The sequence below is a fragment of the Hydra vulgaris genome, chromosome 06, assembly GCF_038396675.1.
Source record: "Hydra vulgaris chromosome 06, alternate assembly HydraT2T_AEP".
NCBI lineage: Eukaryota > Metazoa > Cnidaria > Hydrozoa > Anthoathecata > Hydridae > Hydra > Hydra vulgaris.
This window is the reverse complement of record NC_088925.1, coordinates 30,100,138-30,172,226: the sequence shown is the minus strand read 5'-3', so window position 1 is coordinate 30,172,226 and position 72,089 is coordinate 30,100,138. Positions and strand designations below refer to the sequence as shown.

The following is a 72,089-nucleotide window of genomic DNA, read 5'->3' as shown; positions in this document are numbered from 1 at the left end:
TAATTTCGAACATTTTTATTCGTATTTGGCCACCAATATCCTGAATCAATCAATTTCCATATTGTTTTATCTCTCCCAACATGTCCACCTTTAGCCTTTGATTCAGTTAATATGCCTAACCAATCATGTGCTGCTTTTTTGTACTGATCACGAGACATTTGATCTTTGACAACACATAACGTCGCTGGACCAGAAGTAACTTTCATGATTTTTTTTATATTTGTAATGTAACATTTATTAACATTTACAAACCTGTCACTTTGTTTTTTAAAGGTTACTTTAATACCTATGTTTTCTCTTTCTTGTAAATGCTCAGGAAAGATTCCTGATAATAAATAGTTTTCAATATCATAAAAGTTCAGTTCTTTAATTTTTTTTTCAGATAATCTTGAGTCATCAATTTCACTGTTGAATTTCTGCCATTTAATACTAAAATATATAAAATAATAAATAAAGTGTTTATAGCAGTGCTATGGGTATATGTTGCTATTAGCACATACATCAAATGCCCATAGCACATACAGCATAAAATATAATTATCATAAATTTAGAATAAAATCCATGTAAACAATGTTAAAATATATATAAAATAGTAAAACAAATTAGTTAATTGAAATGATAATCTATTGAATCAATTCAAAGCGGTTAGTATGTAATAATTTAGTATATAATAATCTTGATAATGATAACAACAATAATAACAATAACAATAATAATAATAATATAAATTTTATAATAAGTTCTTAACTTTAAACATTTGAATTTGAAATTTTGTTTAAAATAATAAAACATTTACACGGCAAAATTAAAATGTTAAGTGCTCGGTACCCAAGTAAAGTGTTCGGCACCTAGGTAAGAATTACTTGTCAAGTGACCGGTACCGTCATGTAGGAATTACTGTACAGTGATCTGTACCGGTTATATACTGTAGTCTATTGGCGTTTGGATGTAGCCTTGCAAACAAAAGATGTTTTTATGTTTGCGGACTTGAAGGACTGCGTCGAAATAGGAGTTAGACTTAGGAATCTATCGCAGTTTTCTCAGGAAGTCCGCGTAATCATATTTATTTTTTAAATGATTAACCTTCTTGTAGAATTGTCTATCTAGTGTTTCTTATCTAGTGTTCTAGTGTCTATCTTATCTAGTGTTTATCTTATCTAGTGTATCTAGTGTCTATCTAGTGTTTCTTATCTAGTTTCTTATCTAGTGTTAATTCATATCTAGTGTTTTGAAGGTAAAATTTACCGGAAAATTTTCCGGCAAGTTTACCGGAAAATTTTGAAAATTTACAACATGGCAAATTTTCAAAAAAAAATTTTTTTTCAATTCTTTTTATTTTTTTTGAAAAAAATTTTTTTATATGATATACTCTTCGATTTAAAATTTACCGGTTATTTACCGGTAAATTTTACCGTTAAATTTTGAATCAAATTTGCCGGAAAATTTACATCACTAGTATTATCACTATTTTATTATTAAATTTAAACTCCTTTCAATCATATTTCACAGCATGATAATTAAACAGTTCAAACTACTAATAAACATACCCACTGTAATGTTTAGTAGGTATATGTATAAGTTGTTCAAACTGTTTAATTATCATGTTGTAAAATATCGTCGAAAAGAGTTTAAAGTTAGTTTGTTCATATGATACATGATATATCATATAAATATATATATATTTTTTTAAAAGATTATTTTTATTTTGAGGTGTGTAGGAAAACTCCTTAAAATAAAAAACGTTTAATAACATAAAGAGTAACTTGCACTCACACACGCACATAATATACACATATACACATAAATATACGCGAACACAAACGTTTGCAGACACACACTAAACAGCACACATATATCTTAAATAATTACATTATTTATTTTATTTTGATATACTTAAGACAGTTTTAACTTAGTTTTATGAAAAAAATTGATTAAAAAATCAAAAACATTCAGAATAATAATGATAATAATAAAGAAGAAAATAAAATAAAAAAAGAAAAGGTTTTGTTTGCGCTGAATTCAAACCCTAAGTTGGTATATGTATTAAAGCCCTCACAGATAAGTACTTTAAGTAAATGAAATGCTGCCATTTTTTTTTATTTAAAAAAAAAATTTGTGCTGGTTGTTTTCTTTTTAAAATAAATAAACCAACCAGCAAAAAAAATTATAATCATTAAAGACACCCACAGACAAAAGGAAGCACGTAGTGTGATATCATAATTGCTATGAATAGTTTGTTAATTGTTCAATATAACTTTTATATAATTAGTTTAACTTTGTTTTTAGCAATGTATTACCAGCATGCATTTATTTTGGATGTTAATGTTAAAAATTTCTCTGTTAAATTGCAAAGTAGCTGAAAAAGTATTTCTAACAGACACTTCAGGTTTCAATACAGTATCAAAATCATGGAATAAAGAACCATATAATAAACTTAGTACTTGTGCTGGTTCGTGGGAGTATTCAGAAAGAAAAGTATTAAGAAAATCTTTTTGGGAAACATGTTATGGCTCAAATAAAAATAACCAGAATTGTTTACTTAAGTCTAATAATTATAGCTTAAGTACAATCAAAGACGTTAACACTATTTTTGTTAGTGTTGAACTCAATAATTCCTTTTGTAACACTTTAATTCCAAATTGTAATTCGGTTATGGAGTTGGGAATATACTTTGTACCACAAGATGATAAAGTACCTATAAATCAATATAAAACTGATGATAAAGTACCTATAAATCAATATAAAACTGAAGTGATTCCACGTGAAATTAAAAAACAACAAGGGAATGAAGAGTTTTATTTAAGTAAGGATTTTTTTTCATTTAATAATTTTAAAAATGCTGATGTAATTCAGGTAGCAATTCGAGCTAGTAACTACTGTGGGATATTAATTGATTTTAAAATATATTATTATGTTTGTCCAACCACAACTGATGTACTGGTTACTTTTCCAAAAAGAGCATCTCCTCATGAAAATAATTCTCCATTGAGAATTGATGGAGAATGTATTAATGGATTCTTTGAAAACAGCATTAAAAGTTATATGGAATGTTTTTCAAATGGAAGCTATCAGGTCTATGGAAAGTGTATATGCAAAGAAGGTTTTCAACCAAAAGATTTTTTGTGTAGAGGTAAAAATTTTTTTGGTTAAAATTTTTTATAAGCAAATAAATATATTGCATATTTAGTTTCATTTTTGTTTTTGTTAAATTTGTAAATTGAAAAGTTAAAAATGGCAAAAGTAATCTAATAACTGTAGAAAATATTTTAAAATTGAGTTGATTAATAATATCCGCAAATTATTTTAATATATATTTTAGTATCCACTAATAGCTTTAATATATAACCAAAATTGTATTATGAAAAGTAAAATGTTTAAATTAATGAAATTGTCAATATAATATTCTTAGTCATAGAATGTCATAGAATAAAACATAGAATGTTTTTTCAAGTGCAAACAAGGCAAGTTAGAGCAAGTTGATTTTAAATTTTTTTTAAAAGCATTTACTGTATATAAAGAATCTTGAAAGCCATCAATTCAGTTCTCTAGTGCATTAGAGATGACCTATTAATTAATTAAAAAGCAAGCAGGTATATTCAAATTAAATTTTTTATCAAAAAGATCAAATTAAGATCAAATCAATTTCATTTTATTTCAGATACAACTATTTTCAGCTAATTAAGATTCCTTTGGTGATTTTCTTTGTGGCAGGCCATGGGCTGATGTCTTTTGTTTGTTATACCTCCTACAAAATCTCCTGAATTCAGGCATTAAAGCTTTTATTTGTTTTTATCAGTTTTAAGTCAAGCCAAAATCTACCCAATGGCTTTCATCCACTTATGCAGCTGTAATTTAAAAAAATCTTTTTTGCAACATCAACTCTTTTTATTATTGTAATCAAATCTTTTTATTATTGTAATAAATCAATGCAAAAAGGTTCTTTTTGCTGATGACACAAATATACTCCAGTCTTTGTAGTCATACAAATAACAGTTCTTAAATCTCATTTTGTGTAAACTTGGGGCTTGCAGTGGCTAATAAATTTTAACCCAAGCAATACTCTGTTATTTACTCTTAACAGTTATTGCAATATTGTTTATATTCCTATATTGATTGATAGCAACACTTTTACTGAGACTCAATTTTACATCTTTAATTTTATTATCTTTTTGGATTATCTTTCACAACTTCTTTTGTAAACCATATATACAATCCATTGCAAAGTTAACATCTACCTCCATTTGTTATGCTCTCTATTTCCTTTTTGGTTTCATTTACTGCCACTATAAGTCTTTTATTGTCCTTGTATAGAACACTGTAACACAAATATATATTTGGGCTGGTTCTTCTTATGATGCCCTTTCTTTTATAAACAAGTTCAAAAACATTTTGTAAATGTAGTTGTGCCTACTTTAGCTACCAACCCTGTTTCCCTTTGTTGTGTTAGACCTAAAAGCTCAACAAAAAGTTAAAAATACTATAATGTATTAAAAGTAGTAAATTTCTATTTGTAAAAAATTACAATAATGAAACACTAATCCCTGTCTCTTATTCGTCCTTTTATAGAATACTGTTGTTATATTTGGGCTGGCTTTTTTTATGAGGGCCTTTCTTTTATAGACAAGTTTCAAAAACATATTGTAAATGTAGGTTCTGCTCTAGCTACCAAGGTTTGCTACTGGTTCTGTTACTGGTTCTGCTCTAGCTACCAAGCCTTTTCCCCATTGTTGTGTTGGACCTAAAAGCTCAATAATAAGTTAAAAATGCTGTTAATGTATTAAAAACAGTAAATTTATATTTTTAAAAGTTACAATAATGAAACACCATGTTATAATTTTTCGTTGTTAAGTAAATCAAGCCATATCTCTTCTGCATACAATAGTTTTGTATGAGCTGCATGTAGCTGATAAATATTTTTTTATTAGACAGTATATTTCTAAAACAGTTTTACCTTTTGCATTAAATAGCAATGTATACTTTATTTAATGTATATCCAATATGTTCTATTTGTTTTTGTAGACAAACACCCTTTCAGTTCTATTTGTATTTTTTTGACAAACACCTAGTGATTGGATTGTCAATTACTTTGCTTATGGTGTCATTAACTTCATCTATATGGTCACCACTTTTTTTTAGATAAATTGAATAATTTGACACATATTTATATGCAGTCTAGTTATAAATTCCATCTTGTCATGTAGGTAATCAAGGTATCAGTTCTCCTTTTTAATTTTACCATCCTCAAAAAGTAAAATGTATATTGTTGTGACAAATATAATTGACTTAGTAAATATATCTTATAAAGTATGCATAATCAAGTATGATTAAAAAAGTACTCATCAATTATGGTTAAAAAAATACTAACTGAAGGAAGAGGTCCTTTAAAATCTATATTTACAATCTATATCTATAAAATCTACTTTTATCAAATTGGATTGTGCTATTTTGGCTTACATTCACAAATTGGTTTGTTGTATTTTGGCTTACATTCACAATATAATTTGCACTGTTTAGTTATTTGTTTAACATCATTAACTGAGAAAAGTAAATTACGATATTTAATAAAAGCATAAAATTTAGTTACTCTAGGATAAAAGAGTGATTTATGTATTCTAGAAAAAGTGTCAATGGAAATATTTAGTTTTCCTTAACTGTAAACAATGTTATACTTGTAACAGGATATGTTAATCGCTCCTCTCGCTCTCCAGCTGACTTGTTAACTGCTGTGACTGAAAGATTTTATTGTGCATTAGATGGAGGCGGTGAGGCTAGGGCTATTGCTTTGATGTATCTAAAGCTTTTGACAAAGTTTAGTATGCTGGTCTTTTCAGTAATCCTGGTTCATACAGTGTATCTGGGAAAGTTTTTGAGATTATCAAATCATTTTTTTCTAACAACTTTATTAAAGTCATCCTTGAAAGCCAACACTTTTCTTTATTTCCAGTAACTTTTGGGGTACCTCAAGGTTCTATCCTTGGTCCTGTTTTGTTTCTCATCTACATTCTGATCTAAAAAAGCTCTTTTTGCTGATAACTCAATTTTATACTCCTGTTTTGACAAAAAGTCTTTTAGATTAGTTAGAACAGGCAGCCAATCTTGAATCTGATTTCACTTCTGTAACAGATTAGGGCTCATAGTGGCTTGTAAATTTTAACTCAAACAAAACTCTGTTATTTACTGCAATCAACTATCACACCATGGTCGACATTCCTATATTAATGAATGGTAACCCTCTTACTAAGTCCTCTTCTTTAAGTCTTCTTGGATTATTGTTTACTAGTGATCTTTCTTGGAAACAATATATATAATCGATTGCTAAATTAGCACCTGCTTAGGTTGCTTCTCTATATTGTGCTGGCTATTTTCTTACTCCTGATTCCATTTTCAACCTCTACAAATCTCTTATTTGTCCCTGTATGGAATATTGTTATCATATTTGTGTTGGTTCTTCTAATGATGCTCTTTCTCTTCTATATAAAGTTCAAAAATGCATTGTATATGTAGTTGGACCTGCTTTATCTTACAAACTTGAGCCTCTCTCCCATTGTCATAAAGTTGCATTTCTTTCTCTTTTGTACAAATAGTATCATGGTAGCTGCTCAAAGGAGCTATCATGTCTAGTTCTATCAACCAAAACTCATTCTTGCTTGACTCATCATTTAGCAAGTTCTTTTTTATTTTATCTGTCCCTGCATGCTTATAAATTTAATTTGCTTGATTTTTTTCCCTGCAGTTCAACCCTTTGGAACTCTCTCCCATCTTCATGTTTTCCTGACTCATACAGCAAGCAACTTTTCAAATCTTTTTCTTGGTAATGTGTAAGTGTCTAGTTAAGTATATTTATTTATTGTTTGACTTTTCTCAAAATGTTCTTCTTTAGTTACAACTACTTGAGCTCTCCAGGGATGTTTTGCAGGTTCAATAATGTCTTCCTTAGGCATACGTTGTACTTCCATTACAACGTATGCCTAAAGAAGACATTATTGAAATATATTCATTTAATATCAAGTTAAATCTTAACCTTCTAAAAAACACCTACACTTAAAATATTCATATTTTCTCAATAACTAAATTTTGTCACTAAGCGCTTTTTTTTTTTTAGTCCATTGAAAAATTATTATTCAATAATATTGACTATTTTGTGGTTTCGTTGTCTAGTAGCCTATGTCATCATTTTCTATGCGTATAATCATTGTGTAATTTTTTAAAAGTTTTTTTTCATACCTCAAGTAAACGTTTAATTCTATAATAACCACAAATGATTTATATTGGTTTGACTTCGATCAGAAGCAAATATATTCTACAAACAAAAATTAGATGGTTTCCAAATTTCGAGCAGAAAACCAATTAACAACAATAATTATTAATAACATTATAATTAATAAATTACAATATGGCATCAAGTCAGAGAATATATGCAGCTGGTCGAAAGCAGGAATCTGCTGTATGGGATTATTTTGAGCAAGATATTGTTTCTAACACTTCCAAATGCAAAGTTGTTACAGAAGGTGGAACTGAAATTCAAGGAATGAGAAAGTTCATTTAAAATCTTACTGTAATACTTAAATTTGTTTGGTGTCATAAGGAATTGAAATTGAAACGGAAATATATCTATTAACGGAAACAACAATGATCCCAGTAATAAATGCATCTCTAATATACTCATCCTAATTGCAGACACCTGTTTAAAGTTACAGTCTTTCACAAAAATTTTTAGAGCTTGTAGGAGGGTCATCCTTAAATTATATCATAGTTTAGAGGGTAGGGTTAGTGTTTATGTGATAGCTCATATGGGACTTGTAACTAAAGTGTCACAATATTATAATGAGGAGGGTGGGTGGTTAAAAACAGTTGAAAGTTGTGTGACGTAATTTATGGAAGACCTAGATACTCATCAAAACTTTCTTTGGTTGTTGTTTACATGTTGCTAGAAGATGTCATGCATAAACTTCATGTTTGTTATTTTTGTTAAAAAAATATATATCGCAAGTAGGTTTTTATAAAAAAAAGAGCTCTATACTGAACCTAATTTCAAGGAAAATTTAATATAATTGAATGATTATTATTTACTCAGTTTTTTTTTTTTTTAACATCTTCGCTTCCAACAAGGCTGCAAGCAACCACTAATCAAAGTTGTAAATTACTGGAAGAGAAAAGATGAAGATTGTAGAGCAAGATAACGATTGACGGACAACTTAAAGGATTGCAAATTATATGAATCAGAAAAGCAAGATGAAGGAAGCAAATTCCAAAGAACTGATGTTCGAGGAAAAAACTAGATGAATAAGAGTTTTTGGAGCACTTAGGAACAGTCACAGAAAAAGGATGAGACTTAATTAAATGACGAGTAACACGAAAATGAATTTTAGTAGATGGCTCAAGAGACGTCAGCTCTTTAGAGCAGTGTCCATTATAGTATTTGTAGAAAAGAGAAAGAGAAGCAACATTACGACGGTGTGATAATGGTTGGAGCTAGGCTGCATGAGCAGGTCCAACTATGTTTACAATGCATTTTTGCACCTTGTCTAAAAGAGAAGATCCGCCCCAGATATGGCAACAGTATTCCATACAAGGCCGGATTTGAGATTTATAGAGATAGAGAATAGAATAGAAGGAAGAAAGTGTTGAGCTCGATAAAGAGATGCAACCTTAGCAGATGCTAATTTTGCAATAGATTTGATATATGGTTTCCAAGAAAGATTGGAAGTAAGAGTTAAATCTAGAAGATGAAGAGTGGATGACTCATCGAGTACATAACCGTTCATAAATGTAGGAAGATGTAAATTATTGCGATAACAATTGGCTGAAAAAAATTGAGTTTTATCTGTATTGAAGTTCACTAGCTACTGTGAGCTCCATGCTGTAGCAAAAGTGAGATCCTTTTCAAGCTCAAATGCCCCCTCCAAGCAATCAGAGAGTGTTGGCTTTTTATCATGACAAGAATAAATGGTAGTGTCATCAGCAAACAATGCCATCGTTTTAGATGTGGGAATATCTGGAAGATCGTTAATGTAAATTAAAAAGAGTATAGGGCCAAGGATAGGACCTTGAGGAACCCTTGAAGTTACAGAATGAGAAGAAGAGTGCTGTCCATCAAGGACAACTTTTATATTACGATTGGAAAGGAAGGGTTCAATTATCTTAAAGATGTTACCAGATACACCATAACATGAAAGCTTATGGAGAAGACCAGCATGCCAAACTTTATCAAAAGCTTTTGAAATGTCAAGAGCGATGGCCTTAACCTCTCAACCTTTATCTAATGCACGATAAAACCTATTGGTTATTACTGTTAGCAAATTAGCTGTAAAACGAGAAGATCGAAATCCATATTGATGATCAGAAAGTAAGTTATTAGATTCAAGATGAGAAATTATGTGTTTGTTAATTAAAACCTTGTTTATGATAGGAAGAAGACTAATGGGATGGTAGTTAGATTAATCAGAACCCTATCTTTAAAAATTCTCCAGAATTTTTGAAGATAGGGATAACAGATCCCGCTTTCCAACAGGCTGGAAAACAAGGCTCTGATAAGCACTTGTTGAATAGTTTTGAGAGTATAGATGACACCTCCGGAGAACACTTCTGCAAGACAATAACAGGTATATTGTCTGGGCCACAAGCTGTAGAAGAGTCTAGGCAGGAAATCACTTTAGATACAGAAGCTGGAGTGATACAAATGTCAAGCAACGGGTCAACCTGTTTGTTTTGGCAATATTAGGTAGAACACAACTAATGGAATCAATATATGATATTGATGAGTTTCCCACATCACCTTCATTTGATGATTCATAATTTATTTATTCATAATTTATTTTTTTTATCTGGAGTTTTTTTCTAATTTATGATTTATTTATTTAGACATTTTAATATAGTACTATATCAAGACACTTGTGAAATTTTATAACATGATTTGTTGTTCAAGTTCAATTTTTAGACATAATCTTATGGCAAAAGGAACATTCAACATTTCCCATTTCGCTAATTTGGTTCAGAGGTTTAAATAAATGGGCAACTAAGGTTTTATTTCTGCCCCTTGTATGGAGAGCTTAATCATAATTGGTTACCAACAAGGAGAACAAGAAGAAATGACTCAACAATTTAAAGATATGCTCTCTCTCTTTTTTTATATGTATGTATATATAAATATTATGGTGCCTTAAAACCCTTTTAGATAAAAAATCACAACTCAGTGTTTTTAATATGGTGTGGTTATCTTTTGTGTTAATCTTTTTTTTAGATTCTATTGCAGAAAATTTCCAGTTTTTATATCAAAAACAAAAAACATGAATTTCTAAAAGTTTTTTGATAACTTTTTTTACAATTTTTTTGTTTGGATTTATATGAAATTTCCCTTCATTTGAGTTCTAAGTTGATCTATTTTCAAAGCATTTTTTTAAGACAATATTAGGGACCTGTTGAATATAAAATGAGCTTGAGCATGAATTAAATATTGGACAATTAAACTTAAATTAATCACAAAAGATAACTTCAGCACCTAAAATAAATAAATAAATATATATATATATATATATATATATATATATATATATATATATATATATATATATATATATATATATGTATATATATATATATATATATATATATATATATATATATATATATATATATATATATATATATATATATATATATATATATATGAAGTACATTTTAAGCAAGTTTAGTTACAAAGAGATATCGGAACTTTAAATACATCTTATAAAAGGTCATCATGAAATATTTTAACAGAAGTATTCTTAGATTGTTTGGGGGCTTTAGACCAAATTTATTCTTGAATTTGGCTTGAGAAGCCAGTATTCAATTGGTCATTGAAGGTCAAAGTTTACTAAAGTTATGCCATCAACATATATTCTAAGTAGCACACTGATAACATGTTATAAATAACAGCTCTTTTGCTCCCTTTTTCGTTTTTCAATGTGTTGATGCCACGCTCGGCATCTGTTAAACTGTGTTTTGAAAAAGAAAAAAATAAATTATCGAAAAAAGGTTCAAAAACTTGGAAGGGTTTATTATTGAACTATTATCCACATTTTAGAAAGTTGTAAGTTTTTTCCAATGAAAACCAATAGTTATGGATTTTTAAATTTTAGAATCTTTCTAAATTGACTGTCAATCCCCTCAATACAGACTTTACTCTGAAGACATTCATATTATTATTCATATTATTAAATATGACCAAATCTTCCAGTTTCTTTTTGAAATGAGATGTTTTTGACTTCTGAGCTGCATTATAGCTAAGCATCTTTCTCGTTTAATATTTTCTCTAAGCCAATTACTGTGTGAGATATCCACAGAGTTTCATGTATGTGGATTACACTACAAAAACAACAACAAAGAAGCAACCTTCATATAAATCTTTATATAAAGTCAATACCTATTATAATTATCAATAATATTGCTTAAACTGCAATGAAGATGTTATTAAAACTAATTTGAATAGAAAATAAGTGTGATGAAAACAGTTAAACAATTGTTAAATTGTTTTAGTTTTTTAAAAGTAACAGCGAATGTAATTATGAAATATAAAGAGCTGCTCCCAGAGTTAAGAGGTTGCAGCCAGTGCGGGTAACTGTTGTATTGAGTTTTCATCTATCTTTGTAATCCAAAATATCATTTAATACATTTGCTCCATCAGTAATATCCATAAGAAAAAAACTTCAAAGGATACTTTGTTATCATTATCATTACTTGGTGTATCAAACTCTTCATCACTTAATATTTTTACAGGTTCTTCTTTCTTACCAAACGATGAACTAATGTTAACATAAGTATTTTGTTGTTCTTATTGTTCCTATAAGTTAATACAATTGTGTTGAATATTATCAAAGTAAACAGCTTGAAGTGCTGAAATTGCTGATTCAGAATTTAACTCAGTTTTTAAGAGTTTCAAAATAAGTTAATTTAACTGCTCTGCATTTGGTCTAGTAACATATTTCTTTAGCTGAAAATAGAGTTGATAGCTATCCATTGATTACATAACTTATCTATAATAGAGTTGATAGTTATCCATTGATTGCATAACTTATGTATAATAGAGTTGATAGCTATACACTGATTGCACAACTTATGTACAATATTGCTCTAATCTGTAGTTTTATCTGCAATAAAAAAACCTTGTTTTATAAAAATCTATTGCACTTTTAAATTCAAGACTGGAGTTTCTGTTATAAAATGCGTTCTCTACATTACTCCTATTGTTTTAAACATTCACACCTGGAGTTCGAAATCTGCTAAAGGTTAACCTTTTTACTAAAACTTCATGCTCCATGCCTTGTGAATAAAAAATGCCTAATGCATTTGCATGTTTTTAAAGTCGTAAAATTTTTTTCATTTGCTTTTCATATTTATTGACATTAACTTTGCTGTACTTTACTAAATTAGCACAAAACTAGTTTAATTGAATAATTTACTCAAAAAAAAAAAAAGTAGTATAGAAATGTTATTATGTAATGTTATCGAATATTAATTTAGGTTTCAGTTTTTTAAAATATTTGTTTATCTTTTTCTTGACACAATCTTGTTTTCATTTTAACTAAATGAATAAAAAAAAAAAAATTTTATTTCTTGAATTTGTATTAACAGTTTTGTAAATAATTGTTTTTTAGTTTTAAAATTCAGTGAGCAAAATACTAAGAACTTTAGTTATTTAAGAAAAAAAAAGCAATAATTAATTTTTTTACCAATTTTATGTACTAAATTATTTTTTTACAAACTATACGCTTGTGTTATTAAAATGTGTTATTAACACATGTATTATTTAAACAACTTTTATGTACACTTTGTACATATTTTTAAAAAGAATTTTATTTATTAAAACAAAAGGTGGAATAAAAGTCTTCTAGGTTTAAACAATAGAAATTCCAATGAAAAAGTAAGATTTTCTTATTGTAAAATATATAATAATAGTTGCACTAAAATTTAAGATCAATTAGGTTAAACCTAAGCATTACATGGTTAAAAATAAGAAATTTACTTTGTATATACTTTTAATGAGCACTGCATTTGTCAAGTGGCAAAGTTAATTATTATATAGAAAAAAAGTTAGTTAAAAGTATAGTTTTATAATGTTTTATTGTCGATTGGCAGTTTCCAATATCCTTAACAAATATAACATTCTCTAAATAAATGTTTACATGCTTTCTAGATTATTTTGCTTAAAATAATTTTTTATTCTTTACATCTTGTTTATTTATGTTGTATTAAAACAATAGACATGTTTATCTTCTGTTGTTAAATATTTTAATTATTTCGATATTTCAATAAAAAAGTTTGTTTTATAAAAATTCAAACTTTATTATATTTATTTTATCTGAATTTATTATATTAGTAATAATGAGCATATTTTATGTGTTTGTAATTTAAATTTGTCACAAGTGTGTGGTTAAATTTTTTTTAAACATAACTACTTTAAAAACATTTTTTTTAAACATTAACTACTTCATTAAAATATCTTTAAAATAAATGTTAATGACTTCATTAGAATACTGCTAAAAAAATCTATAAAGTTATTTATATACTTCTAAACAAAAAAGTTTTTGAAGTAACATAAATAGATTTGCGTAACATAAAATTGCCCTTTGCGTATGTAAAATGCACTACTCCTGATGCTTCATCACATGGCCTGATTCTTTATAGATATATAAATAGTGTTTATAAATCTTTCTTTTGATTTTCTGTAAGAGCAGTCTGAATTTGCTGTGCTTCACGTAAAATAATATTTTTTTCTTTCATTAGGATTTTGTTTCTTTCAATTGCTAGGTCATTTAATATGTTTAAAGGTTTGCAATGTTTTCTTACAACTTTGATTCCTAAAAGTTTAGCTCCGAAAACAAAAGAATCACTAAGAGAAGGATTATAAGTTACTTCCAATAAATATTCAACAATGGGGTGTGTGTCAGATAAATCTAGTCTCAAGAAAGATACAACTTTTATAAATATTTAAAAAATTAGTCGAACATTCTAGCAAAATGTCTTAACAAATTAAATTTGAAAACTTGATTTTCTCGGAAACACAAAAAGTGGACATACGGCCTCTTGGTTTTCGGCTGACGATATATTAAAATGTGGACATTTTATATTGGTGCAATATTGTTTACAACATTTAACCAATATTGAGATAAATATTATACCAATGTTGCTTGCTCCCTAGTAGCTAGTAACTTAATCACAATTTTTCCTCTTATTTTTTGTCGTCTGAATACTGTTTTTATTAATAATATTGCAACATAATAATATCAATGCTACATAACAATAGTTTGCATTGTTAAATACTGTAATTTGTTGTAAAGACTAAAAAGTAGAAAATAAAATATTGCAAAAACTTTTGCTAAAAAATATAATCTTTTTGTACTAAAATGCATTAAAAATATTAAAAGTAAAAGTTTATTTTTAATGTTTAGCCGTGGCTGCTGAGGCTGGGTCTGGATTTGTATAAAACCCCATATTTTGACAGGGCCTTGGTCACTTCCTTTTTATATGTATATATGGCAGTATTTGATAAATAGTAAATGTATGCATAAATTTATAATATATAAAGTTATAAATTATTATACATTTTTTCCAAGTACTAGCTATCAACCCATGCTAAATCTCCTAACTTTGCTGGGGCCAGGGCTGGGTTTGAAAACACTCATTTTTAAGATTATTAGATGGAGGTGGCAAGTAGTTAAGTGACCAGGATCCCGGTCATTTACTACTACTAAGATAAGATACAAGATTTAATAAACTGGGAGTTATTGAGCTTAGCATCAGACAACACCTTTTTACATTTCAAAAAAAGTGTTTGTTCTCAAATTGTAATTTGATATTGAAGATGCGTAAGCAGGTGAAAACCATGTGTTTGAATAAAGCTTGACTTGACTTGATTGAAACCAACAGGAATTCTTGTCGGTTTTAAGTCTAGATACGAAAGCTTTTCATTACTTCTTGAGAAGGAATTAAAGCTTCCATATCTGCCTGGATCCAGGTGGTTATATAAGAGACATCAGAGAGAAAAGAGATATCAGTTCATGAAGAAAATCACTATAAAAATCCCAGTCAGCTTTAGGATATTAGTAAGTGATACAATGATAAGGTAAGTCTACAGCAGAAGTCTGAGATAAATGGTTTATAGAGATTATTGCATGGTCGGAACCCCTAAAGGAGAACAAGGAGAAATTAAGCACAAGCTCATGTCAGAGACAAGACACAAATCAAGGAGTGAGGGTGAGTGATTAGGGTTGTCTGGATAACAAGTCACATAGTTAATTATCTAAGTAAGAGATTAAGAAATACAGGAGTTATAGGCTTCAGTGCCAGCAGGATAAGTGGTGTTAAAACCAAACCATTTAGTGTGATGAGAATTAAATTCATTAATTACAAAAATATTGGCAAAGGAATAAAGAGAAAGGGCTTGGTCAATTTAGTCGAAAATTATATTTTAAAGAGTCTTGAGAAGAAGGAGAAAGATAAAAAACAAAAAGAACGATGATTGAGTAAAGTGGTGCTGAATGGAAGCACATAAAATATTGGTCAAAGGATTTATACTTAATTTTTCAAATTAGTTTAATAAAGAGCAAACAATTCTGGTAAATTTTGCAAGTGATAAAATTCAGACGATGGAAAGTTATTTGGAAGATCCCAAATATTTTTTAAAAGATCAAGGAAATCAAAGAGGCACAATCAAAAATCTATTAGTAGAGTCATGTAGATCCAGCATTCATCCTTGGCAGGAAACAATGTTACACAGGTTTATATCTATGCCAGCCTAATAGATGAAGAAGGGGTCTGAGGCTAGTCAACAGAAATGTATTTTTTTATTGAGACATCATCTTTAGCCTTTTTTCATACAAAGCCCCAGGAATTTTTTAAGTCAGAGTTTATTTATTTTAATTTTTGCCTGGAAAAGCAATTTCTGCAAGACAACAAGTCATGGGGCAGGTTGTACTGGATTTCATGTTACCAGTAACAGGGAGTTCGTGATGGCCTTTAACCTGATCTGATCTGGATATATGGAAAACTGGAAAGAGTCTCAAAACTTTAAATATTTCTTTAAATTAATGCCTAAACCAAAACCATTTGTCAATTTAGCCTCGCTGCTTGCATGTTCTATCTATTTAATTCAGTCATATGTACTCTTTGTGAATGTTCTACCTATTTAAGTCAGTTAATGTTTGTGCTTTTCCTGCATGTTCAACTTATTGAAGTCAGTCAATGTATGTACACTCTGCTGCGTTAATCCCAACATAAATCAGTCAATAAAACAAAAATGAAAAAATATTGAACTTAAATTAAATAGTAAAAACAGTAGAAAATTCAAAGTTTTCTGAATTAAAAAAGAATCAAAATTTGTTAAAGAGCTGTTAAGAGCGATTGTTACCTTAAATGGTATATAATGAAGGTTAGCAATTGTTAAATTAAGCAATCCCGATTTGCTATATTTGGAAAAATATCTGATCTTCAAAATTTTAGTTTATGCAAAACCGTATACTTTGTTTTCAAGGGGCAAATTAACTTTAATTTGTTAGCAAAAAAATTATAAATATAATGTAATAGTGTTATTACTTTTATAACCCACTTATAGCTTTTATAATTCTTTGTCCAAACAACCTAAGTACTTTTAATTGAAGTAGAAAAACATCTAGTAAAAATAGAGTGGATACTCAAATAATATTAAAAACTTTAGTATCTTAAACGAATATGTACTTGAATGAAAATGTAAAGTACAAGATGATAAACTTTTTATAGAGTTAATCATTTCGAAAAATGTTACTAATGGTCTGTATAAATGCGCCTAATTTTTAAAATTAACCAATTAAAAGTTTTGATTGGTTTATTTTAAAATTAATGCGCGTTTTTACAGGCCATTTTTAACAATTTAGAAATGCTAAACATTACTTATAAAGCAGGTATTTGTTTAAGTTTCTGAAGTTTTTAGTATTTGACTATCTACTATATTTTTTATAGATGCTTTTCTACTTTAATAAAAATTTGGGATTACTTATGTTGTTTGAACAAAGAATGAGCTATAAAAGTTATAAGTGCACTAAGTAATTCCACTATTATAGTGTTATTACTTTCATAATGTGATTAGTGACTAGAGTGTTCTTACTTTAGTAGTCGTAAGTTTATTGTTTTGTATTATATTTATAAAGTTTTTTTTAATAATATGACAATTATTTTATTATTCTAAATTTTTTTAAATTTTTAAAAATTTTCAAATTTTAAAAAGTTTTACTTTTACTACCCTAGGCTTAATGTTTTAAGAAAACTATTTTTTCGGGGAACGAAAAAAAACTTATTCAATCCAAAATTATTACTTTAATAAATTCAAAAAAAAATCTGGGTGCTATTTGACATCTTTAAATATTAGATTTGTTAAAAAATATATCAAAATTTGTGATATATATATGTGTTATACATAGTTAAAGTTGTCTGACTTAAAAATAGTTTTTATGACTTAAAACGTTTTTGTATTCATCGATTCATATGAATTATGTATAGTAAATACCTTGTAAATACGTTGTTTGTAAATACACTCTGGCTTGAAATTTGATATCTAGTATATTCGTAAACTGAATGTGTAAAATGAATAACTGTTTAACAAAATTTTTTTTTTTTGAAGATCTTTTTGGCTTTTTTTTTTTAAGCAGTAGGTAACATGAAAGTGTTTGATTCAGTTTTATTTATTGTATTAGCTAAAGGTGACAGAAATTTAAAAAACTTTTTTGCATTATTTATTAAATTAAGACTTTTTTTTCATGCAAACTAATTCATTACATAAAACATAATCTCTTCATCGCAAATTAAAATATGTGAAAGCAAATTAAAAACTTTATTTTTATTTCTAAAAAGGAGAAATGTTTTTGTTCAGAAGAATTGTTTTTACATTATTTAAAATAGTGCTGCATTTAGATAGGTAATAAAAAAATTCAGCTGGTGTAGTAAAATGCATTTTTTTTGAAACCAGTATAAACTAGGTAATAGAATAAAAGTATAGATATACTTTACATTAAATTTAAAATTGAACAGTATGGTAGTATGTAGCTAATTTTATTATACATTCATAAAAGTAAATTACATACAGTAAATTACTTTGCTCTAAATTTATAAATATATGTTACAATAATTTCTTTGTGTTTTTATTTAACGGTGGGGATCAACTGTAGCATGCTTAGATAGCAGGCCTTGTAATGAGATTTAATTTTGTAATGAAAAAAATAAACTAGCAGTTTGTTTGCTTTTACACAGCAAACAAACTGCTAGTTTATTGCATTCCCTACAAATTTCATAATATTTCCAAATAGGTGATTTTTTTATTAGAAATTTTTTAAAGTTTTTCAATAATACACAACTTTTAATACTTATTGTAGTTTTTCACAAGCAAAACGTCGAATATGAAGTCTTTTATGTTCACTAAATTGACTTTTCACTTTAAATAGTTTTTAAAGGATAATTAGTACTTAATATTTTATACAGTTTTTAATAACAATATTTGAGGTCTGTAATTTAAAATAAATTATCAAGTTTGTAAATAAATGAATTGAATTTTGTAAATTCAATTCATTTATTTACAAATTCTAGTGACGCAGTTGCCACTAAATTGATCTAAAGCTTTTACTATAGAGTTACACTTATTGTGTATATATCTTACATAACAGGTTTTAAGAAATACAACAAATAAGTAACAAAGATTGATGTAACAAATAGTTAACAAATAACATGCTCAAACACGCAAATAAAACAAATACATGTAATTACCCGTAGCATGATTACAGTATTCACTTTATTAATGGAAGTTTAAAACTGTCAACCGTGAAATTATTTTAGTGTTACAGAATGTTCAGCCGCCAAATATTTGGCTATTTGGGGGAGAGTCTAGCAGAATATTTGGCATTTGGCAAAATCACTATTCTTGGCATATCTAATTTGCATCATTCAACTTAGAATTACCCCAAATTGCTTACTAATTATTACTAATGAAAGATACATCATAATATATCTTATAATATATATTTTATAATTAAAGCAATTTTTTCTCTGTACAAGGAACTGTGATAATTTTTTGAAAAGTACAAGAATTACTAAAGTATACCTAGATGATTTTGCGACAAGTACTTGATGATTTGGTTACTAATGTCCATATAGCGTATGATAAAGTCTGACAATCCAGCAATTTAGGATGTTCTCGGCAAATGATTTTTTCTTACGTCTTTAAATACTTTTGTTTGTTTCTTTAGCTTTAAGCAGTGCATTCAGGAAGGTTTTTTTTAATGGTACCAAATTAAAAAATTTAGGAAGCAGTAAGAAACAAAATTCCCCCAAAAAATTTCTATTTCAACAATATTATATATATCATTTTTTAGCTTATATTTCTAGAAATCATATTTATTTTTGTTATTCATTTAGTTTACATTGTACTTAAAAAGATTATTTTGTATATAAAATATTTTTCTTAAAATTATGCTAAGTTTATAAATCTTTTTTGTATTACTAATAAACATAGTATAATTAATTTTAAAAATGTGCTTGGTTAAATATAAATGTGAGACTATTTTGCAAGTCAATTAATTTACATATATTAATTATAAATATAATAAAAAGTATATTAATTATAAATATAATAAAAAAGTGGCTTGGTTAAATATAAATGTGAGACAACTAATTTACATATATTAATTTTAAATTATAACACATTTAAACAGGGTTCCCACTCCTCCTTAAAAACTTCCTTAAATGTCCTTAAATAACATTTTTTTTGACGGCTCTCCTTAATTTCTCCTTCTTTTTTTTTTTTAATTATCTAGAAAATTTTATTAAAGTGAGTAGAGAATTTTATTAAAGTGAATTATACTTGTTAGTAAAGTGGAAAACAGGTCTTTGGTAGTTTGCAAACCTATATTTTTATATATATATATATATATATATATATATATATATATATATATATATATATATATTATATATATATATATATATATATATATATATATATATATATATATATATATATATATATATATATATATATATATATATATATATATATATATATATATATATATATATATATATAATAGGAATAACAATAATAATTTAACAGTAATATATTAATTTATAATAATATCTCTGTTTACATTTAAAATTTATTGAAAAAAATAAGATTATGTTTTTAAGGTAATCAATTTCTCCTTAATTCTTCTTACTTTTGCTTTCGAAAAATTGTCGTTTGCGACCAAATATTAAGAAAATATCTCCTTAAATCTCCTTAAAATCCTTACTTTTAGCCTCAGTTTTAATAGTGAGAACCCTGTTTAAAGTTTTTTTTTTTTTAAATTTTAAATTGATTACTTTTTTGATCCAAGGTGGTCCAGTAAGTTGTGCCTTAAAATATTTTAATCAATATGTATCATATTTAAATTTGTTAAGCACAATAATGCTTAACAAATTCAAATATAAAACATTAATTATATTAATCAAATTCAAATATAAACATTAATCATATTGGTTTCTATTATTCACTATATTTTAACATGGATTTTAAATCATTTTAATAAGACAGACCGAATTTTATGTTGCAACATGTGTTGTGAATTAAAATGTGTTTTTTTCAAATGATTTTCTTACTTTATAGTTATGACAGTATAAAGAAACTTAATGTTTGACAGCTATTATTTAACTTTCTTACTTTATAGTTATGGCAGTATAAAGAAACTTAATGTTTGACAGCTGTTATTTAACTTTCTTACTTTATAGTTATGACAGCATAAAGAAACTTAATGTTTGACAGCTATTATTTAACTTTCTTACTTTATAGTTATGACAGTATAAAGAAACTTAATGTTTGACAGCTATTATTTAACTTTCTTACTTTATAGTTATGACAGCATAAAGAAACTTAATGTTTGACAGCTATTATTTAACTTTCTTACTTTATAGTTATGACAGTATAAAGAAACTTAATGTTTGACAGCTATTATTTAGTTTTTTGATTTTTGAAGCAACTATTTCCATAGTTGCTCACTTTATTCCATTTTAATTCCAATAATTGTGGTAGTATGTTAATACAGTTAATCTGTATTACAATGCTTTATTATGGTAGTATGTAAATAATTTATAAATAATGGTAGACTTTGCTTTCTATTTTATACTATTTTAGAAATTTAAGGTGTTTTTGTAATTCTTTTGTACATTTTGTTCTTAAATAGGAATAACAATAATAAATCTATAGTTTGTATATAAAAAAGTTTATATAGTAGGTGTAGGTTGTATAAGTTGCTCAAAAATGTTAACAGGGTGTTGTTTTTTGCAGCCAAAATATTATAATATTTATATTTATTTTTGCTGATTATCATAATTTAGTCTTTCCTTTTAAAGAGTATAAATGAATAGTTCATTTAAAAAAAAATTGAGTTATTTTCAACACACCAAAAATGTGTACCAAAAATTGCGTTACTTTCAACACACCGAAAATATGTACCAAAAATTGCGTTATTTTCAACACACCCAATCATCTCAGCTTAGGAAACCAGTTTCCGAAGATGAGCTTTGAATCCTATTGAAATTATTATAGAACAGCTGTTGCGGTCAAATGCTCATTTAAGCTCTTGCCATGCTAGATTTAAATACTTTTATGCATGTTTTGTAAAAAAAATTACTTTGGATTTATAAACTAAAATTTTTATAAAAAATACTTATATTGTAACATAAACAAATCCCCCCTCTTCTTTTAATAAAATCCCTCCGTTTGTTAGATCTGGACAAAGATTCCCACCCCCTTTCCTTCCCCTCCCTCCCCCCCCCCTTTCATTAACGACTCGAGAGTAGAAGTAGACACGCATAAAATATTGAGGATGTAATAAATTTTTGATGATCTTGTTTTGTTATGATGTAATCACAAAAATATTGAATTATAAAAATTATAACGGGGATGGTAAATTTTTTTAACATTAAAACAATGAAAGGATATTAACTATACAACCAAGAAATTGAAATAAATAACACTAAATATAACTAAATTTAAACTAACATTTAAATAATTGTATAAATATATGTAACAAAAAAAATCACAAAAAATTAGTAGTCTACATGTAAAAGAGGTTATGCCATCTTAGGAACCTGCTCATCTTATGCAACCTTCCCCTAAATAAATCACAAGTAGTATTAATTTTATAATGGTGGCATTTTAGGCATTGGTAATGTTATAATGGTATATTTATAAGGTATTGGTAATGTTACAAAATGGTGACATTTTAAGTATTGTAAACCTCTTAACAGTTTGTCAATTATTTGAACTAATGTCTTACATGTGTTACCAATTAGAGTGTGGCACTGAATCTTTCAAGCAGAATGTAGGCAATACACCTTGTCAGAAATGTGGTTTAAATTCAATTTCTTATAATCCATGGACATCATGTATGTGTAATCTAGGATATTTCAGAGCCATTGGATCTGAGAAGAATTACTCAGAAACTTGTTACAGTAAATCTTTTATAAAATTTTCCTTTTTTCTTTTTCTTTTATATACTTTATTTTGTTCTAATGCAAAGTTTGTTCTAATGTATTTTGTCCTCAAATATTTTGAATGTAGATTATAGAGTATTATTTAAAACATTTTTTTTTCAGAACCTCCTTCTGTTCCAGAAGATATAAATGTTTTTAATATTACTTCTCAATCTGCTTTTCTAAAATGGCGTCATCCAAAAGATGGGTCGGCTGTTAATGGTTATTATTTTATTGAATGTGTTACATGTTCCAATCAAGATATGTTTCCAAAAAATACAACTAAAACTGAAATTTTCCTACATGGATTAGGCTCATTCGGAGATTATAGCTTAAAGATTAGTTACAGGAATTTTGTATTTACCTTGACAAACAAATTTTCTTCTGAAGTTGTTAATTTTAAAACTTTACCTGGCAGTAAGTGCTTCAATTTTATCTGTTTGAAATAAGTTTTCTCAATTTTATAGTACAAAAAAATTTTGCTTTGTTTATGCTGAAATTTTATGATTTTTTTAAGCGGATAATCTTATTCTGTTTTTTTTTTAAAATATTATTTTGGCATTTTGAATTGATTTTGATATTTTTAATTGATTTAAATTGATTTAGATTTGCACAGGAAATATAAAAAAGTAAATTATAGTAAAGAATTAGAAATAATGAATAAGAATAAGAAATAATAATGATAGAAAAAGATGATTATTAATAGATTTAAAAAGTTAATTAATTAGATGCAAATAAAAGCTAAGTGTGAAAATTATTAGTGTTCAGTTTTACCTGAAAATATGACTTTTCTGTAAGTCTGTTATAACTTTTTCCAGGAAATAACAAATTCATTCTGAAAAATGATTCTTAATCAGAGTTACTTTTACTACAAATCTTTTTACTTTAATGTTATTTTATTTCGAAAATTTTTACATCTTTATTGTATTAAAATTTAATACCAAAGTTAAATAAGAGTTTAATACAGAAGTTATTAAAATTTTTTTGTTTTTATGTCGTTAGACAGAGCACAAAGTTCTTCATGATATAGAACTAAAATAATTTTTAAATACAGTACAATCTCTCTAAATCAAATCTCCTTAATTCGAAAACCTCCATAATTTGATTAAATGCAAAGTCACCTTGAAATGCATTAAGAAAAATCAACTTTCTTTAATTCGAAAATCTCCCTAATTCGAACTTTAACTTTTCCCCATAAAATTCGAATTAGAGAGATTCTACTGTATTTTTGTTTCAAACTGAGTTTAATCAAAATTAAAAACATTTTCATAAGTGTTCAGTCTTCCCTGCCATTCAGTTTTACCACATTTTAATCTATAATGTAAAAATTTCGGTTGAACCATATCTTACAATAATGAGTGTATATAATAATGCGCTAAGTTTGTGATATAGTTAAACCTATAAGAGGAGGTTCTACTTTTGAATTTTTTTTTTTTAAACATTGGGTTTTTAATATGTATTAAAAATTTAGTAATATGGTTTAAACAGGTTTTAAAGATTAAAACTAGTGAATATATTATTAATTATATATATTATGAATTATTGTTAGAAATAAAGTAGAAAAATTTATAAAAGAAAGTCCACATCAAACATTTCTATGCTTATTCTTAATCTCACATTCATTTAAAAATCTTTGAGTATTAATCAAAGATTTTTAAATGAATAAGGTTTTAAGTCAAGATTTTTAAATAAAACTCTAAGTATGCGGATATGAGCAAAAACAATGAGTCTCTACTCCCATTTAATAGTAAAAGTTTACAATAGGGCGTTTTCATAGAACTTAACTCATTAATTAACTCAAAATTATGGAACATTATTTTGAGTTAATTAATGAGTTAAATAAATTATGGAAAATAGTTTTGAGTTAATGAAATAAAAATTAACTCATTAATATTCATAAGACATCATAGACATAACTCATTAATTATTGATTAATGAGTTATGAGTTATTCCATAATTTAAAACTTCCTATTGTAAACTTCTATTATTTAATGGGGGAAGAAGATACTCAATTATTTTTTTATATGAGGATGAATATATCCCTAAATGAGGATTTGGAAAAGGCATATTATATGTGGGCATATACATATTTATACATGTGTTGGACACTTTCCAAAAGTCTGACATAACAAGTGCTTGGCTTAATTCAAACATTTGCTATGTTAGACAATATATATGCTACTTTATATGTATACCCCTTCAGAGTCTGAGTTAACAAAATATGCTTATTATCTTTTTAACATAATTTATTAACAAACAAAATATATCAAAAACTCTTTTTTATAAAAAAGAAAGCTTTTCATATAAGTTTTTTTAACAAAACAAATTTATATGATATAAAATTATTATGTGTATATATATACAGTATTGGACAAAACATTTGCAACCAACATCGAACAATGCTAAAAAGTGTTCCTAATTTTACATGTCTTAAAAACGAAACAAACTGTACTACCACAGCAAACAGTTTAGGAGTCTGGAGTCATAGCATGCCATGACATGAGCAATCAGCTGACAGGTGACAGCACACAGGCAGAATTTTGTTGACAAGTGCCATTTTGCAGCGGACAAAACAAGTGCAACTTTTTTGGTTTGTTTCATTTTCTTAAGTCTGGTCCGTGTCAACGTCACGGAAGTTTTTTAATAATTAAAGGAAGTATCCAGAAGTTTCCAGATGTTTCCAGAAGCATGCCGAAGCTTCCAGAAGTTTCCAGAAGAAGCATCTGGAAGCATCCAGTAGCATCCAGAAATATCCAGAAACATTCAGAAGCATCCAGACGCATCCAGAAGCATCGAAAAGAAGCATCTAGAATCTTCCAGAACAGGTTCACACAGGTTCATTTTACTATATAAGAGACATGTAAATCGACATGTAATTCAGTCAGTATATGGAAGACAATCAGTCAGTATTATCAAGACAGTTTATCAAAGTGAGTTTTTTCAATGTGTTTAATTGAAGAACATCAATACAAGAAGTGAAATACAACAAGTGTTTAATTACATCAATTCAGTCCACATCCAACCATGACGTTGTGTTCCACAGAGCATTATTGTATCATCACAAGGTAAATGTAACACGGTAAGCCTTGAGAAGCGTGATTATTTATTTTCATTATATTTATGACTTCAAGTGGCTCCTGACAGGCTTGGATTGGAACTAAGAAAGAAAATTATTGGCGATTACGTAAGTGTAATGTCACAAAAAAGTATTTGTGATAAATATCGCGTGAAAAAATGGACTGTATCAAGATTATGTTCCAAATATCGTTCTACGGGGAAGTTGGCAGCAGATAACAAATGTGGAAGACCGCGTTCCACCACTTCTAGAGAGGATTCTATGATCGTCAGATCCGTCAAGAATGATCCCTGGATATCATCAGTCGAGATACTAAAGCAATTGGAGCTGCCTGTATCGGACCAAACAATCAGATGACGTGCTGTTGAAGCCGGATTGTTTTCTCGACGCCCTGCAAAGAAACCGCTGATTTCACTAAAAAACCAGTAGAAGAGGCTCCTGTTTGCTACATCTCATATTGACTGGAATGTGCAGAAATGACGAACTGTCCTGTTCAGTGATGCATCAAAGTTCAACATTGGGAGCGATGGCATTTGCCGTGTACGTCGACTGGCTGAAAAATGCCTTGATTTATGTTACTGCCATCAGACCGTGAAGCATGGTGGAGGCAATGTAATGGTCTGGGGGTGTTTTTCTGCCAACGGTCTAGGTCCAATACATCGAAATGATGGAATAATGGACCATTTCATGTGTAAAAATATCCTGAAAGATGTTATGTTACCTCATGCTGCATGGAATATACCAATAAAATGGGTTTTTCAGCAAGACAATTATCCGAAACACACTGCAAAAGCAGTCAAGCAGTGGTTTCAAGACAACCACTTATCGGTGATGGATTGGCCGCCTCAATCTCCGGATCTCAATTCTATCAAGAACCTGTGGGAGATCGTCAACCACAGAATTAATTGTGAAGGTGTTTGTAATAAGGATCAACTGTTTGAACAAATCCAAAAGGCCTGAGCAGCGATTCCACAAAGTTTCGTTGATCACCTGATCGAATCTATGTCTTGAAGATGCAAGGCTGTGATCGACAACAAAGGATTTGCCACAAAATATTGATAGGGAAATACAGCTTGGTCAACATTTTGTCGAGTTGCACTTGTTTTGTCCAAAAGGAAATCAACTTTTTTTTAATACTTTTGATTAATTTATTAATTATTGTGTACAAATAATGAACTTTGTGATGAATAACTTGAAGAACTTTGTCTCTAAACAGTTACATAGTTATTTCTCTAAATTGAAAAAATGCAGCACTTTTATATAAAGAAACTATATTAGCATTATTTGGTTGCACTCGTTGTGTCCGATACTGTATATATATATATATATATATATATATATATATATATATATATATATATATATATATATATATATATATATATATATATATATATATATATATATATATAAAATAACAAAACAATATGCAAAAGAAAAATATTTTTTTACAAAAAATATATCTACAATTGATAGATTACAAATTACAAAAACACTAATTGTTAATCTAGTTTTATCCCACCATTCCTATTTTGCCTTATAATGGGGCTACTCCCCCAATAAAAGGAGGGAGAGCCTGCCCAAATTTTAAGCCCACACATTATTTGCTTTTTAGGATGTGGGCTCTTTATTTATTCTAGAATATGCTTAAAAAGGATTTTAAGGTAAAGATAAAATAAATAAAAGCAATTATAATATGAAAAAATGAATGGATTAAAGGCATCACAAATAAATACCTAAAATCAATATACCTGTTGCTATTACTGCTGCTATTGCTGCCAATGCTGTTGTTAAAGTAGTTGCATAGACCACTGCCCCGGCTAGACCATATATTATAATCTATATTATATTATTATATTGTAAAAATAAAATATATTTATTGTGCCAGTTTAGAATATATTTTTTTCTCTATATTGTACACAATATAGAGAAAAAAAGTTAACTAATAAGCAAATATGTATACAGAACTGGTTTTCTAACTGTGCCAACCTCGTCGCTTAAAAAAAAGAATAGTTAAACAGTATAAGTTTATAATAGGATGTGAAACATAGAACTACTATGACCTGTATTTTAGGTCTTGACCGTTAATTTAGTATCTTATTAAAAATTAATTGCAATAAACTTGAGTCAATATTAAAAGTTTAACAAACAGTCATAAAAAAATCTTTCAAATCTGTTCCGAAAAATCCATAAAAAAAAAATTAAAAAAAAAATCATTTTATATATTTTCAACCTCAGTAACTTTCTTTATAAATAATAATAGATAAATTAAAATTACTTGTTTGCTGAAACTAAGCGAAATTGATAATGACACAAGTATAAAATTTAAAAATTAGTGTAGTGTATTTATTATAAGGGGTCTTCCATAAAGTATGTATGCAGGTATGGGGAGGGGGGTTTCTTAAAAATGTTTACATTTTGTACAAAAAAGGAGGATGTTAAAAACAATTAGTACTCAATTTGACTATCTTTTGTTACCTATTTCTCCTAAAACATGACTTCATTTCTTTAACAAAAGCATTGAATTCCATGAGTTTGTAAAATCAGTATAATGTTATTTAACAGAGCTATTCCAAATTGTTTTTGTTTTTAATGTTTTTAAAGTTTTTTGCATAGGGGAATGAGGGGAGTTGATTTTGTAATAAATAATGCATATGTATGCGGAGAAGGAGGGTCCTTAAAAGTATACAAGTGAAAATAAGAGGAAAGGGATTCTAAATAAGTGGTTATACAGCGAATATATTTTATAGATGTCTAGCTCTCTTTTTAAAAGTACTGTGTTATATAAATAGACTACAATTTTAAAACAATTAGAACACTTTGATGTCGTTATGAACAGAAGTGTTAAATACGACATTTGGTCAAATTGAGTTAAGTACACAAATATTGTCGTATTTTTTCAAACATTGTTGTGCTCGAATATGATAAGTGTATGATAAATTGTTACAAGTTACTAATTGTTTGAAATGTTACGAGTCTACTAAATTGTTATTAGTTTACTACTTTCAAATGTTTCCCTGCAAAATCACATCTGCAACACTTAACACTTCTGTGCATAATACCATAGACATATATAAATGTACTATGCTTCCTATTGTTGTACCATAAATTGCCTAAGTTTTAATAAAACTTAAGCTTTGAACATTCATATCTCAGGCATAAATAGATGTTGTTTTTTTTTGATTAAATTTTACTAACAAATATATCCATTATTGTAAAAATATAAAAAAAATTAAAAGCAGCATTCAAAATTTTATTTCAAATGTGAACAGCTGTCCACATTAGCTGTCCAAACTTTTAATCTTATAAGTCACTGTATACATTTCAATTAACACATCGCAAATATTACACATTTAACATCCAAATAACTCATTGCATCACAAATTTATTATCTCTATAACACATTGTTGTTTTTAATTGTTCTACTTATTTACAATTCTGTTGGATTATATATAACACAAATAACCAAGTTTATAAAAGAATAAAAAATAAACTTTTATTTTGATTTAAATATATAAAATAAATAAATCATAAGCAACTTATACTCAAAAGAACATCATCACTAATACTATTAAACTGTGACACATAATTTAACAGATGGTCTAATTGGTTTCTACAAAGTTTAGTACAAAACATTTATATACAAAATATATATAAATATATATATATATATATAAATCTTATATATACATACATACTATATACATACATACAAATCTTATACATACATACATGCATACATACATACATGCATACATACATACATACATACATACATACATACATACATACATACATACATACATACATACATACATACATACATACATACATACATACATACATACATACATACATACATAGCTTGCAAAAGTAACTGGACAATAATGTAAATCACTGGAATGTAAATAAGTTAAGTAAAAACAATTTATGCTAAAATAAATAAAATTTAAATATATAAATAGTTTCTTACTAATTTAGTTAAATAATGCAATAAAATAATGTTTAAATAAATAAAAAGTATAAATGATAAATAAAAAGTACAATAACTAAAGTCTGTATTTTTTGCCTATTATTCCTTGAATGAGATGTTTATCAATTTTGAAAAACTTTTAAATTCTCTTGCTCTTTAACACACATCATATAGTTGACCATGAGAGAAACACAATTTTATTATATATACACCATCAAATATAGACTCTATCAAACCTTTGACCTTGACTTTAATTAATTCTCATTGCATATGCCAAACTGAAAGGAAGCTGACAACTTTTATGAACAAAAGGTAAATTAGAATCTGATAGAGCCAACTGAACTCAATAAACAACTGTCAAAACCTCAGCATCAATAAAATTATTTTGAAGAGCGCAAACTTTCATTAAAGTACCATTGCATAACTAAGTTTCAATAAATTTCCAAGTAGCATAATTACAAAACCAATTTTAAAATTATTTTAAAAAGCGCAAACTTTTATTTGAGTACTATTGCATAGCCAAGTTTTAATAAGTTTCCAAGTAACATATTTACACAACTAATTTTAAATCAATAAAAAAAATCAGGAATGTTAATTACATCAATACCACATTGCCCACAGGCTATCTGCCCAATATATAGCTATTATACAGTATGGTCCTATATTACCTGCTATATAGGTACTAAGTAGCTACTGCATAGCCCGTGGTCCACAACATAACTACTACATAGGCATGTAGTCTGCTATATGCTTTTATATAAAATATAATATTCAGTATTTTAAATAAATTTTAATAAATTATATTAAGCTAATTTTAGTGATATAAAATCAAAAGTTGCAAAAAATAAAAAAAAAATTTATTTAAAAAAAAATTTCAAATTAAATATATTACCTGATTTTTGTGATATCAAGTAAAAGATCTGCATGTTTAACTATTTAATTTGATGTCAGTTAACAACTAATAAATTATCCGGGAGAATAACTAATAATTGTCACTAAGCACATTAAACATTAGGGTAAAAATATATGAAATCATCCAAAAAAAATAATTTTCGACACCCTTACGTCTCAGAATTTGTTTATTTTTACACCACTTGCAGTCCATATCAAAAAAATAATAACTGCGAAAATTTTAGCAATGGGTTCCAGAGATATCGTCTTTTGAAATAATGCTGACTCAGCATTTTAGTGATTTTCTGAAGCGACTACAAAGCAACTTTGACATACAGTATCTTCATAATGGCTTGGGGAAGTTTCCTAAAATTTGGTACTCTAATAGATTTTAACTTGAGGAATCCAAAAATAGCACCCTCAAGACTCGATTATCTCAAGAAATGCCTCATTTGTCCAATTTTGTTCAAAATTATTGACTTGTAAATTAGTGATTTTTGGAGGTAAAATAAAGACTGTGGCCCAAAATCCCGAATAAAAAGTTTAATTGTATATCATTATTTCATCTTAGGTCTACTGAAAAAAATTAGATTCATCAATTGTCTCTCTAATACGTGATCAAAATTTGCATTTAAAAATGGTGTCTTTTTAGAAAAATTTAAATTTTGTAACAAAAGCAATTAAAATATTTTGTAAAACATTTATTTGAATAAAATATCAAATAGTGTCATTTACTGACTAGTTTAGGATATTTATAGTCATGGGCCAAGAAAGACGCCCTCCCCTCCCACGGGAGGCCCCACGCCGCCCCCCATCTCCCTAGATTTTTTTTTATTATTATTTTTTTCATTAAAATGAATAAATAATAGTTGATTGTTAAAATACATTTTAAAAACATATTTTTTCAGTTTAAGTTTGAGAAACAGTTTATTTGCGTTACTTCAAATCGATAAATACTTACCTCTTATTTCAAAGATCTTTTTACGATTTTAAGTCGTAAATTTTAAAACTAAAGATATTAAAACGTTTTTAAAACATTTTGACAATCAATATTTAATGTAGTTTTAGACTAATATAGTCATTGACATAATAAGATGGGAGTGATTTGTGGTTTATTTAAACCCCCACCCCTCCTTCTCAGCCTACAATTCAAGAATTTGAAAAAAATAAAAGACATTTTAAATGCAAAATAGGTAAAGAAAACAAAAACAAAATTATTTTAAACATAATTAATTTTTTTTTGTAACCAACAGTTTATATTCTTCAAATCTAAATCAGATATGTTGTATGTACGACCTGATATTGTTCGCGGTGTAGAAATTAGGCATATAACTTCAGAATTGAGCACCCAACACTCATCAGTTCTCATTGGCCAAAAGAAGTTTTTACCTGGTCCATGTGGATGCATGAATCTGACTTTTATATCAAGCTCACTTACATCTTCAGCAATCCCTACCCACCAAAGTCCATCATAAAAACATGTAATATGATCCATTTTTTTAATATTTAATGAAATATCTACATAATGTTTGCTTTTTGGAATGATATCAAATATTTCAGTGCATGCATCAGTACTTATTTTTTTATAACTTATAGTGTTTGGAGCAATTGGAATAAAATGATGATACATCCTTGTGCCAGGAACTGTTCTTCCACCTAAATATCTTTTTTCTAATTGTGCTCGTGTTTGATCAATTTCTTCTTTTGAAAATAACTTAAAATAAATTCCATTTATCTTGGCTTTACAAAAGGAGTACATTAAATTAACATCTAAAATCTGCCCAGTAGTTATTTGTTTTAGACTTTCTTGACATACTACTCTTTTAACAGTCCCACCAATACCATCACAGGGGGATTTACCATGACTGGTAGCAAAAAATACCTATTCAGCATTTAAATCAAAGTCTTTACTGTGATGACAAAGATTGATAAAATTTTTAAAATTTTTAAATTGTGTTGCACAACCATCGGAAAAGTATTTCACACTTGATACATCAGGTAGATTTTCTTTGATATATCTAGTTATATCTTCCTGAGTCTTGTAAATAAATCCTGTGTCATGATCAACATCTTCTGAAAGGTTTATGTTTGAGAAGTTTGTTCTCTATAAAATAAAGTACAATTGTATAAAGTGAGCATTGACTTTTGCTCCAGTGATAACTTTGAATCTCATCCTGAACAATATATTGATAGTTTTCAGCAAAATCTCCTAAAATTAAGCATTCGTTTTGGTTAAGATTTTCTTTACAGTTTTTTAAGTATCTACTTTGTGTTTTTGCAATATATGAATGAGTGGTAAGGTTGTCAATGCTGTCACATAATAAATCATTAAATTCATCTAGTGGCAATGACTGTGAAAGTAGTGTTGTACGATCGGTACTCTGCCATTGCTTAAATTCTACATCTTCTTCATGCTTATGGTCCATAAACTCCTGCACTAAAAAACTTTTTAACACTTCAATACCAGGGCATTGGTTACATCGATGCAACATACATTCTGCATTTTCAAGAGAGCAAACAATCAATGCCAGGAAATCTTTATAACTTTTATTCCACCTAATGGCATCAATGAGAAATTTTGTATTTTGGTGATGTATGCAAACACATACATTATGGGTACCTGACGCATTAGTTGTAATGCACCATTTAGGTTTAAGAGTACAAAATTTTGACAAACTGACTTTGACGTTAGGGTAGTCTTTTTTAAATGCAACATGTAATTCATTAAGATTGAGTAGCAATAATCTTTTTTGAACATGTTGGTTTTTCTTAATACTTACATAATCTTTTTTTCCTGGCTTCATTCTTGAAAATTCATCACTTTGATAAAAGTTAATCACTAAATTAACTGTTTCTGGTGAAAGTGGGTTTCCAGTTTTTTTTCCGGGTAATATTAGAATTCCATTCTCATTTTTAACTTTTCTTGCTGTTCGAACAAGATACTCAGACACTTCAAAGTAGCTTGATATCTTTTTACGTGTCCATGATTTTGGTGCGAGTGTTAACATTTGCACCTTATGGCAATAAAAGTCAGTCTCTGAAATTTTATTTTTTATTTCATACATTAAAATGTCTAGATCATGGTCATTGTTAATGTTGTTGTTTAAAATGGGGCTTTTTATTTCTGTTGTTAAAAAAGTTTCTTTAATATTATATGCTAATGAGACCATTTTTGCAACTCTGTCAATAGTGTTCTCAAACTTTTGTTTTGCTACAGGCAATTTGCTGTGTTTTGAAAGACTTTTTAGTTTGACTGGTGAAATTCCAAGCAATTCTATAGTGGTATCTAACTTAATTTTTTTCTCACTTATGGATTCCCATTCCTCCTGTGAATTTAAATCTTCATCAGTTTCTATTGCTTTTTTGTAACATTTACTGCAGAATTTCCAACCTGGGGTTACATAAACATTATTTTTTTGCAAATAGTTTGCCATGTCTATGGAAATCTTTATATTACCTAAAAAACAAATTTAGTTTTACGTGGTTAAAATAACTGAAATTATCAAACATTTTATAAATAATAAATTGTTTTCTTTTTATTTCCATATCAATTCTGTTGTAAATAAGGTAAGATTACCTTTTATAGCAATTTTTTTACTTTCCTTGTGTGTTCCAAAAGGATTGCAACACTTTGTAATTTTTCTCTCAAAATATTTTCCATAGAATTGCTCATGATAACAACATATAATTCTTATTGAACTATATTTTTCCTTTAAATTTGCTCGCCATATTATTTCTTCTTGTTTTTCACAAGGAAGATCTTTAAATTGAACAAAACCTTGTTTTCTTGAAAATCCAGTTTTGCGGCAATGAATGTTAAGACTTTTTCCAATGTCACATTTCTCCATATTAATTATTTTTATTATTTATTACCTAACAAAATAATATAAAAACTATAAAATTAAAAGTAATTCTTTAAGAAAATACAAACAAGTAAATACCTTTAAAAAGAACAAAACAAAACTTATGTTTGTTTTTTATATAAAAGGAGGTTTTAAGTCACCAATTTGAAATAATGAAATTTTTTTTTTTTTCAAAATTAAAATTAAATTGTATGTTTTTGCATTATTTATTCATTTTATGCAAAAAAAAAAAAATCTAGGGAGATTGGGGGAGGGGCATAGGGGCCTCCCGTGGGAGGGTATCTCCCTTGGCCCATGACTATAAATGTCCTAAACTAGTCAATAAATGACACATTTGATGTTTTATTCAAATAAATGTTTTAAAAAATATTTTAATTGCTTTTGTTACAAAATTTAAATTTTTCTAAAAAGACACCATTTTTAAATGCAAATTTTGATCACGTATTAGAGAGACAATTGATGAATCTAATTTTTTTCAGTAGACCTAAGATGAAATAATGATATACAATTAAACTTTTTACTTGGGATTTTGGGCCACAGTCTTCATTTTACCTCCAAAAATCACTAATTTACAAGTCAATAAATTTGAACAAAATTGGATAAATGAGGCATTTCTTGAGATAATCGAGTCTTAAGAGTGCTATTTTTGGATTTCTCAAGTTAAAATCTATTAGAGTACCAAATTTTAGGAAACTTCCCCAAGCCATTATGAAGATACTGTATGTCAAAGTTGCTTTGTAGTCGCTTCAGAAAATCACTAAAATGCTGAGTCAGCATTATTTCAAGTGACGATATCTCTGGAACTTTTTTTACTTCAATTACTGAATACAGCAATTTTTTTAAAAAAAAAAGACTTAAAATGAAAAAAATGGTTAATACTACATATTAGAAAAAAGATTTTTGCACAATAAGACTACTTGAAAATGAATAAATTTGTGTTATTGCTTTTATTGGTATTTAAAAACATCAGCAACTTTTTTATAACTACTCTAAAAAACAATACACAACCCACAAAAAATCATGTCCAAAATTTGATGTTGTATTCATTAATACTTAACCAATAAGAGTTAACAAATCATTAATATTTGTCCAGAAAGGGAACTTTAGTATTGCAATCATAACAATATTAGCTTGAGATCATGAATTTGCGCTGTTTTGGTTTATAGGAGACAAATGCAATTAAGCTTTTAGAAAATATATTATAAAAGATTATGAAAGAGGAGGAGTCAAGCAAAAAGAAATTGCCACGAAGTACTCCTTTAATAAGTCAATTGCATATCGAATAATCAAATGGTTTAATAAAGGCAATCCTTTAGAAGTAGAACATAAGGGGGAGGGAGATCACGCAAAATATTTTGTTTCAGAGATAGAAAAATTACTTGTCATGCCAAAAATCCTCTTGAAAGCACTAATGATATCATTCAAAAACTGAAACTTTTAACGTCTCAAAATAGGATTTGCAGAGGGTTACAACTTTCAAGGCTTTTGAGCTTCGAAGCAGCAAAAAAACATTTTATTTCTTCAAAAAACTGAAAAGCTAGAATTGAATTTGCAAATGCTCATAGAGACTGGACTATACATAATTGGTATAGAGTATTGTGAAGCGATGAATCAAAATTTAATTTGAAAGGTTCTGATGGCAATTTGAACGTATGTATATCTAAAGGTAAATGTTTAGATAAATACACAAGAAGAATAGTCAAATATGGTAGTGGAAAAAGTACAATGGTTTGGGGTTGTTTTTCTGGTTTTAGTGGAATTTGACATATCCATAGAATAAATAGCATTATGGATCAATTTGTTTGTCATAATATTTTCTCGTAGAAAAATGGTTCCTTATGCTGATATTTCAACAGGACAACGACCCAAAATACACCTCTAAACTCATTAAACGATGGTTTAAAACAAGTCAAATTAAAATAAGTGGTCAGCTCAGTCACCTGATCGCAATCATTTCATAAATGTTTTGGCATGAATTTTTAGTAAGTCATGATTTCATCCTAAATAGCTTTGTGCTAAAAGTCTAACAGTTGCTGGCAGTTTTTTTGTACATTAAAGTTTTCTAAAAGAGATTAAGAGTAGATCAAGAACACTTTCATGGTATTTGTCTCAGTCCCAAGAAATCTTTTAGTGTTCGATTTCTTCCAATCAAAAAATTAGATGATAATTTAAAGTTTTACTTATATTTTATATATTAAAATTTATATAATATGATATATTAAAATTTATATATGATATATTAAAATTTATATAAGTTTCGGAAACTACTATTATGGTTGCTTCAAAAATGGAGCCTTGTGATACACAAGTGGTTACTAAAAATGAAAAATATTTATTCTATTTAGGACAACTTAGATCCAGTAATTAGAAGATTTTGCCAGGTTTTCATGGTTTCAACCATACAAGAATACAAGCTTTTAGAGAATACGATATCAGACTTTAACAAAATACCTTTAGTATTTCGAGAGTAATTGCCCTTGTTTCATTGCACCCATATAATGCACAATAGTTATTTTCTGTTATAGTAAAATTATAAATCAGCAATAGACATCTCCATAAAGTATTTTTGCAGATATAGGGGGAGGGGGTTATACAGAAATGTAGGAATGTGTATATGGAGGAGGAGGGGGGGGGGTGTATTCAAAAAACTTGGTGATATCCAAAATGTTTTCCATACATACAAGTTTAGGCATATATTTTTGTAATATATATTTTTTTTAAGCTCACTCATTACTCATACACAAATTAAGAAAAGTTTGAAAAAAATTGAAAAAAGCTAAAAGCAAAATTAGGAGGAATATAAGAGAAAATATATTACCCGAACAATTTTCTGGATTTTTAAAATATGACCTGGATGATAAAATATGTACTGTATATGTAAAATGTAGTATGTACAATGTTCTGTACAATAAAATACTTTTATTGTGCAAGTTGTATGCAGTAAATATATATATGTAATTATAAATAAAAGTATGTTTACTTTTACATTTTAAGTAAATACAATTTAAATATTTATATTCCCATTGTTTGCAACAAAACTTTCATTATGCCATTAAAGTTTCAGAAAATGGTATTATTAGGTACAGAATGTGTGGGTGAAATTTAGGATAGTGTGCAAATTTTTTAAAAACTAACACATAGTTTTTAAAAAATTATATGACAAACAGAATCTTTCAAATTTATGCTATCAAGTAGTTCAAGTTTAAATGTGTGAAAAAGAATCATGCTAGGTAAAACATTGAAGTATGTATTTAATTTTAATTTAATTCACCTCCCCAAGGCCGAGAAGGCCACTACAATCAAGGAGGCTACTTTAGTTGTAATTGCAACCCTCTGTCAACTCTACAAACTAGGTTGCTGCACTGTGAAACAAGTTGACTATAAAAATTTTATGGTCATAATTGACCATGAAAAGAAACATAAAATGAAATTTTTAAACTTTTTAAACATAACTTAACAGTTTTTAGCATGATGTTTACATTGTACCTGATTCAATATTTAGCTCATTAAGTATTCTTTTATCTTTGCTTTTTAGAGCCTGGGGAAGTTCAAAATATTCAAAAAAAGTTAAACCAAGACTCTTCTGTCACCATATCATGGAAGCCTCCATTCTCAAAGGGAGGACCTAATCTTAAATACTTAGTCAAATATGATGGTAAAGAAATTATTACATATCAAAATTCAACAAATATAAAGTCAGGCGCTGAAGATAGGACTTACAATGTAGAGGTAAACTTTTTTTTTTTAGTATCTTATAACCAATTCTAACATTTGTTCAGATCTTTATTTTGTGTGTTTAATATTAATATTTGTTCAGATATTTGTGTGGGTTTAGTATTATAACTTGTTTGGGTGTTTGTTTTTGTGTTTGGTATTAATATTTGTTTGAGTGTTTGTGTGTTTGGTATTGATATTTGTTAAGATGTTTGTTTGTGTGTTTGGTATTAATATTTGTTTGGGTGTTTGTTTGTGTGTTTAGTATTAGTATTTGTTCGGGCGTTTGTTTGTGTGTGTGTTTAGTATTAATATTTGTTCAGATTTTTGTTTGTGTGTTTGGTATTAATATTTGTTCAGATTTTTGTTTGTGAGTTTGGTATTAGTATTTGTTCAGGTGAATGTGTGTTTGGTATTAATAATTGCTCAGATGTTTGTGTGTTTATTAAACTTATTTTAAAATTAAGTTTAAATATTTGTTCAACAATGTTTTATGTTATTAATATTTATTTTATTATGTAGATTAGAGCTATTACATCAGCAGATGGCAAGGAGTTGTACGGACCAGCATTAATGGTAGATGTTCAAGTTAAAGGCGGAGTTAAACTTGGTGCTGCGCTAGGTGCAGCATTTGGTGTGCTGTTTTTCATTGTTCTTCTTTTTATTCTGGCATTATATATTTGGAAAAAAAGACATCCTATGTATTTTCAAGCTGTTCGAATGGAGGATGGGACAGGTTAGAATTAGTTATTTTATGCTAAAATATTTAGCAAGTCCATAAGTTATTCCTGTTTATACTTTGTTAAAAAAGTATTTTTTTAGTCAAAGTATTAATTAATGTGCTGTAAATCATTTTGCTCAAGATTTCGTTTTGTGTTAACAAAAAAAAAATTACTAAACCTACATTTTGGTTTAATAAACAGGGAAAGTTTGTCAAGGATATTCATGTCAATTTTAACACCCAGGTGACATTTTTTCATATATAATTGTTTCAAAGATAAAATAATCAGTTTAAACACAGTATTGAAAATTTACAGCCTCCAATATCATAGAAACTATATGTAAACTTATTAAGTCTACTTATCAATGATGGTCTTAACGTATTTTTACATCTATGTAAATTAAAGCCCAAGCATTATTGTCTTACACCTAAAGTTTTGTTTTTTAAATGCAAATCTGTCATGAATTATGCTGTGCTTACATTTTGTATCATTTAAACCTTATGTTAAAATTTTTATTTTTTAGTAAAATTACCTAGTGGACCCTTTAAAAGTCAAGGCAAAGTTTATGTTGATCCAACAACATATAAAGATGTTGATGATGCTGTAGAAGAATTTGCATACGAACTTGATCGAAAAGATTTGAAGTTTGGAACTTTATTAGGGGGAGGAGAGTTTGCTGAGGTATACAAAGGAACTTTACTAAGAGATGGCAAACCTATTGATGTTGCAATAAAGATATTAAAAGTTAGTTGTTGTTTTTTTCATCAGTATTGGTGTTGGCATTAATAGTTATATTTTTTTGTATCAATAACTTTTTAAATTCTTTTGTATCTTTAAAAAAAAAAGGAGCTAAGTTAATATTATAAATGGCACATTAAAAATAAAAAATAAAACCAAATAAAAAATATAAATTAAAAATTTTTCTTTCAACTTTTTTTGGTATTAAGTTTGTTGGCAGTTTGGTATTTAGTTTGTATTAAATTTGATGGCATTAGGAATGCGGAGTCCCAAAACTGACTTCAGATTTGAAAGTCACAAAAAGATTACTTTTTCCTATCCAGGTTTTTGGTATCCAGGAGCTTTAAAAAAATATATATAAAAATAGTTTATGGACTTGGAAAAAAACTAAGACTTTTAGTTTAAAGGAACAATCAATTTTTGAACATGGGGTCCTTAGTCATAATCGCAGAGAAGACTACGGGCTTAAAAACATTAAGTTTCAAGTCATTAAATCTCATGAATTTTTTTTCTTTTTTGCAAATCATAAGTCAACCAACATGTTTAACAACCAACAAATTTTGAGCTTCTGGACACTAGAGACCAGTAAAAAATCAAGATATGAAGCCGAAATCCTTTTGGGACTCCACTTATCTGGATAGCATGCTCCACATAACTGGAACCATATCAATTTAGAGAAAAACTGTTAAAAATAAAAATTCTTTTTTAAACTGATAGATTGCCTACCCAAACCAAACAACAATTTGAATATGATAGCACTATTTTTATTTATTCACAACTCATGTTAGTATCAAGTATAACCAATCTAAATGTTTTAAACTAATCCATATATCTATCATCGAATGTTGCTACTACTCAGGTTTATTATGCAGAAAATTTTAAGTATTTTTGTCAGAATGAGCCTCTATCTGCACACTATAGACAAAATCAAGTTCCTCTTTTCACTGCAGCAATGCGGTAGTGGTGTAGTGGTAGAGCGCTCGCTTCATAAGCGAGAGGTTTGGAGTTTGATCCCCACCACGTCCCTGGTAGTACCACGCTCAACTTGTTTCTCTGCGCAGCGGCCTTGTTTGTCAAGTTTCGTGTTTTGGAGTTATAGAGTTGAGAGAGGGTTATAACCACAATTAAGTAGCCTCCTTGTCTGTAGTGGCCTTCTGGGCCTTGGGGAGGTGAATGAACAATAAAAATAAAATAAAAAAATAAAAAAATCTGGCATAAAATCTTAAAACTTTCACCATTGCATTTTTAGAAATATTGCTTTGTCTCAGTTTAAAAATAAAGTTGAGATGAGCACAATAATGAATTTTAAAAAAGAAATTTAACAAAATAATATTTTGGCATTTTTTTGCAGCAATACATGACAAAGGAGTTGTTGATGGCATTGGGGCTACTGTTAAGCATTTAGCAACCAACAAAGTAAAGCCAGGAAAAATTGAAATTGAATCAGCAAATGATTTTGTGAATTCTCTTCAAGACAATAATATCAAAGTCCTGTACTTGCCAAAGAAAAAAAGTCAGCGTGTAATTGTGTCCTGCAAATATCAAAAATTATCCAGCAAGCAAGAAAATTGAAAGATATTACTTATATGTCAGTTATGGCCAGATCAAAGCAGAAAAAACTTCACCATAATGCATTTAAAAAAAATAAAAGGGTGAAATAATTTTTATTTTAGTAAAACAAATTGTTTGTAAATGCAACTAAAAGGGGTTTTCCATAAAGTACGTCACCCTTTATTGTGTCACCAGTTATTTAAAGTTGCCTTTATTAATTACTTTTAATGAATGAGTATAATACCAATACTTTTGCATTTCTTTTGTTACATAACTATAAAAATTTAACTCATAATAAAAATCCACGATAATAATCGCTCAGTAGCGTAAGTGATGTAATATATAGTTAAATATATAGTTCAAGAAAACAAGTTTATTTTCCTTAGCTGGTCATCTCTGATCAAAATCAGCTAATCAAAATCATCAAAATAGCTAAAAATTTTATTCAGTTTAAGTAAGCAAATCTTTGATAAAGTTGTTGCGCTTGAAACATAAGTTAAAAATGAAATTGCCCATATGGTTTTAATAATTAAAATTTAAATTTAACTTTGAAGGAATGTAAAATGGTTTTGTAACACTTTTTAATGAAATAATTATTTCCTTTTTATTCATTTGCTGACTAATTTTTAAGACTTGCAAAAATGATTTTACAAAAGTCTCCATCAGATTTAATTGTGTAAAAGCAGCAAACAACATTATCATAAAATAACCATAAAACATCATTATAACTTTAGAAAAAAAAAGTGTCGGAATCTATATTTAGATCAAAAATTCTGGGGAATCATACTTTTGTTGGTAATAGAATTATCCCTAAGTTTGAAGTTTTTATAGGTGGTGTAAGCAAACAAATCAATGAAGATGATCTTAAACTATTTATGGAAGCGGAATTAGGCATCACATCTATATCAATTACCTTAAACAGAGAAAATGAATATAATAGATCATACAGAGTCTCTGTAAATAATTCAGAAAAAAATGAAATATTCAACCCTTCTATATGGGATAATAATATGATTATTAACTATTTCAGAAAAGGCACAACATTCAGAATCTAATGTGAACCAGAAAAAAATTTAATAACCAAAATAGCTTTAAAACTTCCAAAAACATTCAGCTTGTGTACTTTTAATTGCCAGAGACTTAAATCAAATACTAAATATACCAAGACTTTAGTAATCTTTCATGATATAACATTTCTGTGTGAACACTAGATTTCAAAACTAGAATACTCTATAATTACAAATATTTATAAAAACTACCACTCAATATTTTTCATCCAGACAAATAAACGAACACGTTTGACCTTTTGGTGGAAGTGGATTTTATGAAAGAATCAATTTCAAAACATATCTCTTTACAAGGATACTAATATACTTGCAATAAAATTAAAAAAAAATTATATCAACATTATTGTAATTGGCATATATCTAACCACGTCACAAAACAATCAAACGTCATTAGAAAGATAGTCAAGTCAATTAGACACACTTAAGGGAATTATTAATAGTTATGAGGGTAATGATAAAATAATTATACTTGGAGATTTCCAATCATTTCCTAATGAAGTATGCAATCTACTAGAGCGATCTAGCCCCAAGAAAAAAAATTATTTTACGGGTTTATTGGAATTTATTGAATTAAATGAACTAGAATTAGTTAACATAACTAAAGGTTCTAGTCCTGCAGTAACATATCGACATCTTAAGTTACCAAACTTATCGTATCGACATCTTAAATCATCAAACTTATCATATCGATATCTTAAGTTACCAAACTTATCATATCAACATCTTAAGTTACCAAACTTATGATATTGACATCTTAAGTTACCAAACTTATCGTATCGAAATCTTAAATCACCAAACTTATCGTATGGATATCTTAAATTACCAAACTTATCGTATCGATATCTTAAATTACCAAACTTATCGTATCGACATCTTAAATCACCAAATTTATCATATCGATATCTTAAATTACCAAACTTATCTTACCAAACAACTACCAGCATTCTAATATTTACCAAACTTTTAGAATATCTTATTTTACTCCTCTTTTACCCAAGATAAAAGAAACTCATTCACTTCAGTTTGTTTTATAATTATAAGAGTTCAACCTTGCATGCTGAATTTGTTATAGGCAAAACAATTAAGCATTATTATATTGTATTTATTATATTCGCCTTTTTTTTTTTGTTCGCTAGGCCCTAAGAAAGCTTTTACTCTCCGGAAAAAAACAAATAACTAACTGCATGATAATCCTAGACGACCATCAAATAATACCTCATAATAAACTTAATCATCTGTGCTTGTGAATCAATCAAATCATTTTGTGAGACACAAAAAAATCAACTTTATCCACACTTAATAGAATAAATATTGACACTAGAGTATAAAACTTTTAACAACAGTAACTCTGATTCAATCTGAAATCTGGTATGCTCATCTAAGTTCCATTATCCAATTGTATAAATCCTTTGCAGTTCCGACACTAACTCACAGTCTTAGAGCTCTGTGAAAATAAGAATTGTTACTTACAACTTGTTTCTCTGTGCAGCGGCCTTGTTCATCAAGGCTCGTGTTTTAGAGTTGAGAGAGGGTTGTAACCACAAAAAGTAGCCTCCTCAACTGTAGTGGCCTTCTCGGCCTTGGGAAGGTGAATAATTAAAAAAAAAATTTGACAAACTTGGAAGGAATGCAGTTAAATCATACTTTAATGTCTCCAAGTTTAGTTAAAATTATATACACCCTCTATTTAAAGTGCAGGAAATCTCATCTTGCATACAGCAAAACAAAATAAATCTACTTATCCGTCTTGAAAAACAATAAAGTAACTATTGAACTCACTTATTCCCAGCTTAATTATTGTTCAGTTAAACACACCTTTTTTGATGATAAAAATTATGCAACATTCATGATTGAAAAAAAACTTAATTCTGGTTAAGAAGAAAGTTAAACTAGGGATTCAATAAATATCATTCCTGAAAATACTCTTCAAATTTTGGTACTAGCAGTTGGAATGTTGGAATGCAAAGCAACAGCAAATAATTTAAAAAAATACTTTTAAAAAAAATATTCCTAAATGAACCTTTTTTATTTTATCTTCTTTTATTCTTGCTTGATTTTAAACTAGTTTGTATTTTTACCTTGTAAACATATATACAGAGGGTGATTAAAAAAATTTTAATAATAGTTATAATTTTTTGTTGTAATAAAAAAAGGAGAAGTGTTTTTGTTTAAAAAATTTTTTTTTACTAACGGAATTAAATCATTTTCTTTCTCATTAAAAATCCTTTGTTAAGATTTTTTAAACAATAACTTATTTGCTTTTATTTAATAATGTTGGACTTCATCAATATGAAATTTATAAATTATGGAATTTTTATTTGGGCGTATTAGTTTGGGCGCCCATTCCGGTCAAACGGTTATGTCTGGTTAATATATATATATATATATATATATATATATATATATATATATATATTTATATATATATATATATATAATTACTTCCAGGTTTTTGCTAATGTATTATATGTATATTATATAAGTAAATATAATTCAAATAAATATAATATAAGGCTAAAGTAAGTATATTTATAATATATTGTGTGTGTATATATATATATATATATATATATATATATATATATATATATATATATATATATATATATATATATATATATATATATATATATATATATATATATATATATTTATATATATATATATATATTTATATATATATACATATATATTACATATATTACATATATATGTATGTATATATATATACATACATATATAACATATATATATATATATATATATATATATTTATATATATATTTATATATATATACATATATATTACATATATTACATATATATGTATGTATATATATATACATACATATATAACATATATATATATATATATATATATATATATATATATATATATATATATATATATATATATATATATATATTATATATATATATATTAGGGATATGACTTTTTTGCAACCTACTAGGCCTGTATCGTAATTCAATGAACTTTTATGTAAAAAGAACGAATAGATGTTTCATTTTGACATATTTTGAAAAAAGGTCACCCCAAAACCAAAAAATCGAATTTTCAATAGGTACACTTTTGTACAGTAAATGAATATTAAAGGCTGAAGATGTTGTAAGAGTCATACTCCTGTTGTTATTTTATTTATTTATGCAACATGTACTGTGATATAACAAAAAACATTATGTGATATATAATTATACAAGTATTACAAAATTAACAGTATCAAAGCGTCTAGTACAACAATATACATAACTGTCTGTGTCTATAGGCCTACTGTGTTTAGTACATGGGTCACATGATGCTCACGTCTCATAAAGAGTCTAGCGCTTATTACTTAGAATGAATCGAAGTTGCAGTTTGTCTTTCTTTCTGCAGAAAGCATACAGGTCTTGCATCACCTTGATTGCACGTTCAGCTATCTGATTACTTCGTGGTATGTCGATGACGGATGGCTCTTTCTTCCAGTGATTTTTGAATGACTGCAATGCCTTTTTGTAAGGCTTCAATACATCAGATAAATTCTTGAAGTCATTGTCATTGTACTTTTGACTACTAAACCAATGTTCTGCCCACTCATATGAAATGAACCTGCAAACCTTCTCCAAATTCTTTCTCGCTTCAGGCATAAGAATGAACGCCAGAATGGCGAGAATGGCTCTTGAGTTCCATCTGGCATTGCTCATATTAGGAATGTTCTGAAAGTGAATCAGAGGGAAGTTTCTTTGTTCTTCATAGAACCTAAACACTCTTGTTAAATGGTACAAAAACTTCATATCGTCTCTCCACCCTGATTTATCAAGAATTTCTACAGTTCCATTCACAAACTTATCCTTCAGTTCATCATACTTATTCAACAGTTCAGACACAAATGGGTATTCAATGTTTGGAGATTTGGTATCACCCCCAAGTTCTTCGTCCATCACCAGACGGAGAATCCTGTCTAGTACGTGATGCTGACAACCGATAAATTGTGGTATTGTGACACCCTTTAATTTAAACATACGTTGCAACTTCACAACAACTCCATTTCTCTTCCCAGTATTGACGTTTGTTGTATCAGTAATGATCATCTTAATTGAATTCCACAAATTGTATTCATCAATAAGTTTGGCAATTTTTTCAGCAACAGTTTCAGCTTTGCCATCTTTTAAACGCAGTGCATCAAGTTTCACGTCAGTTCTTTTATTCTGAAGTACAACTACCTGATATTCCTTATCATCTATTCGTTTGCCGTCAAAGTGTAAGGACCACTGTTCCATTTTAAGTTGTTGTATCATTTCTTTTTTTAATTTACCTGCCTCTTTGAATATGGACTTGTAAATTGCTGATTGACTTGGAGTTGGAATATCAATACCTTGTTGTGATAATACATTGCATATTTTAGCAGCTTTCTTTGTGGAAACTCCACTTGATGTAACCATACTTACAGCAAATTTACTTTTGTAGTGCTTTCTAGTTTTTTTCTGAGTGTCCTCATCATCGTCTTTATCACCGTCGTCGTCTTCATCATCTTCACTCTTACTTTTGCAGTTTTCAGATTCAGTACCACTGTCTGTGGTAGACAGGACTTGTGATGTGGAAGGTATTGCTGTTCCAGACTGGACTTTCCTTCTCTTGGAAGGGTGAATGGTTTCTTTACTTGCCACTTGTCCTGTTGAGTACCCCACCTGTCCTTTACTTTCTTTTTGTAGGTGGTATAGACGTTTATCTTCCGAGGATAACCACTGGCCATTCACTTTCGTGATGTCAAATAATGCATTGAGAACATCATATTTTCCACGCTTGACACATTCATCATAGACCTTCAGCACCTTCATAAGCTTTGCTCTTATCACTTGATCAGACACACGTGGAAAATTCAGTTTATTGTCCCACAATTTTGTAATTTCCTTAGAAATTTGGTCTATTCGTTCTTTTCTTCCTTTAACATATGCTCCGAGAAACTGGTATCTTCCTACGATCTGCAATTGAAGTGGTATTCTGGATTTTTCATCGAGTGAATGTTCTTCTACAGCCACGCTTCCTCTTCTTCTGTGTGACTCTTGAAATCTCACCAAATTTTTAGTCCAAGTCTTCTTGTTCTTTGTTACTGTGGTATGACTTTTCTTGTGAGACATCATATAATATTGTTACGACTTTACGGATAGCTGAGTGTAAATATCCGTTTAATAAAGTCGTTTAATTAATAAAATACTTTAACTGTATAGTAATCCAATTATAGTTCGATAATCCAGTCAATGTTGATAACAGTTCGATAATCCAGTCCGTATCCTAACGATAATGCTACAACTACTTATACTTCGTACACTTACAGCGTCTTTAGTTCGCTACAGTAGTTCCTTATTAGCTCAGTTACACGCAGAGTACTTCATAGAACTATTCACATTATCAACACTGAGCTCTGACAGCAGCTCGCTTATATAATTATTTAGAGCTTCCAGAATGTTCTACTAAGTTCTATAATCTTCTACAGTCTGTTACAGTCGTCTATATCACCGTGGTAACACAATGACGTCATCACATAACAATTCCAAGTATTTGCCGGCACACGGCCGTTTCGTTGCCATGGTAACGTGTGGTGTTATATTTATAAATTCATAACAAAATAATGAAATAAATAGAATTAAGCTGAGAATTAAGCTTAAGATTAAAACATCGGTCAAAAATGAATGTATAAAAATGGTAAATCAAATTTTTATTTTGGGGGTGACCTTTTTTTGTTGCAGAAAGCTATTTGGGCCTTTTTTCATGATTTTAGGTAAAAGTTCATCGATTTATGATACAGGAAACATTTTATTTGAAAAAAAATTAAAAAGTCATATCCCTAATATATATAATATATATATATATATATATATATATATATATATATATATATATATATATATATATATATATATATATATGAATGTGTTGAGCTAAATGATGATTGAGTGACTCTGAGGCAAAATTTAGGGGTCAAATGTAAGTTAGCTTTCAATTGGGTTCCCAGCAGAAATTTAAATTTTATTGGAAGAGGTGATTTTAATCCAAAAAAATTTACTGAGGAACAAAACAAAAATATTATGACAATTTATCAAAACAAAAATATGAAGACAAATTAATATTAGCGTCAGAACTACAACAACCGCCGAAGCAGAACTTACCTCGAAGACAGATTGCTTTCATTAAAAAAAGTGCTTAAGGTACTTTCTACAAGAAACAGTAGTAAAAACAAACAAAAAAGAGCTGAGTATTTTAAGAAAATTAACAAACAAATCACAAATGATCATCAGATAGTTTGGTTTGATGAAACAAATTTTAATCTTTTTTGTAGAAAAGTGCAAGGATGTGCCAAACAGAAAAGAAGAGCAATAATGAAAATGCCTGTTTCAAAAGGTTTCACCAGTGAGTTACATTCAGGAGTTTTTTAGAGGATTTGGTCATTGTAGCAGACAATGCTACATGTCACACTCGTTTGGAAAGGGTGTTTAAAAATTCTCCAGCTCCGTTGTAATGTTTAGGACCCTACAGTCCAATGTTGAACCCGGTGGGTACAATCTAGTTTAAAATTAAAAGTAATGTTAAGTTTCATTCGCATTCCATCTGTATTTGGTGCTGGGGTTGTAAAACAATGAATACAGTATTTATAAAAAATTGGTACTGCTGCAAAATATAAAATAATAGGAGGCGATTGTGCATGTGCTGCTAAACATACTACGAAGCAATTTTAAATATGGAAGATGCCCATATTTAACTGCATTTTAACTGAATATTACAATGATTTGGTAATGATTTCATTACAATGAGGTGTTAAACTGAATATTACAATGACTTTTAATGACATTGTTTAAATTCAATTTAAATCTTTAAATTTTTATAATTTTAATGACGTTTTTTAAATTTAATTTATATCTATATATATTTGTGAATAAATTATTTGTGTTTTAGTTATTATTCATCATTTCTCAAATGAATTTTTCCCCCCAAAAAAAAAAAAGTTCTGACTAACCTTTTTTCCAGTTACCGCCAAAACCAAATGCCTTTTTTATCACTATCTTATTTTATTGATAATATATTACTATTTATTGAAAACCAACCCATATGCCCACCTTGGCCGAATAAGGATCCCAACTTAAGTTACAAGGTAAACTAAGGCAACAAAATTAAAAATACAAAGAATTTTTTTTTGATAATCTATATTATAAACTTTTCTCAATTACGACTTTTATCTTCTCAATTACATCTTTTCTTTTTTTTTTCTCAATTACATCGTTTCTTAATTACATCTTCCATGTTCTAAATTACACCTTACGTTTCTTAATTACAACTTTCAAGTTCTTAATTGCAACTTGAAAAGGTGCAGTTGTTGTTTAAAACCATATTACTAAAATTTAATAAAATACCATAATCTACGATTAGTAGAATCATTAGTCAACCAGGGTTTATCTCGAATGGTCTTCCAAACATGTTAAAGAATACTCAAATAGTTTTCCATCACCTTTTCACCTATTATAGCTACATGAAGATTCCCTTATTGATTGAGTAGTACTGTCAGTTGTTCAAAAAAAATTCGAAAATTTAATTTACTTATAAATATCATCTTGAAAATGAATGATGGCCCACCAAATAAACAACTGGACATTATACGTAATACATTTTTTGCGAGAAAAGTTTACTTGTTGCTTTTCCGATTTATGTACTGCTATAACTACCAAAATTTATGTACTGCAATGGTATTACAACATTTTTTTAACATAAACCTCATTATGCAATAAAAAAAAAAGTTTATGTTTTGTTCAATATATTAAAAAAAAATTAGTTGAAAAATGTTTCTCATTTAAATTTAAAATTTAACTCAACTTAAAAGTCGTTTTTTTTCCAGGAGGTAACTGCTAGTCTGCTCACATTTGGTCTTAAAAACTTCTTCATGTAGCAAAATACTAAAAATATCAAATAATAATCTCCCTCAAATAAATCTCACTAGCAACACACAATAGAAGCTAAATGTTCATGAATTACTTTTTTTTTAAGGATATGAATTTAAAAAAAAATATTTCAACAGATTGTTGGGGGCTTGTATAATTAAGTCCTTATTTTTTGTGTAATTATAGTTATCTTTAATTGAATATCAATTAAAAAAGTTTACGTAATTTTTTAGTGGCTGGGAAGTATTTATCCACCAATTTAAGAAATTCGGTCCTGTGTTAGCATAGACATATTTGCTATATGATGGGTTGAATCAAATGTTTCTAGCTCAATTTTGCTTTTTTGAATTTTTTTTTTCAGGATCAAATTTTATTTCCCTATTTTAAAAATTACTTTTTTTAAGAGCATCTTTGTAAATTCGTTTGAAGGAGTTAAAAAATTATTTGCATAAATATTAAATTATGATTAATCGATTTAATATTTATACCATTTTATGCATTAAAAAAATGCATAAAATTAGATATATAAAAGCATTTCAAAACTTAAGACATTTTGTATTTAAAAAAATGTTATTTTATTCAGAAATATAAATTTCCAGGTGATCCCATACAGGTGATCAACAAAGCTGTGGAAAGGAAAAAGTGGTTTACAAAACTGTCCAGTCAGTTTGGCAGGTGAAAGGGGAGATGGTTCTAAGAACAGATTGTACAGTTAAAAAAAGTAAGAACAGTTTGGCAGGTCAAAGGGGAGGTGGTTCTAAAAACAGATCGTAGATTGTAAAACCATTCAATAAGAATTCAAAGTAATAGAAGAGTGATAGATCCTGAGCTGTAGTAAAACTCATTCTAAGTAGAAAAATGATCTCTATGTTGAAGGGGAGACCCGGTTAAAATGAGTTTTGAGCATTCTATGCAAGTGACTATAGTATTGTGTATGTGGTTTCTATATGTTTGCTGATGTAATGATGGTTAGTATAACCAAAAAAAATAAGACAGTATAAATCAAAAAAAATGAAATCAAAACATGATGCAAACCTTGATTTGCTTGCCTGTAGCACACTACACCACTGCGCTTCTGTGTCAGCAAATGTTATGATAAAGAATGATTTAAAATAGTGTACTGCTGTTTATTATCTAAAATAGTGTATTGCTGTTTACTAAATGAAATAGTGGATTGCTGTTTATTATATAAAATAGTGGATTGCTGTTTTTTATATAAAATAGTATATTTACTGCGCTTCTGTGTCAGTGAATATTTTGATAAAAAATAATTTAAAATAGTGCATTGCTTTTTATTATATAAAAACTAACTAGCTTTTATAAAGCAATAATATCAAATACCAACAATAAATAAGGTGACTAAATGCAGTATATATATACCATAAAAAAAGTAAAAATATGTTAGTAGTAAAAATGGGAGAAAGTAGAGGTATAAAATGTTGGTCCTGTTAATTAGAATTAAATCGCAGACTTCTAATTAGCTTTAACAGCTATAATATTACAGTATTAACTATTTTATGTTAGTTAATGTTGCAATATGACTGGACTTCACTACAACAACCAAAATAACCCAAATCCTATTCCCACCTTGGTACAGCTCTGGCATTTTTATAAATCTTGTGAGAGGTTTGCATGAGGTTGCAAAATATAAATCAGGCTTGCAAAATATAAATCAGGCTTGCAAAATATAAATCATTCAGTTAGATCAATGGCAAGTTTGCAATCAAAACTGGTTTAGTAATGATCTTTTTATTTAATGCCATGCTTTACTTTAATCTCAAAGCGCATTATAAGATAAACCTGTGTCCCCAAAGTTGCAAGTTGAAAATGCTAAAAATGAAAACCTCTTCATTTTCAGGTCTAAGATCATGCTTGCTCATATAGAGAAGCATCTCATGCTACAAATAAGCAATCATGTGTGAGACAATCTACCGCATATAAAAGTTGCTACTTCAAAGTTTAGCTTTTTTTAATATTGCATCTAATTACTTCACTATAGTGTTTATTTGGTTATCAAAACCTTCAATGATATCAACCACAGACTCTAGGTGAGTAATCCGCATAAATATAGTAATTCTTTCAAAATTAATAACTTTGAAATATAGGTTATTAATTGTTCTACACCATCCTTTATCTGATAAGGTTTGTGCATTAGGTTTTTTCATATATATAGCAGAATGGAAGCTCATTAATGTAAAGCCAGGAAAAAGGCCTAAAAAGTTTTCTATTAATAAGTTCCTCAAAAAAAAAAAAGTATTCCATTTTTGCATCCTAACATAGTAACACTGCTAATGTTAAGATCATTTAACTCTTTCAACTCACATTGCAAATATGATTTAAGCTAAAAAGTTTAACTCACATTTGCAAAGGTAATGCACGGTTATTACAAGATTCTTTACAAGAAGCATCATTCTCACTGCAGAAAACAATTTTCTTTGCAAAAAAGGAATGTCTAAAAGTTTATCAAATTAAGTTCCCCGTGTGTTTTGTTGGGTTTTGAACTTTGTGTCAAGCTAACTTAGAGATTACCTCTACTGAGAGTTCTATAGTCCTGCAAACTATAAATTTTTTAAACTCAGTATTAGATTTATACCATTGTTCTGCAATTTCATGAGTAACTATATAAAAAATTTCTTGCAATAATAAAGTGTATAGATTGTTTTTATAAACTAGTATTTTGTCTTGCTGCTGATCAATACATTGCAGCACGTTCACCTAATGTTGGAAATTTATTTTGGAGGAATTTTGTTAGATCTCCAAGATACTCATTTAGCTTATTTTTAATGGATTTTCTGAGTTTTTTAACAACTAAGAATGGCATCTTTCTTTTTTGAATAATTTTGAAATAAATTAATAAATTTGAAAAATAAAAATGCTGGAGTAAAAGGTTAATAGCAATTAACATGAAATTAAGTATATAATAGTCATTTATCATACTTACATTTGAACTAATATTTAAGCACAAAATAATAATATAGGAAATTAAAAACATGTTATCCTACTGAAGCAAAAGATAAAACAATATTTAGTCAGTATAATATTGCTCAGTCACCATTTAGGAAAAAACACAATACTATTGGAAGAAAAAAAAGCACTTTTCCTGTAGAAAGAGTTTTTTCTAAAAAAAAAATTGTACAATTAAACACAGACTTTATGAATATTCATAGGAAATTTGATGTACTTAATAAATATCCTATCTAGTTTTCTGTTCTATGGTTTAACAAAATATGCTTCATATTTACTTTTATTTTCATTTATTGTTAAGTTGGTTTAGTCTTATTTATAAATTTTGCTGGTGGGAGGGGTTTAATGGTGTTTATTAGAGTTCAAAAGTTATTTTTCTCTTTGTGTATGGATTATTTTAAATACATATTTTAAATACATTGTTATTGTACCTTTGTGTTTTGGTAGCATACAAAAAGTTGTAAAATGTAAATATGTAGAGCAGAACTAAATGATTGCACTTACTTTCTTTTGTTTTATGTGTGTGACAACCCAACTTGTGCTTTATTTTTAAAATTAAAAATTAAGCACAAATTAAATTTGCTTAAGTTGTTTTGACTAATTAAACAATTACAAGTTATTGAAAAACTTCATTTATTTATTAGTTTATTATAAAAAGGTGTGTGTTTGTGGTGATCTGTTTTATAAATGTGACAATTAAATAATTAGAAAGTGAATAATGATTTGTAGAATGGCGCCTCAAAACATGACAGAGATGATTTCTTGGGTGAAGCTGCAATATTAGGTCAGTTTGCAGATCAAAATGTCATATGTCTTGAAGGAGTTATACTCAGAGGTAACCTAGTTTTGAAAATTTTACCAATTTAATCAAATTTATTTTGCCATATTTATAACAACTTATTTTTATAAGAGTTTTTTGATAGATGTTTAATATTCTTTATTAATTGAAGGTCATTCTAAAGTATATATTCAATAGATAAACCAAACCTTATTGTACTTGAGTACATGGCAAATGGAGCATTAGACAAGTTCTTGCAGGTATGATAAAACTAATTTTAAACGATATTTAAAACAAAAATGGATTTTTTATATTTTACTACAAAGTAATACAAAGTTTTTTAAAGATGTCACACATTTATTGTCTGACATCTTTTGAATAATTCGAGCATTTATTATTATTCAGGAAAATGACAATCAGTTTACTACACTTCAGTTACTTGGTATGGCTCGAGGGGTTGCAAGTGGAATGAAATACCTTTCTGAAATGGGTTTTATACACAGAGTAAGTCAAGTCAATATTGTAAAGTTTTATTGAATGATTAGAATTTTAAAATATTGTTTATCTTTTTAGGATCTCGCTGCTCGAAATATTTTGGTTGATGAGCTTAAGAACTGCAAAGTGGCAGATTTTGGAATGAGTCGAAAAATAAATATAGATGAAACTTATGATACAAAGGTTTATAAAAATTTTCAATATAATTTATAGCAGGAATGTGGTCTCAAAATTATAACTTCTTAATTTCCAGCTTAAAAATTGCTTTACATAAAGACATATTTACTTCTTATGATAAAAAAAACTGACTTTATCAGCTTAAATGCAAAATGAGTTAGTGTAAACTAGCATGAGCACAATATTAGGGAAAACTGGATGCTAGCTTGTATTAATGAAACTGTATGCATAAAAAGTGTCAAACAAGAGTCATCACAAACTATAGATATGCAAACTTATAAAAGGTGTCATAAAAGACATTTGTCAAACTATAGATATGCAAGCTCATAATTGACATTATTATTGTTGACTCACAAACATTACCTATATATACAACTCAACAAATTTTCAAACACAGGCATAGTTATTACTTAAGAGCATGTATGAAACATTATTGCAAAAAATAAATGGGAACAAACTGGTCTATGCACATATCTCTTAATGTTTAAGTAACTGTTGAGCTGTTGTTGTAAGCAATTGTTATATGCATGTTGTAAGCAATTGTTATATGCATGTTGTAAACAATGGTTTTGCATTAAATAAAACTAGTTAAAATAAACTTGAGAGTAAAATAAGATCTTTGCTCATATCTACCAGGTTGCACTTTTTTGTTTTCTACTTCTTCACAGCAAGTATCACAATAAACATGTGTAAAATTTGTATGTTTTTATATGAAATATTTTAAGTTTTTATTTAGGGAGGTAAAATTCCAGTTCGGTGGACAGCACCAGAAGCAGTTCAATTCAGGAAGTTTACAAGTGCTTCTGACATGTGGTCATACGGTGTGTTGTTATGGGAGATTATGTCATATGGAGAGAGACCATACTGGGAATGGGGAAACTATGAGGTTGTCGTTAATTTTTTGACAAAGCTAATATTGTTTTGAATGCAGTATTATGACTGATAATAAGTTAATAGTAATAGTAGTAATAAATAAAAATAAGTTGATAATTTAATAATAATAATTTAATAATAAAATATATAATGATAATTTAATAATAATAATGGTAATTTAATAATAAAAATAAGTTGATAATAAGTTAATAGTAATAGTAGTAATAAATAAAAATAAGTTGATTATTACATGATTCAATTTATCTTAAAAAGAAAAAAAATATAAATGATAATTTAAAAAAAAAAAAAAAAAAGAAGTTTTGAATATAACTTTAAAAAGAATAAACAAGATGAAGTGTAAAACACATAAAAGTAATTTGTGTTTTACATGTATATGTGTATGCATTTATTTTATGTTCATATAAACTACATTAACATAAGTACTTTATGTTTTTATATATCTCATGTTGATATTATTGTCATTATGATTTTATATATCTCATGTTGAACATAATAATAAAAATGCATTAATAAAAGTATGTATTTATTTTATATTTATATTAAATACATTCATATTAGTACTTTTTGGGTGATGTGGGAAACTCATCAATATCATATATTGATTCCATTAGTTGTGTTCTACCTAATATTGCCAACAAACAGGTTGACCCGTTGCTTGACATTTGTATCACTCCAGCTTCTGTATCTAAAGTGATTTCCTGCCTAGACTCTTCTACAGCTTGTGGCCCGGACAACATACCTGTTATTGTCTTGCAGAAGTGTTCTCCGGAGGTGTCATCTATACTCTCAAAACTATTCAACAAGTGCTTATCAGAGCCTTGTTTTCCAGCCTGTTGGAAAGCGGGATCTGTTATCCCTATCTTCAAAAATTCTGGAAAATTTTTGAAGATAGGGTTCTGATTAATCTAACTACCATCCCATTAGTCTTCTTCCTATCATAAACAAGGTTTTAATTTACAAACACTTAATTTCTTATCTTGAATCTAAAAACTTACTTTCTGACCATCAATATTGATTTTGATCTTCTTGTTCTACAGCTGATTTGCTAACAATAATAACCAATAGGTTTTTGTTGTGCATTAGATAAAGGTTGAAATATTAATACCATCGCTCTTGACATTTCAAAAGCTTTTGACAAAGTTTGGCATGCTGGTCTTCTCCATAAGCTTTCATGTTATCGTGTATCTGGTAACATCTTTAAGATAATTGAACCCTTCCTTTCCAATCGTAATATAAAAGTTGTCCTTGATGGACAGCACTCTTCTTCTAATTCTGTAACTTCAAGGGTTCCTCAAGGTCCTATCCTTGGCCCTATACTCTTTTTAATTTACATTAACGATCTTCCAGATATTCCCACATCTAAAACGATAGCATTGTTTGCTGATGACACTACGATTTATTCTTGTCATGATAAAAAGCCAACACTCTCTGATTGCTTGGAGGGGGCATTTGAGCTTGAAAAGGATCTCACTTTTGCTACAGCATGGAGCTCACAGTAGCTAGTGAACTTCAATACAGATAAAACTCAATTTTTTTCAGCCAATTGTTATCGCAATAATTTACATCTTCCTACATTTATGAACGGTTATGTACTCGATGAGTCATCCACTCTTCATCTTCTAGATTTAACTCTTACTTCCAATCTTTCTTGGAAACCATATATCAAATCTATTGCAAAATTAGCATCTGCTAAGGTTGCATCTCTTTATCGAGCTCGACACTTTCTTCCTTCTATTCTATTCTCTATCTCTATAAATCTCAAATCCGGCCTTGTATGGAATACTGTTGCCATATCTGGGGCGGATCTTCTCTTTTAGACAAGGTGCAAAAATGCATTGTAAACATAGTTGGACCTGCTCATGCAGCCTAGCTCCAACCATTATCACACCGTCGTAATGTTGCTTCTCTTTCTCTTTTCTACAAATACTATAATGGACACTGCTCTAAAGAGCTGACGTCTCTTGAGCCATCTACTAAAATTCATTTTCGTGTTACTCGTCATTTAATTAAGTCTCATCCTTTTTCTGTGACTGTTCCTAAGTGCTCCAAAAACTCTTATTCATCTAGTTTTTTCCTCGAACATCAGTTCTTTGGAATTTGCTTCCTTCATCTTGCTTTTCTGATTCATATAATTTGCAATCCTTTGAGTTGTCCGTCAATCGTTATCTTGCTCTACAATCTTCATCTTTTCTATTCCAGTAATTTACAACTTTGATTAGTGGTTGCTTGCAGCCTTGTTGGAAGCGAAGATGTTAAAAAAAAAAAAAACTAAGTAAATAATAATCATTCAATTATTTTAAATTTTCCTTGAAATTAGGTTCAGTATAGAGCTCTTTTTTTTATAAAAACTTACTAGCGATATATATTTTTTTAACAAAAATAACAAACATGAAGTTTATGCATGACATCTTCTAGCAACATGTAAACAACAACCAAAGAAAGTTTTGATGAGTATCTAGGTCTTCCATAAATTACGTCACACAACTTTCAACTGTTTTTAACCACCCACCCTCCTCATTATAATATTGTGACACTTTAGTTACAAGTCCCATATGAGCTATCACATAAACACTAACCCTACCCCCTAAACTATGATATAATTTAAGGATGACCCTCCTACAAGCTCTAAAAATTTTTGTGAAAGACTGTAACTTTAAACAGGTGTCTGCAATTAGGATGAGTATATTAGAGATGCATTTATTACTGGGATCATTGTTGTTTCCGTTAATAGATATATTTCCGTTTCAATTTCAATTCCTTATGACACCAAACAAATTTAAGTATTACAGTAAGATTTTAAATGAACTTTCTCATTCCTTGAATTTCAGTTCCACCTTCTGTAACAACTTTGCATTCGGAAGTGTTAGAAACAATATCTTGCTCAAAATAATCCCATACAGCAGATTCCTGCTTTCGACCAGCTGCATATATTCTCTGACTTGATGCCATATTGTAATTTATTAATTATAATGTTATTAATAATTATTGTTGTTAATTGGTTTTCTGCTCTGAATTGGAAACCATCTAATTTTTGTTTGTAGAATATGTTTGCTTCTGATTGAAGTCAAACCAATATAAATCATTTGTGGTTATTATAGAATTAAACGTTTACTTGAGGTATGAATAAAAACTTTTAAAAAATTACACAATGATTATACGCATAGAAAATGATGACATAGGCTACTAGACAACGAAACCACAAAATAGTCAATATTATTGAATAATAATTTTTCAATGGACTAAAAAAAAAAAAGCGCTTAGTGACAAAATTTAGTTATTGAGAAAATATGAATATTTTAAGTGTAGGTGTTTTTTAGAAGGTTAAGATTTAACTTGATATTAAATGAATATATTTCAATAATGTCTTCTTTAGGCATACGTTGTAATGGAAGTACAACGTATGCCTAAAGAAGACATTATTGAACCTGCAAAACATCCCTGGAGAGCTCAAGTAGTTGTAACTAAAGAAGAACATTTTGAGAAAAGTCAAACAATAAATAAATATACTTAACTAGACACTTACACATTACCAAGAAAAAGATTTGAAAAGTTGCTTGCTGTATGAGTCAGGAAAACATGAAGATGGGAGAGAGTTCCAAAGGGTTGAACTGCAGGGAAAAAAATCAAGCAAATTAAATTTATAAGCATGCAGGGACAGATAAAATAAAAAAAAAAGAACTTGCTAAATGATGAGTCAAGCAAGAATGAGTTTTGGTTGATAGAACTAGACATGATAGCTCCTTTGAGCAGCTACCATGATACTATTTGTACAAAAGAGAAAGAAATGCAACTTTATGACAATGGGAGAGAGGCTCAAGTTTGTAAGATAAAGCAGGTCCAACTACATATACAATGCATTTTTGAACTTTATATAGAAGAGAAAGAGCATCATTAGAAGAACCAACACAAATATGATAACAATATTCCATACAGGGACAAATAAGAGATTTGTAGAGGTTGAAAATGGAATCAGGAGTAAGAAAATAGCCAGCACAATATAGAGAAGCAACCTAAGCAGGTGCTAATTTAGCAATCGATTATATATATTGTTTCCAAGAAAGATCACTAGTAAACAATAATCCAAGAAGACTTAAAGAAGAGGACTTAGTAAGAGGGTTACCATTCATTAATATAGGAATGTCGACCATGGTGTGATAGTTGATTGCAGTAAATAACAGAGTTTTGTTTGAGTTAAAATTTACAAGCCACTATGAGCCCTAATCTGTTACAGAAGTGAAATCAGATTCAAGATTGGCTGCCTGTTCTAACTAATCTAAAAGACTTTTTGTCAAAACAGGAGTATAAAATTGAGTTATCAGCAAAAAGAGCTTTTTTAGATCAGAATTGGTAGATGAGAAACAAAACAGGACCAAGGATAGAACCTTGAGGTACCCCAAAAGTTACTGGAAATAAAGAAAAGTGTTGGCTTTCAAGGATGACTTTAATAAAGTTGTTAGAAAAAAATGATTTGATAATCTCAAAAACTTTCCCAGATACACTGTATGAACCAGGATTACTGAAAAGACCAGCATACTAAACTTTGTCAAAAGCTTTAGATACATCAAAGCAATAGCCCTAGCCTCACCGCCTCCATCTAATGCACAATAAAATCTTTCAGTCACAGCAGTTAACAAGTCAGCTGGAGAGCGAGAGGAGCGATTAACATATCCTGTTACAAGTATAACATTGTTTACAGTTAAGGAAAACTAAATATTTCCATTGACACTTTTTCTAGAATACATAAATCACTCTTTTATCCTAGAGTAACTAAATTTTATGCTTTTATTAAATATCGTAATTTACTTTTCTCAGTTAATGATGTTAAACAAATAACTAAACAGTGCAAATTATATTGTGAATGTAAGCCAAAATACAACAAACCAATTTGTGAATGTAAGCCAAAATAGCACAATCCAATTTGATAAAAGTAGATTTTATAGATATAGATTGTAAATATAGATTTTAAAGGACCTCTTCCTTCAGTTAGTATTTTTTTAACCATAATTGATGAGTACTTTTTTAATCATACTTGATTATGCATACTTTATAAGATATATTTACTAAGTCAATTATATTTGTCACAACAATATACATTTTACTTTTTGAGGATGGTAAAATTAAAAAGGAGCAAACCAAGACCTGATTACCTACATGACAAGATGGAATTTATAACTAGACTGCATATAAATATGTGTCAAATTATTCAATTTATCTAAAAAAAGTGGTGACCATATAGATGAAGTTAATGACACCATAAGCAAAGTAATTGACAATCCAATCACTAGGTGTTTGTCAAAAAAATACAAATAGAACTGAAAGGGTGTTTGTCTACAAAAACAAATAGAACATATTGGATATACATTAAATAAAGTATACATTGCTATTTAATGCAAAAGGTAAAACTGTTTTAGATTAGTGTTTAGTTATTGATTAGTGTTTCATTATTGTAATTTTTTACAAATAGAAATTTACTACTTTTAATACATTATAGTATTTTTAACTTTTTGTTGAGCTTTTAGGTCTAACACAACAAAGGGAAACAGGGTTGGTAGCTAAAGTAGGCACAACTACATTTACAAAATGTTTTTGAACTTGTTTATAAAAGAAAGGGCATCATAAGAAGAACCAGCCCAAATATATATTTGTGTTACAGTGTTCTATACAAGGACAATAAAAGACTTATAGTGGCAGTAAATGAAACCAAAAAGGAAATAGAGAGCATAACAAATGGAGGTAGATGTTAACTTCGCAATGGATTGTATATATGGTTTACAAAAGAAGTTGTGAAAGATAATCCAAAAAGATAATAAAATTAAAGATGTAAAATTGAGTCTCAGTAAAAGTGTTGCTATCAATCAATATAGGAATATAAACAATATTGCAATAACTGTTAAGAGTAAATAACAGAGTATTGCTTGGGTTAAAATTTATTAGCCACTGCAAGCCCCAAGTTTACACAAAATGAGATTTAAGAACTGTTATTTGTATGACTACAAAGACTGGAGTATATTTGTGTCATCAGCAAAAAGAACCTTTTTGCATTGATTTATTACAATAATAAAAAGATTTGATTACAATAATAAAAAGAGTTGATGTTGCAAAAAAGACTTTTTTTAATTACAGCTGCATAAGTGGATGAAAGCCATTGGGTAGATTTTGGCTTGACTTAAAACTGATAAAAACAAATAAAAGCTTTAATGCCTGAATTCAGGAGATTTTGTAGGAGGTATAACAAACAAAAGACATCAGCCCATGGCCTGCCACAAAGAAAATCACCAAAGGAATCTTAATTAGCTGAAAATAGTTGTATCTGAAATAAAATGAAATTGATTTGATCTTAATTTGATCTTTTTGATAAAAAATTTAATTTGAATATACCTGCTTGCTTTTTAATTAATTAATAGGTCATCTCTAATGCACTAGAGAACTGAATTGATGGCTTTCAAGATTCTTTATATACAGTAAATGCTTTTAAAAAAAATTTAAAATCAACTTGCTCTAACTTGCCTTGTTTGCACTTGAAAAAACATTCTATGTTTTATTCTATGACATTCTATGACTAAGAATATTATATTGACAATTTCATTAATTTAAACATTTTACTTTTCATAATACAATTTTGGTTATATATTAAAGCTATTAGTGGATACTAAAATATATATTAAAATAATTTGCGGATATTATTAATCAACTCAATTTTAAAATATTTTCTACAGTTATTAGATTACTTTTGCCATTTTTAACTTTTCAATTTACAAATTTAACAAAAACAAAAATGAAACTAAATATGCAATATATTTATTTGCTTATAAAAAATTTTAACCAAAAAATTTTTTACCTCTACACAAAAAATCTTTTGGTTGAAAACCTTCTTTGCATATACACTTTCCATAGACCTGATAGCTTCCATTTGAAAAACATTCCATATAACTTTTAATGCTGTTTTCAAAGAATCCATTAATACATTCTCCATCAATTCTCAATGGAGAATTATTTTCATGAGGAGATGCTCTTTTTGGAAAAGTAACCAGTACATCAGTTGTGGTTGGACAAACATAATAATATATTTTAAAATCAATTAATATCCCACAGTAGTTACTAGCTCGAATTGCTACCTGAATTACATCAGCATTTTTAAAATTATTAAATGAAAAAAAATCCTTACTTAAATAAAACTCTTCATTCCCTTGTTGTTTTTTAATTTCACGTGGAATCACTTCAGTTTTATATTGATTTATAGGTACTTTATCATCAGTTTTATATTGATTTATAGGTACTTTATCATCTTGTGGTCCAAAGTATATTCCAACTCCATAACCGAATTACAATTTGGAATTGAAGTGTTACAAAAGGAATTTTTGAGTTCAACACTAACAAAAATAGTGTTAACGTCTTTGATTGTACTTAAGCTATAACTAATAGACTTAAGTAAACAATTCTGGTTATTTTTATTTGAGCCACAACATGTTTCCCAAAAAGATTTTGAATACTCCCACGAATCAGCACAAGTATTAAGTTTATTATATGGTTCTTTATACCATGATTTTGATACTGTATTGAAACCTAAAGTGTCTGTTAGAAATACTTTTTCAGCTATTTTGCAATTTAACAGAGAAATTTTTAACATTAACATCCAAAATAAATGCATGCTGGTAATACATTGCTAAAAATAAAGTTAAAATAATTATATAAAAGTTATATTGAACAATTAACAAACTATTCATAGCAATTATGATATCACACTTCGTGCTTCCTTTTGTCTGTGGGTGTCTTTAATGATTATAATTTTTTTTGCTGGTTGGTTTATTTATTTTAAAAAGAAAACAACCAGCACAAATTTTTTTTTTAAATAAAAAAAAAGGCAGCATTTCATTTACTTAAAGTACTTATCCGTGAGGGCTTTAATACATATATCAACTTAGGGTTTGAATTCAGCGCAAACAAAACCTTTTCTTTTTTTATTTTATTTTCTTCTTTATTATTATCATTACTATTCTCGATGTTTTTGATTTTTTAATCAATTTTTTTCATAAAACTAAGTTAAAACTGTCTTAAGTATATCAAAATAAAATAAATAATGTAATTATTTAAGATATATGTGTGCTGTTTAGTGTGTGTCTGCAAACGTTTGTGTTCGCGTATATTTATGTGTATATGTGTATATTATGTGCGTGTGTGAGTGCAAGTTACTCCTTATGTTATTAAACGTTTTTTATTTTAAGGGGTTTTCCTACACACCTCAAAATAAAAATAATCTTTTAAAAAAATATATAAATATTTATATGATATATCATGTATCATATGAACGAACTAACTTTAAACTCTTTTCGACGATATTTTACAACATGATAATTAAACAGTTTGAACAACTTATACATATACCTACTAAACATTACAGTGGGTATGTTTATTAGTAGTTTGAACTGTTTAATTATCATGCTGTGAAATATGATTGAAAGGAGTTTAAATTTAATAATAAAATAGTGATAATACTAGTGATGTAAATTTTCCGGCAAATTTGATTCAAAATTTAACGGTAAAATTTACCGGTAAATCGAAGCCGGTTTAAGCCGGTATTTAAGCCGGTTTAAGCCGTAAATTTAAGCCGGTAAATCGAAACCGGTTTAAATCGAAGAGTATATCATATAAAAAAATTTTTTTCAAAAAAAATAAAAAGAATTGAAAAAAAATTTTTTTTTGAGAATTTGCCATGCGGTAAATTTTCAAAATTTTCCGGTAAACTTGCCGGAAAATTTTCCGGTAAATTTTACCTTCAAAACACTAGATATGAATTAACACTAGATAAGAAACTAGATAAGAAACACTAGATAGACACTAGATACACTAGATAAGATAAACACTAGATAAGATAGACACTAGAACACTAGATAAGAAACACTAGATAGACAATTCTACAAGAAGGTTAATCATTTAAAAAATAAATATGATTACGCGGACTTCCTGAGAAAACTGCGATAGATTCCTAAGTCTAACTCCTATTTCGACGCAGTCCTTCAAGTCCGCAAACATAAAAACATCTTTTGTTTGCAAGGCTACATCCAAACGCCAATAGACTACATCCGAATCCAAAGGACCAAGGCCGGTGTTGGAGGTTTAAAGTATGTAACCGGTACAGATCACTGTACAGTAATTCCTACATGACGGTACCGGTCACTTGACAAGTAATTCTTACCTAGGTGCCGAACACTTTACTTGGGTACCGAGCACTTAACATTTTAATTTTGCCGTGTAAATGTTTTATTATTTTAAACAAAATTTCAAATTCAAATGTTTAAAGTTAAGAACTTATTATAAAATTTATATTATTATTATTATTGTTATTGTTATTATTGTTGTTATCATTATCAAGATTATTATATACTAAATTATTACATACTAACCGCTTTGAATTGATTCAATAGATTATCATTTCAATTAACTAATTTGTTTTACTATTTTATATATATTTTAGCATTGTTTACATGGATTTTATTCTAAATTTATGATAATTATATTTTATGCTGTATGTGCTATGGGCATTTGATGTATGTGCTAATAGCAACATATACCCATAGCACTGCTATGAACACTTTATTTATTATTTTATATATTTTAGTATTAAATGGCAGAAATTCAACAGTGAAATTGATGACTCAAGATTATCTGAAAAAAAAATTAAAGAACTGAACTTTTATGATATTGAAAACTATTTATTATCAGGAATTTTTCCTGAGCATTTACAAGAAAGAGAAAACATAGGTATTAAAGTAACCTTTAAAAAACAAAGTGACAGGTTTGTAAATGTTAATAAATGTTACATTACAAATATAAAAAAAAATCATGAAAGTTACTTCTGGTCCAGCGACGTTATGTGTTGTCAAAGATCAAATGTCTCGTGATCAGTACAAAAAAGCAGCACATGATTGGTTAGGCATATTAACTGAATCAAAGGCTAAAGGTGGACATGTTGGGAGAGATAAAACAATATGGAAATTGATTGATTCAGGATATTGGTGGCCAAATACGAATAAAAATGTTCGAAATTATGTTGTCACTTGTGAATCTTGTCAAAAATCAAATCCAAAAATGAAAAAAGTTTTTCCATGAGCTGCATCAAATACCAGTTCCAAAAAAAATATGACATCAAATCGGTCAAATCAAATTTAAGAAGGGCATCATGTTGTAAAAACTCTTTTGAAATGTTATTTAAATTAGAAAAAAAGTTAAAAATATTAAGTTGTATTATAAAATTAAGTTTTTTTTTATAATAATTATATATAATAAATCAACTAATTATTTTAATAACTATGAAAAGTAAATAAGTTTAAACTAAAAAAAGTAAATATTCTCTTTAAAAACATTTTCTTTGCTGTTAGTACATATTACCTGAGTTAAGTGTTTGGTGTCTGGCCAGTAGGAATTACTGTACAGTGCTTTACACCTATGCAGTAAGCACTGTAGAGTTTTTGATACTTTCCGGTACGGCTTACTGAGCAGTGAACACTACCGTTAAGTCAGTCCTGCCTACTACACCAGCACAAGTAGGTGCAACGTGGGTGGGGGCGTTTATGTTATTACAATTTTTGCCGACTTAAAAAAAAAGGTACTATCATTACAAACAAAAGTTCTGTCGGCATGCGTTAATATTGTCGTACGAAGATAAAACTTTGTAATTAAGTAAATCTATTATAGTGGTTATTTTAAATATTTTAAAAAAAAAATTATCAAAGTTACGCCTCAACTGTTTTTTTTTAAACTTAAAAAAGTGCAACTTTAAAAAGTGTAAAGTAAGAGTAACGTAAAGTTAAAAAAAATCTATATTTGAGATGTACATAAAATATACATAAATATATATTTTTAAATGAAGACATATTGGTTAATTATGGCTATTTCAATGGATCAAGTAAAAAAAACAATACAAAAAATATTTAAAGAACTTAAGAACTTAATAGACGAAATGATGAAGCAACATGAAAAAAAAGTGTTAAACATATTAAGCGCAAACGCGAAAATTATATACGATAGATTAGATCAAGTAGATCTAAAGGTTAATCATCGTGCAAAATAAATAAATATAATAGAAAAAGACGTAGAAGAAATGAAAAGAAGTTTAAATTTTTACGAACACCTTTTTGAAGATAAAACAAAAGACAGCTATTACTTCACTATAATACACTATAATAATCATTTTCCAATCAAAGAAAAAGAAATAAAAGTAAAACATTTGAGCTGTCCATGGATCACCAGCGGAATCAAAAAATCTTCAAAAACTAAACAAAGACTATATGTTAAATATTTGAAAAACAGAAATTAAGAAAACCTATCTACTTATAAACAATATAAAAATCTTTTCGAAAAAATCGGAAAACATTCTAAAAAAGTTTATTATTCTAAATTACTTCAAAAAACTAATGGAGATACCAAAAAAACATGGAACATCATGAAAGAAATAATCGGAAAAAAGTATATAAAAACAAACAGCTTACCAGATAGAATTATTATAAATGAAATAGAACACAACGATCAGAACTCTATTGCCGAACAATTCAACAATTTCTTTGCAAATATTGGCCCTAACATGGCGTCTAAAATTCAAACCGCAAATAACTCCTTTGAAAATTATTTTACTGATCTAAATAGCGAACTAACTTTCAACGGATTAAGCTATGAAGAACTCGAAAATGCAAAAAACTCTTTAAAAATCAACAAAGCACCAGGAATTGATGAAATTTGTAGCAATATTGTAATGAGTATCTTTCCGATAATAAAGAAACCCCTCTTCGAAATATTTAAATCTTCAATTACAACAGGAACCGTTCCAGAGAAATTGAAAATTGATAAAATTGTACCAATATATAAAACTGGAGAACCATACTTACTAAACAATTATAGACCAATCTCAATTCTTCCTGTATTCTCAAAACTCCTCGAATGAATAATTTATAATAAATTATACCAATATATAACAAACAACAATATCTTAAATACAAAACAATTCGGCTTTCAAAAGCAACATGCAACCGAACATGCAATCGTAGATCTTGTAAATAGCATCAACTACTCATTTGTTAATAAAGAATTTGTTTTAGGAATCTTTATAGATTTATCGAAAGCATTCGATACTGTTGATCATGCTATCCTGCTAAAAAAATTGGAAAAATATGGCGTAAAAAATGTTGCATTACTCTGGTTTAAAAATTTTTTGCTAAACAGACAGCAATGTGTTAATACTGATGAAAATATCTGTTCAAAATTGCTTAAGATTAAATGTGGCGTTCCCCAAGGTTCCATTCTAGCTCCCTTATTGTTCTTAATATACATTAACGATCTTCCAAAAGTCTTAAACAAACTGGACGTAATAATATTTGCAGATGATACTAATTTATTTTATTCATCTCAGTCTATTGAAGAACTCTTTGAAACAACGAATATCGAACTTGAAAAACTTAATATCTAGCTAAAATCTAATAAATTATCTTTAAACACAGAAAAAACCAATTACATTTTATTCCATCCCAACCAAAAAAGAAAAAAAATACCTAATATATTACCATTGCTAAAAATAGAAAACAAAAATATTGAAAGAACCTCAATAACAAAATTTCTAGGTTTACTAATTGACGAAAATATTTCATGGAAAGCACACATTGACTATTTAAATAGAAAAATAACCAAAAACATTGGCGTGCTATACAAAGCTAGACCAATGTTATCCCAAGAAAATCTAAAACATCTTTATTTCTCATTTATACAGACCTATTATACATATGGTAATATAGCATGGGCAAGTACCAATAAATCCAATTTGAAATCACTTTATCGACGTCAAAAACATGCCGTTAGAATTGTCTATAAAAAAGACAAATTCACTCATGCTGAACCTTTGACCTCATTCTTTTTTCTAGTATTTTGGTTACTCTATTATTATATTCATATTATAAAGATAATTTTAGAGTAAACAAACTGCTTGAAAGAAAACTGGTTTACAGTGGTCGGTCTAACGCAATATGATTTAAGTACTACAAATAAAGTATACAAGTGCAAATTTTGAGCAAATTTATATTATTACGTTTTCAGGTAAACCTTCAAAACTATTTAAAAAACACATCCAGATTGAAACACAACACTTAAAATGGGTTATAAAAGCAAAAGTTTAAATATTGAAAGATTAACTAGAATAAAAAAAGCGACAATATAAATCTGGAGATATGAAATCGGATAAAATAATAACTAATGAAGGTTGCAATGTCATCCCTACTGATAGTGGCATCAATATTACCGGAAATACTAAAGATAATGATAAAATTGATTTTAATGTTGAACTAAATAATATGAATGGACCACAAATCAACATCTCAGCAAAAATGATTAAATTACTTAAAAATAAATTGTTAGAAAAAGATTGTCTGATTTGCAAGTTAAATAAAGAACTAAGTCTTAATAAAATTGAAACTATAAAATGGTTTGCTACCAATAAAAAAGTGACATTTTATACTGGATTAAAAAATATTAAAATGCTCATGACTTTGTATGACTTCATATGCAGTGATATACCCCATGCATCGAGATCGGTGTTGTTTAGCAAATTGACTTTGTCTTTGATAAGATTACGTCTTAATTTAACCTTAAAAGACCTTGCTTATCGTTTTGAAGTTAGTAACTCAACAGTTTCTTCTGTATTTATTGAATTAACAGATGTCTTATTTATTTATTTACGCCAACTCATAAAATGGCCTGCACGCGAGCAGATATGGAAAACTACACCTAATTGTTTTCGGAAACATTTTGGTACAAAGGTGGTTGTAATAATTGATTGTTTTGAAGTTTTTATGCATAAACCTACAAACCTTTTAGCCAGAGCACAAACATTTTCAAGTAACAAGCATCACAACACAGTGAAGTTTTTGATCAGTGTTACTCCACAAGGTGTTATTAGTTTTATTTCAAAGGCATGGGGTGGTAGAACTAGTGATAAGCATCTAGTTGAAAATTGTAAAATTCCTAATAACCTGTTACCTGGGGATATTGTAATGGCCGATAGAGGTTTCAATATTGAGGAATTTGTTGCTGCTTATTGTGCGTCAGTGAAAATACCAGCTTTTACTAAAGAAAAACGACAACTTGACTCAATTGATGTAGAACAAACACATCATAATGCATCAGTTAGAATTCATCTAGAACGAGTAATTGGAAATCTTAAAAATAAGTATACCATACTACAAGATGTTTTACCATTAGATTACCTTATAAGAAAAGATAACAGTGATTATTCAACAATTGATAAAATTGCAATTGTGTCATGTGGTCTAACAAATAAGTGTGATTCCGTTATTCCAGTTGACCAAAGTTGACTAGTTTTTCAGTTTTATACAATTTATTTAGTTTTGTAAATTTTATTTATAATTTTTTTAAACAAAGCCACTGCTTTTAACTTAAACTCAAAAATTAACACCTAGAAGAAGCTTAAATGATGCCTTATGCTTCATAATAAGTCGTTATAAAAAAAAAAAATAATGAAATGAATTTTTTTTAATTAAAATATTTCTAAATATGTTTGCTAAAATAAACTATGACAAAAGTAATTCTTCTGATATGCAATAGCTGCTCTTGTATATCCTCCAAAATGAAAGTTTTTATTATTTTTTAGTAAAAAGATGTTTACAATCTGGACACACCCATTTCTACTTTGGTTTGTTATTTAAGTTTAAACATTTTAAATGAAACAGCTTTCTCAAATAATCAATGTTATTACATTGAAATAGTTCGCCATCTTCTTTTCCATTGCAATAACAATTTTGTATACTTATATTTAAATGTATATTTTTTTCATCTAACTTTCGTGTGAAATACTTAGCCACTAGTTCTGGGAGTATTACACATTTAAACTTCATTTCACACTCTTTAACAATATCTTCCCATAACCTTTTATCAGGGAAAATGCGTTCTATGTGGTAATCTTTTTCTTTGTAAATAAAGAAATCACAATACTTTTTTTTGCATAAGTTTATCTGAGCTTGAATTTGATAATAATATTGATGATTTCTTGATAACTTTGTAACACCATCAATAATTTGTAAACAAAATTTTTTGTTTTTTTTAACAGCTTCAAAAATGAAGATATCTTTATGTTTAACGGGCATTTTATTTCAATGCACCCATCACCACAGCAAGAGCAATAAACAGTTGCATCAGGTGATGCTCCCATATAAAAATACTCAGTAGATAAAAACAAACCACAATCCGAAATCTTCCAATTTTCATGATGGGCACTAACAGCATCTGTGTAAATACTCAATGTTTTTTTCTCATGAACATTCCCGTAGGTTGTAGCTTGTGTTGAAAAGCTATTGCTTACAGGATAGCAAATTTTTTTAATCAAAGATGTTTGTTTATTTTGATTAGTAATTCTGCCAGCACGATATAAAAACCAATTCTTTGATAGTGCTTGCTTTCTCGTTAATTCCTCAACAGCTATTTATTATTCATCAGTAACTTGACTAAATTCGACGTTTTCACAGTGTTGACATAACTCTAAGTAACTAATATTTAATAAATTTGTATCGTAAATATCAGATAGCATTTTCGGTAATAAGTTAGTATGATGTTTTAGAATATAAATATTGTCATTAGGAGGTATTAAGATAAAATTGCAGGTTTAGAATTGCACACACTCAGTTGCTTAAAATATGTCGACTTGTTTTTGTGAAGGTCCTTTATACTTATCCAAACACGAATGTTTACTTTTTTTTATTAACAACAGGTTCACTAGAAGTTGCATAGTTTTCTTTAAGTTTGTCATCAAACTTTCTTTTAAGAGTATCTGGTGATGTAAAGTTTATATTAATCACTTCAGCATGAGGTACTGATTTTAATGAATCAGGCAACATCCAATAGGCCTTTTCCTCAGTGACAGTTTTAGAGTTTCTAATTCGGACGGTTGCATCAATAAAGAATAAAATAGCTCCAATGTGCGAACAAGACTCACCTAAGCCAGCCATACAGTTGAAGTGAGCAGATAATACATCTCCATCCATATAAGCTATAATCCAGGTCAATGTTGGAGATTCATTTAATTGTTGAGAATGCAAAACTTTAATTATAAAAGAGTTTTATATATTAGAGCTAGATAACTTTTGTTTAAATTTAACAAAGAATTTATAAAGATATAAAAATGAAGATTATATAATATGAAACCCAAAATATTATATGAAGGCTTCACATACTATTTTTGCTTTCATATTACATTCATTGAAGCTATACTAAAGATAAATATGAAACATAAGTAAATCTAAATCATCTTTCTGTGAACCAAGCATATGAATTCATTACTGAAGAGTTTAACACCAATATCTCCTACCCAACCACTTAAAAAATATTTATAAGCATCTCAACTTTTAAGGCATTTAGCTTCTTTGGTGGGAGGGCTTGGTGCAAACAATAAATATGTAAGAATATCAGCATGGGTGATTTTAGGATAAAATTGTGACTCGGAAAAATAATCTGCCCTGCAAGTTGAAATCTTGAGTTTAGTTACACCTACATAGAACTTTCCACACGAACACTCCAGTTTGTAGACTCCTGGGTAAAAGTGTTTGGGAAGTCGAGGCTTTTTTTTTTTGAGTTATTAATTGTTGAAGATTTTTTGGTGATTTAAGTCTACAAACTAGGTGAAAAAGATTTCAACTCGCATTTGCCAACATCAAAAACATTCTTTTGAGGGAAAATGGAAAAATTCGGCCGAAGCGGGACATTCCAGA

General features: G+C 28.2%; 3 protein-coding genes across 3 annotated transcripts; all 3 read left to right on the top strand.

Annotated features, from left to right (window-relative positions):
* Positions 1-16,246: 16,246 nt before the first annotated feature.
* On the top strand, positions 16,247-55,326 carry LOC100200773 (ephrin type-A receptor 8-like; the record flags this gene model as incomplete). Its single annotated transcript, NM_001309717.1, is given in 15 exon segments — positions 16,247-16,248; positions 16,251-16,257; positions 16,260-16,276; positions 17,743-17,766; positions 18,516-18,536; positions 22,326-22,485; positions 22,630-22,923; positions 37,845-38,038; positions 38,546-38,759; positions 39,269-39,489; positions 53,718-53,823; positions 53,965-54,026; positions 54,172-54,270; positions 54,340-54,444; positions 55,175-55,326. Coding segments are annotated over 15 exon segments (1,678 nt in total), but the record flags the coding sequence as incomplete, so codon positions are not given.
* An 11,446-nt stretch (positions 55,327-66,772) lies between these two features.
* Positions 66,773-67,267, top strand: LOC136081320 (uncharacterized). Its single transcript, XM_065798629.1, has one exon. The coding sequence runs from the start codon at positions 66,773-66,775 to the stop codon at positions 67,265-67,267; it is 495 nt and encodes a 164-aa protein (XP_065654701.1).
* Positions 67,268-68,540: 1,273 nt separating this feature from the next.
* On the top strand, positions 68,541-69,683 carry LOC136081319 (uncharacterized). Its single transcript, XM_065798628.1, has one exon. It carries the CDS (start codon positions 68,541-68,543, stop codon positions 69,681-69,683), a length of 1,143 nt encoding a protein of 380 aa, XP_065654700.1.
* The last annotated feature ends 2,406 nt before the right edge of the window (positions 69,684-72,089 follow it).

Bases quoted from the DNA above. Each gene is read 5' to 3' on its own strand.
- LOC136081319 (XM_065798628.1), top strand. From the start codon at position 68,541: ATGAAATCGGATAAAATAATAACTAATGAAGGTTGCAATGTCATCCCT.
- LOC136081320 (XM_065798629.1), top strand. From the start codon at position 66,773: ATGAAAGAAATAATCGGAAAAAAGTATATAAAAACAAACAGCTTACCA.